General features: G+C 33.9%; 8 protein-coding genes and 2 long non-coding RNA genes across 11 annotated transcripts; all 10 read left to right on the top strand.

Moving 5' to 3' along the window:
* Window positions 1-2806: 2806 nt before the first annotated feature.
* On the top strand, window positions 2807-3832 carry LOC112792018 (probable calcium-binding protein CML25). Its single transcript, XM_025835091.3, has one exon. The coding sequence runs from the start codon at window positions 3081-3083 to the stop codon at window positions 3645-3647; it is 567 nt and encodes a 188-aa protein (XP_025690876.1). The 5' UTR covers window positions 2807-3080; the 3' UTR covers window positions 3648-3832.
* A 4604-nt stretch (window positions 3833-8436) lies between these two features.
* Window positions 8437-9797, top strand: LOC112792017 (uncharacterized). The gene is made up of 2 exons (XR_003197309.3): window positions 8437-8834; window positions 9414-9797. It is a non-coding gene; the product is annotated as an uncharacterized lncRNA (long non-coding RNA).
* Window positions 9798-16126: 6329 nt separating this feature from the next.
* LOC140178031 (uncharacterized) lies at window positions 16127-16653 on the top strand. The gene is made up of 2 exons (XR_011870047.1): window positions 16127-16294; window positions 16488-16653. It is a non-coding gene; the product is annotated as an uncharacterized lncRNA (long non-coding RNA).
* Window positions 16654-17487: 834 nt separating this feature from the next.
* Window positions 17488-20827, top strand: LOC112792016 (uncharacterized). The gene is made up of 5 exons (XM_025835089.3): window positions 17488-17922; window positions 18082-18248; window positions 18625-18924; window positions 19038-19301; window positions 20115-20827. Exons 1-5 carry the CDS (start codon window positions 17610-17612, stop codon window positions 20493-20495), a joined length of 1425 nt encoding a protein of 474 aa, XP_025690874.1. The 5' UTR covers window positions 17488-17609; the 3' UTR covers window positions 20496-20827.
* Window positions 20828-27145: 6318 nt separating this feature from the next.
* On the top strand, window positions 27146-28210 carry LOC112792014 (nudix hydrolase 17, mitochondrial). Its single transcript, XM_025835087.2, has 2 exons — window positions 27146-27503; window positions 27634-28210. The coding sequence occupies exons 1-2, from the start codon at window positions 27421-27423 to the stop codon at window positions 28052-28054; spliced, it is 504 nt and encodes a 167-aa protein (XP_025690872.1). The 5' UTR covers window positions 27146-27420; the 3' UTR covers window positions 28055-28210.
* A 2623-nt stretch (window positions 28211-30833) lies between these two features.
* On the top strand, window positions 30834-31637 carry LOC112792015 (small ribosomal subunit protein uS19x). Its single transcript, XM_025835088.3, has 2 exons — window positions 30834-30944; window positions 31025-31637. Exons 1-2 carry the CDS (start codon window positions 30942-30944, stop codon window positions 31481-31483), a joined length of 462 nt encoding a protein of 153 aa, XP_025690873.1. The 5' UTR covers window positions 30834-30941; the 3' UTR covers window positions 31484-31637.
* A 1679-nt stretch (window positions 31638-33316) lies between these two features.
* Window positions 33317-38979, top strand: LOC112792012 (histidine--tRNA ligase, cytoplasmic). Of its 2 annotated transcripts, XR_011870254.1 has the most exons (8): window positions 33317-34854; window positions 35198-35377; window positions 35553-35810; window positions 36286-36420; window positions 36555-36836; window positions 37046-37186; window positions 37529-37890; window positions 38484-38979. XR_011870254.1 is itself a non-coding variant. In XM_025835086.2 (7 exons), exons 1-7 carry the CDS (start codon window positions 33520-33522, stop codon window positions 37826-37828), a joined length of 2631 nt encoding a protein of 876 aa, XP_025690871.1. In that variant the 5' UTR covers window positions 33317-33519; the 3' UTR covers window positions 37829-38979. The 2 variants fall into 2 exon arrangements, 1 of the variants encoding a protein (XP_025690871.1); XM_025835086.2 differs by having other exon boundaries at window positions 37529-38979.
* A 636-nt stretch (window positions 38980-39615) lies between these two features.
* LOC112792011 (ubiquitin-conjugating enzyme E2 variant 1B) lies at window positions 39616-42371 on the top strand. The gene is made up of 5 exons (XM_025835085.3): window positions 39616-39871; window positions 40643-40782; window positions 41123-41248; window positions 41318-41444; window positions 41997-42371. Exons 1-5 carry the CDS (start codon window positions 39844-39846, stop codon window positions 42053-42055), a joined length of 480 nt encoding a protein of 159 aa, XP_025690870.1. The 5' UTR covers window positions 39616-39843; the 3' UTR covers window positions 42056-42371.
* Window positions 42372-47516: 5145 nt separating this feature from the next.
* Window positions 47517-50152, top strand: LOC112792010 (plasmodesmata-located protein 6). The gene is made up of 3 exons (XM_025835084.3): window positions 47517-49161; window positions 49536-49661; window positions 49763-50152. Exons 1-3 carry the CDS (start codon window positions 48441-48443, stop codon window positions 49771-49773), a joined length of 858 nt encoding a protein of 285 aa, XP_025690869.1. The 5' UTR covers window positions 47517-48440; the 3' UTR covers window positions 49774-50152.
* Window positions 50153-54617: 4465 nt separating this feature from the next.
* On the top strand, window positions 54618-55587 carry LOC112792009 (uncharacterized). The gene has a single exon (XM_025835083.3). The coding sequence runs from the start codon at window positions 54924-54926 to the stop codon at window positions 55314-55316; it is 393 nt and encodes a 130-aa protein (XP_025690868.1). The 5' UTR covers window positions 54618-54923; the 3' UTR covers window positions 55317-55587.
* Window positions 55588-70982: the final 15395 nt, after the last annotated feature.

Raw genomic sequence — 70982 nt, 5'->3', positions numbered from 1 at the left:
TAGATAGTTAATTTAGAAGTGTAATGTGTGTTTATTTAATTAGTGGTTATTCATGTTGTTCAAGATGGTCATTGTTTACCTAGCACTCCCCTTTACATTAATAGACTCGTTTTAGTTCCTAAAATTTAATATCTTGTACCAAATTTCAGTTTTTCTATTTTTTATTTTTTGTATATTTAGATGCACTAATTTCAATTCTATTTATTTACCTATTGTTTAAATACTAGTACTTTTATAAAATGTTTAAGATCTTAGTTTTAATTATACAATTTTTTTCTCCAATAATTTAACATCGATTGATTAAAGATATTTTTATTTTCGTCCAAAAATACGTGTGTTTTAACAAGAAATTAATAATAAAAATACACATTTTTTATTTTTTTGATTCCTATGAAATATACGGTTTTTTTTTACTTAAAAAATATGATTTTTTTAATCAATCATATAATTCTTTTATTATATAACATAATCATTGTTACGAGACATACTTAAAACAGATCGTGTGTAAATGGGCTAGGCGAAAAGAGGTCGGGGATGACAATTGACAAGAGGGTGCTTGAATCCCTTCACGTCAACTTCAAGACGATAGTTGGGAATAACTGCAATGAACTGCGATGCCTAAATCAGCAAGAGTTTAATCTGATTTATATAAACGTTGGGTTGAAAAATACCTAAATTTATTGTTGTTAGGAGTATTTACAAGGAGAAATAAGGGTTAAGTACGATTTTGCTCTCTAATATAGAGGTCAAAAATTTATTTTATTTTCGGTCTTTTTTTCACTACAAAATGGTCCCGAAGGTTTCAGTTTGTTTTAAAATTGTCATTTTTACCAAATTTTTTATTTTTATTACCAAATTACCCCTAACTAAAAAAAGTATAAAATAAAAAGAAAAAAAAGAAAGGGACGAGGGAGAAAAAGAATCGGAGGAGGGGTGTTGTTTCCAGGAAAGAGGAGGGGGAAAAGGGGGGAGGGGAAAGGTCACTGCTCCTTTCTTCCTCAGCACATGCACTAACGGCAAGAGAGGAGAGAGCAGAGGGCGAGAGAAAGAGAAGAGAAGAACGAATCCCACCACAGTGTCGCCGACCATTGCAGCGCCCTCCTCGTGGTGATTTGTAGCCCACCAACACCGCATTACCGTTTACCGCCGCAGCCCCTCCTCTCCACCACCGCCGCAACCTTTCCCCTCTGATTCAATTTTTTATTCCCTTTTTTTAATTTTTCAGATTTAAAGGATTCTGTTGATGTTGTTGTTGTTGTTGATTCTTCTGATTGTTTTTGTTTATTCCTTTTATTCCATTGTTGTTGTTGATGCGTTGGTTGCTTCTGTTTCTGCCTGTTTCTATTTTTGCTTTTGCTTTTGGTTCTGTTTTTGTTGTCATTCTGATTTCATTATCCATTATTATTGTTGTTGTTTTGCTGATTATTGTTGTTTAATTGTTGTTATTCTACTTCTGATTTCTGTTTTTGTCTGCTTCTGTTTCTGCATTTGCTCTTCTGCTTCTACTTCTGGTTAATGTTGAGGAAGAAGATTGAGGAAGAAGAGGGGAGGGAGGGGTATTTTTGTCCGAATAACGATTTTAAAACTAAATTAAACCTTTGGGACCATTTTGTAGCGAAAAAAAGGCTGTGGACGAAATAAATTTTCGACCTCTACGTTAAGGACCAAAATCGTACTTAACTCAGAGAAATAATAACTTAGTCATATGAGTTGATGATCTTATCTAGCGTGAGTGTGTGGTTTCTTTTCTTGACGCAAGAAAAGTTAGCCCACATTGTGTAGTTATTAGTGTTAAATTATTATAAAAAAAAATTGTATGATTAAAACTAAAATCTTAAAAATATTTATCAAAAGCACTTACATTTAAACAAGTAAAAAAATATAATTAAATTTGTGCATTCAAAGATATTGAGAATTTTAAATTTATAAAAAATAATTAGAAAAATATAGTGATCTATGACATTTAATTTTAAGGACTAAAATAAGTCATTTAATACAAAGTCATAGAACAATTGAAATGGATCCTCTCAATTGTTAAAAAAATTGAGAGTGTAAAATGTGATCTTTAACCCTTCATTGCTTTCTCTTTTATATTTATTCGTGATCTCACTTATATAATTAATTGTAAAATATCACACTTTACTCCCTCAATTGTTAAAAAAAATTGAAAGGATCCATTTCCTAGACAAATTTGATACATTTACTATCATAACATAGTGAATGACACGTGGACGAATAATGTTGTCACACGTGGTACAAACAGACATGTAGTCAAATAATATTGTGACATATGGCATAATTATCCATGTCAGTATGTCATGTGTCACTTATCAGCTCATCATTATATCATTATACGTAATCAAACCATAAAGTGTCACATGGCATAATTATCCATGTCGGTATGTCATGTGTCACTGATCAACTCATCATTATATCATTATACGTAATCAAACCATAAAGTGTCACATGTTATTAACAGTCTATATCATAAATTCATGTCAGCCATTAACGAAAAATAAATTAAAGACTAACATAGTGTAATTTTGTCAATTTTAAAAATATAATTAATATAATTGAAATCTTTAAAATAATTTTAATGTACTGTACCAATCTTAAAGATCACTTTAAAACTTAATTATTGTTAATTTTCTTCGTCTAATAACAAATTTTTTGTCTAAAAGAAAATTAGTTAAGTATTTTAAGAAAATAATATATATAATTTTTTCCCAAGATGATTAATATTTTACCTAAGGATATCTTTAAAAATATTTGTGAATACTTGTTAGCAAGATCTTAAAAAAAAAGATAAATTTAGAGAGAAAAATATAGTATAATAGAAAAGAAACAGAACATGTTAACTATATTTGTAACGGCTCCCATTCCCAAATATAGCAAAATGACACGCATTATGTCAAAACTCAAAAGTCAAACAGATTGAAGCCCCCACCCACTCACAAACACCGTTAACAATTTTTCCCAATCTCCTCATTTCTCTCCTTCCCAAAACCAACCCCAACAAAATCCTCTTTCATTCAAATTTCAAATTGGAAATTTTAATTAAAAATAAAAAACATAGAATCATGGGCCTAAGATCCCTGTTTAATCGCAACAAGGACCTGATCCCGTCATCCACGCCGTCACGATCCACCTCCATGTCGGTGCGGTCACGAACCCGCATGGCCGCCGAGCTCGAACAAGTCTTCCACAAATTCGACGTTAACGGCGACGGCAAGATCGACGCATCGGAGCTTGGAGCCATAATGGGAAGCCTGGGGCAAAAGGCGACGGAGCAAGAACTCATCAACATGCTCCGCGAGGTTGACGGCGACGGCGACGGTTACATCAGCCTCCAGGAGTTCATCGAGCTGAACACAAAGGGCGTGGATTCCGATGAGGTCCTTGAGAACCTGAAGGAGGCCTTCTCAGTGTTTGACATTGATGGTAACGGTTCCATCACGGCGGAGGAGCTTAACACCGTGATGAGGAGCCTCGGCGAGGAGTGCACGCTGGCAGAGTGCAGGAGGATGATCAGCGGCGTCGACAGCGACGGTGACGGCATGATCGATTTCGAAGAATTTAGGGTTATGATGATGATGGGTTCTCGCCACGACACCACCAACAGAGTTTTGCCTGATCCTGATTATTGAACGAATAACACTTCCTTTGTTGCCTCGCTGCTAATCTCGTCTAATTTCTTTCTCATTTTGCTTCTTTCTTTATTTTTGTATGGGAAAGATGCAAAAATAATGATCTTTATTAATGGGAAGAAGAGAACTACACATGTACATTTTAATCTTAAACACTTCTGGATCCAAACCATCTCTTTTTCATATGTATTTTTTATGGATTTAGATATTATCACACATTTTACAAGTATAATAATTAAAAAAAGTTTAAAATCTTTCTATATTAGTGTTACTGGGCAAAATTTGGATTGAAGTCATTTTGTGTCGGACAAAAAAGATGCTACCAAAGATAGAGATGTGTCAGAAGATTCGACATGTCTTTTATGTCTTTTATGCAACGAAAAAGATTCAATCCAAGACAAATTTAAAGTATCAAAGAGCTTGAATATTTCGATACTAAAACGTCAAATCAATAAAGACTGGTAGCATATTAAAAAAGGGTCTCTAGTGCAAAGATTGTAGATATACAGATATGTATAGTTCACCGACACGTGTTGTGGAATGTGGATGTGTGGTGTCGTGCAAGGCTTGGTAGAGGCTCAGCTTAGGCGGCTTTTCTTTCTATGTAATGGAATTTCTTTGGATCGTCTCTATCCAGCTACTTGTTGGGCTCTTTGAACTTGCTTATAAGATTCTATGGCAAGGGTCAATTGTGTTGAGACTGGAGAAAAAACTTATCTAAAATAGCTGCTATTAGAACATTGGTCATGCTTCATATTTCTATTTCGAAGGAAAAAAAAAACATTATTCATATGTGTTAATAACAGTAACATGTACATAATAATTTTTTTTTTCATTTTAATTAGGTATATATCCTTTAGCTCTCATAATAAAAGTAATTATACACATTAATAAATTATTTTTTTCATTTCAACTAGATATTTTTCAAATGTAATATTTTTTCAACTTATTTTTAAGTAAATTAAAAAATAATTACAACAAAACATACATAATTTAATGTTTCATGCATTATCTTTTCAATATTTATATTTAAAAATTTTAAAAATTTTGTTTGTCTAAAACTAAATTCAACATTTAGAGTAACAACCCAAACAAATTTCGAATTACAAAAACAATATCATAATCAAATCTTAAATAAACGAAACTCTAAACTCAAACAAATTCCAAATTACAAACACAACATTAAAATTGACCTTAAATAAATCTAAATTCAAGATTCTAAACTTTAAACTATAAACTTTAAACCTTTAATTTAATAAACTCAAAATTCTAAACCTTAAATACTAAATACGAAATATTAAATCCTAAGTCATGTACCATAGATGCTAAATCTAAAAATCCTAAACAAAAATAACTTACTAGAGTGTGATACAATTTATTCTCTAAAATAAATTCAAATAACTTGTGAGAGTAGATGCACCATTTTTAATAAACCATTGAATTCATTAAGTAAAAAAAATGCTATAAAAAAAATATTAATGAACCTCAATAAATATAAAACATATTAGTATACAAGTAAATAAATATTTTTTAATATATAATATTTTACAAAAACAAGTGTAACTTTTTTTAAAATAAATAAAAATAAATCATATTACTACATAAAAATATAATTTTTTTATTGAGATCAATTATAATATAGTAAATTTTTATAATATTAAAAATTCATACGATATAATTTTTAGTTACACATATAAATGATAAATACAAAATAATTTAATTTAATTTTATAATACTTTTAACAAATAATTAGATTGTTTCGTTCTTATATTAAGAGATATAAAAGGTAAAGAAAATTGATCACACAAAAACCATTTTAAATTATTGTTTGAGTTGGTTATTATTTTGATGGTTATAATTTAAGTAGTGGGAGAAACATTTAGTTTGCTCTCGAAGTTGAATCCAATAGGAATCTAAAAATCTACCTCATGCGGATGAAACCACAAGCTTTTAAGTATTTTATTTTTGACCCAATATTTTTAAAAAATTATTAGTTAACTCACATATATATTAATATTTACAAAAATAATCCATAATACAAATTTATTCCCAAAATAATAATGTTATGTTGGTAACAAACACAGCTCTAAAAATTCAAAAATTTATTTTTGTAATTTGTCCAAAAATATATATATAATTTTAATTCGTTTTCGAATTTTATAGTTACCAATGTTCACAGTTTTTTTTTTTTCAATTAATCTCTTGGCCATCAAACCTCATTAATTCCTATAAGTAATTCTCATTTACAACAACCTCAAAATCATCAAAACACTTCCGTTGAACTATTTCTCATGGCCAAACCAACCATCACAAGTAACAACAATAATTCATACCTGAAATATCATATATATTTGTTTTGGATATTGTTCAAAATTGAAATTGAGATCGTGTTTAAAATCTTAATATTGTAATCGGGGTATAATTAATACCTAAAATTTTAATAATTAAATAACTAAAATAAATTAATTAAATAACAATAATTAATATATAAAATATTGAAAAAAAATTTTAAAAAATGTAAAAAATAAAAAAATTGATAAATAATAATAAATGTTATTATTATATCAAAAAGAATATTTTTATTTAAAAGGAAAAAAGAACTCATAAAAAATTGATATATTAAATAAATAAATAGATAGATAATTGCTAGAATCACAACTTGCACGTGAACCCTCACCTTCTTATGGGTGATCGGGAGGTTGCTATGAATTATATTTGTGAATAGTTTTAACTTGCGTTTCTCCTTTACTTGTTGCTTTGCTTTGTTTTACATCTCCATGACTAAACGGTATCTTTTTCCATAGCAGTGGGAATGTCTGCCGAAATGACGGGTCTTCAGGATTTGTTCTGGACCTTTTTGGCCGAGAGTGATGAGGAAACGATTGACGAGAGGTCGGCGGTTCCATCTGGGGATAAGGGCAAGGCTTCGTCTGCGCAGGGGGCCGGGACCCAGGAAGACGGGACGTTGGTCCATGATCTCGAAGGGGCGCATGACTCACCTTCTCGCGAGGTGGTTGGTACCAGGGGTTCTGTCTCCAATCCACCAATCGATGAAGACGTGGAAGAGGTTCCCAACCCCAAGAAGAGGAAGCTGTCCTCCAGTCTTGAAGGAGCTCTCACTATGATGGAGAGAAATTTGGATGTCGAAACCTTCATAGATTCCCAAATCTTTGTGTAGTTCTCTACGAAAGCTAACAATTCCTCCACTCAAAGACATATTACATTATTTATAGATAGTTGATTAGTATTTTAACTATTAGTCAAATTCTAAGAGTTTATTTAAAAATTATTTAACATAAGAAAAAAATTTTATTTTCTATAAAAAATATTTTTATTTAAAACTTAATTCAATAATTTAAAATTACTATGATATATTAATAGAATAGAACTAAGTTTGAAGAGTGAAAGAGTGTATTTAGAAATCAAATTCTTTTTAGTCTAATTTATAAAAGAAGAAAAAATGAAAATTAGAATTCTCAAAAGAATTCAAATTATTAGTTTTAGTTCTTCTAAAGCAAAAAAAAAAAAAGAATTTAACTCTTAAGTAAATTATAATTCCTAATATTTCAAACAAATTCTAATACTCTTGCACATTCGATTAACATTAAATGTTTTAACCTAAAGAACTCTAATTTTATTAGAAACAATCTTCTACCATTAATAAGTGAAAGTAGATATATTAGTAATAAATTAGCCACAATATTAACCTAAATTTATCTATAACTATATATTATCGTTGATAAAATTTAATTATAAAAAGTATAATAAAAATTGACAATCATTATTTATCAATGTTTCTAAAATTTATGTTAAATATATTCTGCTTTAAGACTTGTTCTTATTTGCTAATTTTAAACCTAGCTATATTCCATGTAGCTATTAATTTCTAGTGAAAATCTTGAAATATTTTGGGAGGCAAATATCATATAATGTGATCTAAATTAAAACTACAAAAAAAATCTGCATAAAATAATTTTTTTATACCTTTTAAATAGAATTTTAGAGGTGATAAATGTGATATGAAAAAAATTAATGAGATCCATAATTTAATTTGATCAAAATAAGAGAGAATAAGAATTGATGTCTAAATAATTTTTTTAATATGTAAAAAACAATGTGGTTGTTTGCACAAATATAATTTTTTTAAAGTAATTAGTTTACGATTACATTAGTCTTTTTTTATTTTTGTTTGTCCCATAAAATAAAAAAAGAAGCTCCTTTTTAGTGTCTTTAAAATATAGCCATTGGACTATATGAATCGAAGCCAACAGTGAATCCTTGCAAGGTTGTAGCTGCTCACATCAGTTTGGATGCAGCTCGGCTGGATAATACACGTTGCAACAGGCTTTGCCAAGCTACTGTCTACCAAACAGTACGCTGCCAGATGTCCGCATGCCCATCATTGAATGGGAATATCTGTATGAAGACATCTGTACGCTATAATTGGCCATTAAAAAAATATGGTCAAAGAAGAGGTTGATGTCTCAGAAAATAAGTAATTGGTTGAAAATGTCTAAACAGAGAGGTGACGAAAGAGCAAAGAGTTAGAAATTTTCTTTAGAAACACTCTCTCACATCTTATAATTTTCTTAAACTTTGTCTTGAGTCTTTTTTTTTCATAATTATCAAATCCGACTCGATCCGGCCGATTCGACCAAAAATCCAATAATCTGGTTACCTGACCGGATCGAACCGCTAGTTGAACTGTTCATGCAATAGATTTGGTCGAACCTGGTTTGACCCGACGAATTTCATGTAAATCTGGTGACCTGGTCGGTTAATCCAACCCGGTCCGGGTCATGTTTATTAATTTTTTTCCCCTAAAACGGCATCATCTCAGACCCCGCCCCCACTCTTCCTTTTTTGAACCCTAAGCCTTGCATATGAGACTGAATGAAACTACCCCCAAGCCAACTTCGTGCTCTCGTCTCTCTGTCCCTGCTCTCTCGAGCTGAGCGTCGGCAGCGGACAGCCCCTCACCCTCACCTCGTCACTCTCTCAAGCTCGGCGCCGGTAGTTCGTCACTCTCTCGACGTCAGTTCGTCACTCCCTCAACGTCACTCTTGGTCTCTCAACTCGTCGCTCCCTCAGTCTGTCACCGTGAGTCCGTGACCCTGTGTTCGCTTCGTCGGAACCAATGAAGCAGCATCTGCTCCCTCGAGTGGTGGTGGTCGTCTTTTCAACCAGGTGAGCTCCGGTTTTCAACTCTATTTTTTTCTCTAGTTCAATGTTAATTTTTCGGTGAATCTGGGGGTTGTTGCTGTTTCATTTAGTTTTGGAGTTGTTGTTGGCTTGTTGCTGTTATTTCTCTGCTTCGATGCTAATTTTGGTGAACTTGAGCAAATTTTAGAGTTATTGCTGTTCTTTTTGTTTGTTTGTTGAATGTTGATTTTTTAGAATTGTTGTTGCTGTCTTTCTCTGGATCGATGTTAATTTCGGTGAATCTGAGCAAATTTTAGAGTTGTTGTTCTTTTTTATTGTTGAATGTTGATTTTTTTAGAGTTCTTGTTGCTGTTCTTTCTGTTATTTCTTTGGTTTGATGCAAATTTTAGTTAGAATTATTGTTGAATTTGGTGGTTGCTGCTATTCTATTTGATTTTTTAGAGGAGTTGTGAACCTGAGAAAATTTTAGTGAACTTTGGTTAAATAGTTAAAATTGTTGATTATCATTAGTTGTTGTTGTGTTGCTGCGTTTGTTTTTGCTCATCTCCTCGCACTTTCTATCTAACGGCTTCCCACATAATTTCTCATTACCTGCAAATGAAGAGGCATTGTTGAATCTAGAGCCCAATGCTGGAGGTATCTCACCGTCAAGGTTGTTTCCAGAAACGTTGAAGTAGACCAAACCAGGGATCATATAAAGATTACTAGGAATTTTTTCACTGAAGTTATTAGCAGAGAGATCCAGCATTGTTAGGTTTGACAGATCTGTCAATGTCTCTAGTATGTTTTTCTGAAAGATGGTTGTGATCCATTAACAAAGATTTCAATGAGAAGCATTTGGAAATATTTCCAGACACATCCCAAATAAATTGTTCCTGCCTAAATCTTTTTTTAGATCATTAGTTATGTTTAAAAATTGATATTGAATTATTAATGTTTGTAAAGACTTATATTTTAAATTTTAAGATATTATTTTAATTTTATTTATATAATTTTTTTTAGTTATGACCGAGTTAACTGAATAATTAGTGACCCACCGATTAAACCAATAACCCAGTGACCCGATCATATGACCAAATTGATTACTAATTCGATTCTAATAACTATGATTTTTTTTTCTTAAGATTTCTTCCATCTTTTTTATTTTCTCTTTACAAATGATGGACTTTATATTTATGTAATTTCCTTTTATTGCAAGGTTAATCTCTTTTCTTTTGTACTTTGTCAATTTCTTCATTTTTTTTGTTTAAAACCTTTAAGATTATCTAAAAGTCTTTTAATAACATATCGTATTTTAGTATAAAATATTTAAGTATCAATAATTTTAATTATGAAAAATTAAAATTCATTAAAAAGATAAAATTATCTAATAAATTAATCTAATTTTTAATAAATATTAAATTAAATTGTATTCTTTAAAGTTATAAGAGTAATTACTCAAATTAATCCCTAAAAATTTTAAAAGTTGACATATTAGTTTTTCAAAAAAAATTAATACACAAAAATATTTTCAAGATTTTACTCCAACAAACAAATCAGTCCACTATTTATTTCTTAATAGAATAATCATTCAAATCAATCTCCAAATTTTTCGCGGTAACTCACTAACGAAAAAATACAAATTTGACATATTTTTTTTGTTAACACGGTTTTGCACACATAACACATTATAAATCAAAGAAAAATAATATGTATGTACCACATGAATGTGTATATTAAGTTAGTCTAACTATAAAGTAGAAATTCAATTAGCTTTTTGAGTTAATTGATAATTTGATGATCAAGTTGAGATTCAAGTAAAAATAAAAGAATAACTTTGATTATACTTAATTGTTAATTCCTAGCTATTACTATCATACCAAGTTAAGTTATATTAAATACAAAAATATCAAATAATTTTAACTTTAAATTTCTTGTAGAATAATTTTTAATAACTTTATTGAACACTATTATTATTATTTTTATTGAGTGACAATATATATATATATATATATTCTTTTTCTAATAAATACTGGAAGAATTTAGTAAATCATTTCGAAAAATAGATGAAAACTGTTATATCTGACAGAAAAAAATAAGTGAAATTGATTTATGTATTAATTTTTTTAAAAAAATAAAATGTCCACTTTTAAAATTTTTGAAGACTAATTTAAATAATTACTCTAATTATAATTATTTTCACTAAAATTTTAATATTTTTATGATAATTTTTTTTTTCCATTCATAATATTTATTTATTTTTTGTTAAATAAAATGGATATATAGCTCTAATTTTAGACATTACAAATTTATTCACATTACATACTCACACGTACAACATTTAAGAATTTTCATCCATTACTTGACTTTCACCTAGTTTCAAATCAAGGTGTAGCATATTAATAAACACCATAATTTGCCAGTTCAACTAAAGCTTCAGTAGAAAGCAATTTATGCATGTTATATGAAAATTAAATAACAACAAACGTTTTACTATCTAAAATGACATCGTCCTCGTGCTCATGACAATAACAAAATACGTTATTGTAAATATATAATATGGGTAGCTCCAATTTCTGAAAAAAATTAAACAAGTTATTCGAAGTATAAACTCCCATCAAGGCAATAGTGATCCTAGTTGGTGCTGGTAACTAGCACCATCGAAACAATATAGCGCTAGAGAGGGCTACAAGTGGTTGCTGAGGAAGATTTTTTTTGTGAAATTAACTATTATAATTAACCATTATGATAAGAAAGGTAGGAATCAATCAAGGATAATTAAATAAGGAATCTAAAATTGTGCAATATAAACATATTAATGAGAATTATTAAAGATAATATTAAGCCATGTTTAAAAAATTTCTGCACAATCAAGACAGAAATCAATGCTCTCCAAAATCATATTACAATCACAAAAAACTACTGCATTCGGTAGAGGTATAAAGAAGAAAATACTTTCTCTTCAATGTCAATGGAATCATCTCATAAATGGTGCAACGGCTAGTTGATGAAAAAGAAAAATCATTCCAATATTAAAGAGAAAATATTAAGCTCTATAAAAGAAAATTTATTTCAAGAAAGAAGCAACTATTTTTGTGCATATTGCATATATATCACACAAAACAATCTTTTATTTTTTTATTTTTGAGTGTGTTCTTATTTTTTTTGTCTAAATTCAAATTTACTTTAAGAGATACAAAAGATAAAGAGAATAGTACATACAAAAATCATTTAACTTTTGTTTAAGTGCTTTGATTTAAAAAATGTGATGGATTAGAGTGTACTTGGTTCCTCTTAACTCGGTTGAGTTAGCACCTAAGTGATTTACTAAGTTTGGTTCCTTCCTTTTTCTACGCGTTCTTCTTTCTTCTTCTTTGCTTCCTCTTCTTCTTCGCGTATTTTCTCCCCATCATTCTTTTATTGTTGCTATTATTGCTACATTTTTTCTTCTTTTTCTTTCAAGTAATTTTGCAGCATTGATTTTTTCTTCTCTTTCTTTTAGTTTTATTTTTTTAAGAGAGTGAAACAAGAAGAATTATGAGAAAATAAAATAAAAAAATGAAGATGAAGATGATGAAGAAGAAGAAGCAGTAAAAGATGAAGAGAAGAAAGAATAATAGTTTTGAATTATGCAGAACTTACCAGAATAAATAACATCGAGATTTCTTAACAATAACACATAAATTTATTCGTTTTTACACTGAAATTTTGCTACAAAAGTACAAAAATATCTTCTTTAATGCATTTTTTTCTTCTTCTTTTCTTTCTTTTTTCTGTTGCTCATATTTCTTTTTGAGTAAAGTATTGTTTTTGTCCCCAACGTTTGGGGTAAGTCCCAAAGTTGTCCCTAACGTTTCAATCGTCCTATTTAAGTCCCTAACGTTTCAAAACTGACTCAATGTTGTCCTGCCGTTAGGGATCCGTTAACAGAATTGACGGCGGGACAAAATTGAGATGATTTTGAAACGTTAGGGACTTAAATATAACGAAAATGTTGGGGACAAAAATGATACATAGAAATAAATTTTAATTTTATCCTTCAATAATATCAATTTTTTATTCTACATAGTATTCAATTACTTTTTAATCACATCTAAGTAAATTACATTTAATCATATTACTTTCATTTTAAATAAATTAATTTTTATATAATTTTACTATTAAAAATTTTTAGTTATCATGAAATGTTTGTAGAATGACTAGTATATAAACTTGCAGAAAAGAAAAAAATAATATATATACAATAAAATATATACCTTTTGTCTCTAATGTATCAAAATTCTTTAAAATTATAAAAAAATAAATTTATTTAAAATGAAAATAATGTGATTAAGTGTAATTTATTTAGATGTAATTAAAAAATAATTGAATACTGTGTATAGTAAAAAATTAATATTATTGAAAGATAAAATTAAATTAAAATTTACTTTTATGTATCATTTTTGTCTCTAACATTTTCGTCCTATTTAAGTCCCCAACGTTTCAAAATTGTCTCAATTTTGTCCCGCCGTCAATTCTGTTAACAGATCCCTAACGGCAGTACAATATTAAGTCAATTTTGAAACGTTAGGGACTTAAATAGGACGATTGAAACGTTAGGGACAACTTTGAGACTTATCCCAAACGTTGGGGACAAAAACGATACTTTACTCTTTCTTTTTTTAGGAGCATTATTTCTCATATTAGACTTGATTGAACATGTTTGTAATGTATTGCAATCTTATTTAGTTGAATGAATATAGGTTCATCCTCTTTCTAATAATTTTGCAGCATTACGTGTTTCTTCTTCTTCTGTGTTTAATTTTGTTTTGTTTTTATTTTTGTTAAGAGAGTAAAACAAGAAAAAACATGAGAAGGCAAGAAGAAAAAGATGAATAAAAAAAAGAGGGTAAAGTACGATTTTGGTCCCTACCGTAGAGGCCGAAAATTTATTTTGTCTCCGGTCTTTTTTTCGCTACAAAATGTTCCCGAATGTTTCAGTTTGTTTTAAACTCGTCCTTTGTACAAAAATACCCTTCCCTCTTCTTCTCCAAAACCAACCAAGAATAGAAGCAGAAGCAGAATAGAAGCAAAAGCAGAACAAAAGCATAACAGAAGCAACACCAATGAACTCATAACTCAGAAAATCATCATCTGAACTCAAAAGAAGAAGAACAACAAAAGTAGTTAGAAGCAGAAGAATAACAACAACAAAAGAACAACAAGAACCCAAAACTCAAAAAATCATCATCATCATCAAAACTCAGAATCCAGAACTCAAAAACAAGATCCCAGAACTCAGAGTTCAAAAAAATAATGGAATAAGAAGAAGAACAACAACAAAAATAGAAATCAGAAGAATTGATAATCAGAAGCAGAAGTAGCAGAACCAGAAGAAATCAGAAATCGGCGAGAAGCAGTGACGACCAGCGACCGAGCAAGGAGGAAGAGCAGAAACGGCTAGCGGCGCGAACCCCCACCCTCGCGGATCTGCTGGCATCAACGTCGAGCCAGGAAGAGGAGTAGCGGCGAGATCTGGCTGTAAAATCTAGCGGAGACGACGAGGAGCAACGGCGGCAAGGCGAAGAGCAGCGATGGCGGCAACGAGGACCCTTCCCCTTCCCTTCCCCCTCTTCTTCCCGAACCCCCCTTTTCCCTTCGCGTTTTCCCTTCCTCATTTCCCCTTTACGCGTTTTCTTTCCTTTTTTATTTTTTATTAGGTTTTTTTAAATTTTTATTAGTTTTTTTATTAGGGGTAATTTAGTAATAGAAATTAAAAATTTAGTAAAAAAGGACAATTTTAAAATAAACTGAAACCTTCGAGACAATTTTGTAGTGAAAAAAAGGTCGAATACGAAATAAATTTTCGCCCTCTACATTAGGGACCAAAATCGTACTTTACCCAAAAAAAGATGATGATGATGAACAAGATGAAAAAGAAAAAGAAGAAGTAGCAGAAGATTAGGAAGAGAAAGTAAAAGAGTTTTGGATTGTGCAAAACTTATTAAGATAAATAACACCGAAATTTCTTAACAATAACATAAATTTCTTAGTTTTTGCATCAAAATTTTGCTACAAAAGCACAAAATATTTTTTTAATGTTGCACTTTTTCTTATTTTTTTTCTTTCTTTCTTTCTTTTTTCTGTTGCTCTTATTTCTTTTTTTAGAAGTACTGTTTCTCATATTAAACTTGATGAACATATTTGTAATGTATTGCAACCTTATTTAGTTGAATAAATGTAGGTTGATCCTCTTCCTAATAATTTTGCAACATTATATTTTTCTTCTTCTTCTTTGTTTGATTTTTTTTATTTTTATTCATGTTAAAAGAGTAAAACAAGAAAAAAACATGAGAAGATAAAACAAAAAAAGCAAAAGATGAATAAGAAAAAAAGATGATGATGATGATGATGATGATGATGATGATGATGATGATGAAAAAGATGAAAACGAATAAGCGGAGGAAAAGGAACAGGAAGAGTTTTGAAATGTAGAATTTATAAAAAGAATAATATTGAAATTTTTTAACAATAGCACATAAATTTCTTAATTTTTATACTAAAATTTTGCTAAAAAATACAAAAATGTCTTCTTTAATGATGCATTCTTTCTTTTTTTTCTGTTACTTTTATTTCTTCTTTTAGGAACATTACTTCTCATACTAGATTTGAATAAAACTGTTTGTAATGTATTGTAATCTTATTTACACTACAAGAAAAAAGATTTATGGCCACGCTTTTTTTTGTTACGCTTTAAAAGCGTGGCCAAAAGTGGTCTATGGCCACACTTTTGTGAGAGTGGCGCTTGAATAGAGATTTCGCCATGTTTTTTATTGCTACGCTTCAAAAGCGTGGCGAAAAAGATCAATGGCCACGCTTTTATGAGGGTGGCAGTTGATGCGAGATTTAGCCACGTTTTTTTCTGCCACGCTTATAAAGCGTAGCCATAGAGAGATTTCGCACGCTTTTAAAGCGTGGCAACATGAATTTATTATTGTGGCGTTTGAGAAGCGTAGCCATTTCCTACAAGCCTTTTGGCACGCTTCAAACGCGTGGCTAAAAGGTTCCTTAGGAAAAAAAAATTAAAAATGTTTTGAGTCTCTTGTAACTTAAAACTTTTTGAGATTAAAGGCTAAAGAGCTCGTATACTACCTTGCCTTCATCAAAAGCTCCTTCAAAGACCCTAACACTACAAGAAAACCCTAACCCCTCCTTCTTCAAACATTATTAAGCCCTAACTCCTGCGACGACGAACCACTCCTGTGACGACGGCACTCCTGCGACGACGACACTCTGTGAAGAACCTAGCTGCGCTCGCGATGCCTCTGCCAGTTCTGGCACCCCTAACCCTCATTCTGCGGTGACTCTCTAGCGGTGACTCCCTTCGCTCATTTGCCGTCGCAAACCCGCCATCGATGAAGCCTTTGCCGCTGCTCCCTTCCGTTTCTGCAAACCCTTGACTCCTTCGGCGCCGCTCCCTTCCTGCTTAGCTTTGGAAGAAAGTAGACTCTCCACGCATTTGAAGAGTCCTGTTCTTATTCCTTTAATTTCTTTTATTTCTTTTCCTATTTCACACTTTTTGTAAAAGATTTGAAAAGAACTAGGGGACAATTTTTTATACTTCCAAAATAAGGGTTGTTTTTGTAACTAGAGTTAGTGCAATGAGAAGTATTGAAATTTTGTTAATAGGGTTTTGGCTATTCTCTTTTGGATCACCAGGTTATTCCTGGATACGGACATGGTGTTTTGCACAAAACAGATCCAAGATACACATGCCAGAAGGAGTTTGCTTTGAAGCATTTGCCAAATGTAGGTTCAATATTTTCTTTGTAATTTTATAGTATTATGTATTATTTTTTCTTTTTTATTTGATTATTTTTATTTTTATTCTTACTAAAAGAGTAAAACAATAAGAAACATGAAAAGGTAAAATAAGAAGAAAAAGATGAAAAAAGGAAGATGTTGATAATGAAAAAGATGAAAAAGAAGAAGATGAAGCAGCAGAAGATGAGGAGGAGGAAGAGAAAGAGTTTTGAATTATGCAGAATTTATCTGAATAAATAACACCGAGATTTTTTAACAATAACACATAAATTTCTTAGTTTTTACACAGAAATTATTCAACTACAGAATTATAAACTACTAACGAACTACATAAACTAGATTCGAACTACACCTCAGCCACTTAATTCGATTCAAAACAATAATCCAATTCGCTCTAATTCAATTGAAGTCTAAACTTAAATCATTCATTGTCTTCGAAAACAAAATACCTATTCAAAGGATTTCAGTGCTTGATTTTAAAAAATTTGATCTAAATATTCAAATCAGATAAAAGAGCATTAATATTAAATGAAGAGAATGCAGAAAACGAAGAAAAGAAAGAGAACACAAAGAAAGAAGAGGATGTAGAAAACACATAAAAAATTCAAAAACAAAAACAAAATCCAAATGAAAAAGACAGTTATATATATTCGCGCGTTAAGTAAAAAATTTGTTAGAAATAGTGACGCGTAAAAGTAAATTCGGATATTTCTTGGAATGCTTCCATTTTTATCTTAGTTTTAAAACCAATGAACTATAAACCTATAACTCAAATAATATAATTTCCTTATATTCATCTAAGAGGTTGTGGGTTTCATGGTTTGAGTATGTCGATAATTTTTTTTCTTTTTTTCTCTTTAGTGATATGGATCTTTTTGAAAAAAAAAAATACTCCTTAAATATTTTGTTTTTTTTTTTAAATGAAAAAAAAAAATACAAAGCGTGATAACATCCCGGCGGCGTCCAACCTCACAGTGGAGTGTTGAAGAGCGCAGCTGCAGCAGTAGCAGTTAGGTTATGGCTACTTCGAAGGCGGTTATGGCTTCGTTGTTTCACCTGCGTCCGCTAACATGCGCCGCCTCATCGTCCTACCCTGCGCGACTGGTTCCCCACCCACCGGACCTCATCAAGTGGGTTACCAGAGAAGGCGGCTTCGTCCACCCTGCCATCAAGATAGCACTTCATCCCTCCCACGGTCTCGGCTTACTCGCCAACCAACAAATCCCCAAGGGTTCCGACCTTATCGTTCTCCCCGACCACATTCCCTTGAGGTTTAACCACCAAGACGCCACCCACTCTCTCCTCCTTCAGTTGGCACGCCATGTTCCTGGTACTCCCCTCCTCACTGCCTTCAACGTTTTTTGCATTGATCTCAAGTTTAGGGTTTCTCAATTTCTCGAACATATGATTGGGAATTTTATTTGAGTTAGAGGAACGGAGTTTAGGTTTCAATGTAAATAAATTGGACACTGTGGTAGCTTTTTGCCAGAGGAACTGTGGGCCATGAGGCTAGGTTTGAAGCTGCTTCAAGAAAGAGCTAAAGTTGGATCCTTTTGGTGGCCATACATCAGCAATCTCCCGGAAACATACACTGTCCCTATCTTCTTTCCCGGAGAGGATATAAAGAACTTGCAGTATGCTCCTCTTCTTCACCAGGTATTTTAGTAAAATTGCATGAACCATTTAGGAAAGATGAAGATCTAGAAACTTTGGTTACCTGTGTAGATTTCATCTTGACAGGACAAATGATTTTACCAACCTAGTTGATCTTATATTTTTAAGTTCTCTGTTTCTGTAATATGAACATATAAACTCATCTCAACTGCTTAGCCAGACTGTTTTGGTGTGCATTTCATTGTTCTGTTGGTTTGAGCTTTGTGGGTAATACTTGAGTCTGCACAGGTAACTAACACCAAAATCTGAATATGGCACACTTTGAGCTTGGAATAGGGCAGCTTCCACCCCAAGCTTCTGTTAAGCTCTGTGTGTGTGTGGTAGTGTGAGGTTAATTTAATTCAATTTCATGAGACAGGTGAACAAAAGATGTCGGTTTCTTCTTGATTTTGAGCAAGAAGTCAAGCATGCCTTAGTCAATCTCACACCAGATAAGCATCCTTTTGGTGGCCAAGAAGTAGATGCATCTTCTCTTGGATGGGCTATGTCAGCAGTCTCATCAAGAGCATTCCGTTTATATGGTGACAAACGGCCAGATGGGATCCATATTGACATACCTATGATGCTCCCTCTGATTGATATGTGCAATCATAGTTTCAATCCAAATGCCAGAATTGTTCAGGAAAAAGACTCTAGTAGCAAAAAAATGCAAGTAAAGGTATGTTTTTTCATATTCTTTCCTATATACTCTCCGCTTCCCACAGCTAAACTTTCAAGATAAAATACAAATCTGGATTTGTATTTGCTGGATTAATTCTTTCTTTTCCTCAGGTTGTGGCTGAGACAGCAATCAAAGAAGATGATCCTTTATTACTTAACTATGGCTGTCTAAACAATGATTTTTTCCTTCTTGATTATGGATTTGTGATACAATCAAACCCGTATGACTGCATTGAACTGAAATACGATGGTGCTCTTTTGGATGCTGCAAGCTCAGCAGCTGGAGTTTCATCACCAAATTTCTCAGCACCTGCTCCATGGCAGGAACAGATTCTTGCTCAGCTAAATCTTGCTGGGGAAGCTTCAGATCTCAAGGTTTCTTCTTCAAATCTTTATCTTTCATTTTTTTTAATGGTTTCTGGCACAGGCAGGGCCTGGAAGTAAGTCAAGCCAGCTCGAGTTCGACTTGTTAATAACTCGATAAGCTGAATTCGTGAATTGGTGAGCCGAGCTTGAGTTTAGATAAGCTCAGTTCATTAGCTCGTGAGCTGACTCGATTATGTATATATAATTTTACATATATATTAATATTCTTAATTATTTAAAATTTTATAGTCATTTTTTATATATAATTTTGATATAGGACATAAATAAAAAATTTATAATTGATAGATAGACGATATATAAAATTGATTTTTTTTAAAATATTTTTCAATATATATAAGTTATAATTTATTGATATAGAATTATAAATTATGTTCCTATTATTTGAGCCAGCTCGTGAGTTTTTGTTGCGCCGAGCTTGATCTTACGAAATAGACTCGACTGTTAATAAGTCGAGTCGTGAGCCAAGCTCAATTTTCGTGAGCCAAGTTTGAACTTAGTCTAGCTCGGCTCACTTATAGTCCTAGGCCAGGGGACATTTGGGGAAATGGGAACAGCTTATGTATTGAATCCGTGCTTTGTGGATCTACAAGGCACTAACTCAAATCTTTAATCACTTGTGCTAGGGGTTAGTGTAACTAAATTGCCATTTTGGCTTGTCTAAGGTTAATGATCGGATAATCACTTGTTTTATGGTCGAGAAGTTCTCATGATTTGGGTTGTGTAGATGTAGATCAGAGAGTTAAGGAATTCCTCATCCGAGCCACAGCACAAGTTTACTTCTATTTGTTTTCTTTTTAACAGGTGAGCATAGGTGGTGAAGATGTAGTAGAGGGGCGTTTGTTGGCTGCATTGAGAGTACTCCTTTCAAGTAGTATGGAAACCGTGCAGAAGCATGACCTCAACACACTCAAGTCTTTATCAGCCGAAGCCCCGCTGGGTGTTGCAAATGAGACAGCTGTCTTACGTACGCTTATAGCTCTGTGTGTGATTGCACTGGGACACTTCCCCACCAAAATAATGGATGATGAATCACTGCTGAAACAGGGTGCCTTAGGTTCAACGGAATTGGCCATTCAATACAGAATCCAAAAGAAATATGTGATTGTTGATGCCATGAGATCTCTCTCAAGGAGGGTAAAGCTTCTCTCTTCCAAGGAAACAACAGTGAGTGCCGAAGGCTAAGCCTATGAACCTTGGAGAACGTATTTGCCAATATGCTATTCAGTATTTTAATCGCTCTTTTCCCACGCCATTGTTATTTGATTTCTAAAAATGGATGCCATGTCTTTTACTCAGTATGGGTCGGATTTTCATTGAACTTTTAGGAATATCAACCACGAATATGCTATTAGGTCAATTTAGTCATTAGATTTTGCAGTTATTTCGAGAATCTGTTGTGTTAAAACATGGATACGGGATGCTAGTTGGTTGACCTTGGAGTTGTGGGTTGGGAGAATAATAGTCTACCAAATCAAGAGATCTCATAGCAAAATATGGGTCCAACTTTGCAACCATGGTTCAGATTTTCATATTTATTTTAGTGCATTAAAAAGAGAGCGAGTAGGCGGAGTGAGTGAGATGAAAAATCGTTGGTCGTCCGATATGTAGGCTCCACGTGGACACGAAATCAGTGGAAAATCAAAGTTTCGTACTTTTTTATCTCTCACACGTGGATATTAGCTACAAAACGATGTGGAGATTAACACTTCTCGGCAACGTGTTGCTATGCCCTCAGTTTACGTGTTACACTAAATCTTTGGTCAGAGCGTGCGTTTTGATTTTTTTTTTCTTTGCTAGAATCATGTAGTATTTAGATGTTATTAGATAATTTAAATAGTGAATGTAAAAATCATTTACATGTGATAATTAATATATGATTTGATTGTTTGTACAAGTTATATTTATGTGTTTGGATTAATTTTGAAATCACGAATTTAAAAATTATTTATCAATATGATACGATGTATAAAAACTTAAATTTATAAAATAATATATAAAATTATATAAATATATTCTAACTGATTATTTTTATATAGAGAGCATTATTATTTTTTAAATTCCGAGTTCTTCACGAAACAGCTCGAAAGATAATTAAAAACAGAGGTTCAAATGCAGAACGTATTCTAGCTACATGCAACACAAATTGTAATCATGCATTCAACTAATTAATATTGTATTGATTTTAGTGGAGTTAGGTAGTTAAGTAGAGGAGCACCGAATTGGTGGGTCGGAATTCAGTACCAAGGAAGGTGATTAGAAGATGTTTTTATGTGAAAATAATAGTTAAAATATATATATTGATATCTTAATTATCATGGTAGAACCAAAAATCTGTACGAATTATGATGTGGTGATTTGAGAGCAATTCATCCATTGGACCAAGAAGAAATGAATCAAAGAGGAGGCATCGTATTAATGATGATGGCCTATATTATAACACTAAAAACATGTACAAGGAAGAAGTCCAGAACCACATAGAGATGGTAGTAGATATAGTAGATACACATAAGAAACAGAAGATATAAACAAAGGAAGACTACATATATACATAGGAGTAGGTAGGAGTGAGAAAGACGTAATTAAGCATTACCAAGAAGGAAAGGCCTGGCAGGGTGAGCTAAGCCAAGAGGGGAGCGAGAGCGAAGGCGGTTGACATCTCTGCTATTAACACGCCTCAGAGATGGGTGCTTTATTTTCTCTGTTTCTTTCTTTATCTTTATCACTTGGCTATGCACTCCTAACCCCATCTCCTTCTCCTTCCCCTTCTCCTCCTCCATCTTCCTCTTCTTCTTTGGCTGCTTCCTTTTTGGATCGATACTTGGACAGATGGATTGCTATGTACTTACCAAGCCCTCTCGTGTATATATATATACACACCAAATATCATACTTTATAATAAATTTTAGAATTTTTGATTGGTTGAACAAATTTTTGTTTTAAAATAAATGAATTTGTTTTAATTTTTTTAAAGATTTAGTTTATTTTATAATAAATTTAATTAAAAATGAAAAAGAGAATAATCTATATCATCAAAATATTTCTAACAAATTTGTTAGAATTAAGAGTTTTATTAGGGGATTCCACCTCCTCCATTTGGATGATTTTGAATTCATACCTAAAAAATATTAATTATTGTTATGTGATAACGATGATTACCTGCCAAAACGACCACCTTCCATGTGTTTCAAATTTACAAATCTAACCCATATTCTGTTGCTTTCGAGCTATTAATCGCCATGAAAACAAAAAGACATCCATGCCCTCATTAATAAATTCCCTTTATTCACTTTCACCTTAATTTACAAATGTCCATTTTGTAATTAATTATTGACTGTTAACCTATGCTGTTTTAGAAACATGTGTGTTTACATCATATCATATAATATACGGTCAAAATGAATGTGCAGTCAATTTCACATGAAATTAATAATTAAAAGTTATTAGATAATTTGACTAATTTAATAAAATTTTTATCTAATAATTCTCGGCTACCAACTTCACTTCACGTTCGCTGTACTTAAGTTTTTCCTTTAATATATATGTTTGAATCAGGTGTATTAATCACAAACTGATGAGTTGAATAAATAAAAAATTCTTATTTTAGTAAAAGTAAAATTAGGTCAGAGATAATCTATAAAATACTTTAATACTTAAATTAATAATATATTTTTTGTACTGTTTTTCAATTTAGAATTTACTGGTTAAGTTCTTTTTTTTTTATTCTTTTATTCCGAAATTACCATTTTTTGCATATTTAATAATATTATGATTTGACGATTTCATGAATTAATAATGTAGTTATTACTATATTGGATGTTATTTTATTGAGGAAGTATAGAGAGCCAATAGAATATTTGTATAATGTGTACAATGAAAATTTAGAAAGTATTAAAAATATAACTTATTCATACCCTGGCCCAATAATAAGGCCCCAGGTCCAAAAGAAAGGCTTAGTCCAGAGAATTGAGTCTTGCTGAGCACCGACCTTCGTGCTAAGAAGTCAGTGTTGACTACGATTTGTCCTAAAGAAGTCGGGCACGAGATTAGCTGGCAGATAAGCACTCATTCAAATGAGTAACTGCCCCTAAAATCTCTCTAACCACTTCATCATCAAGCCATATCTTAACCTCCCTAAGATAATGGGATGGTTAACACCCTAAAGATATGGCACTACTCCAACGGTGGTTATTGGCTCACCACTATAAATACACTGACACCCCTCAGATATCTCTAAGCCCAATACTCTCTAGACCTGCTCACACCCTTGCTAACTTAGGCATCGGAGTGTCTTTGTAGGTACCACCCCCTCTCCTCGCACAAACAAGTCGGACGGAACCTCCCGAAGTTACGGATTCACTCGGAAACCTCCTCTTTCACACATTTGGGCCAGCCAACGCCATCCATTTTATTAATCTCCGGTTACCCACCGTAACATAACTATTAGTGTTATCTTTTTCTATTGACGTAAACCTTTGGGATGAGAACATACACATTATACAAATATTCTATTGACTCCCTAGCAGACTCTATCTTATAATAATGTCGAATTTTTATTTAATTATCATTTCATATATTATTATTTATCTAAAACAATATACATTCTGTGATTGAAAAAAGGTCTCTTATAAGATTGAAATGAATAAATTCACATCGAATTAAATAAATTCGTCTCATTTTTTCGTGATATATATCGAGTTCAAGTGAATCTTGAGAATGGAAAATAAATTTTTGTCTCTACTTTTGTTTCTAGCACACATCTCTGTTCTTATCCGTATTAATTTATTTTACAAAGATTAATCATGAATTTCTTGAATTAAGCAAGTAAAGAAATATTATTAATTATTTCAAATTTTATTTTTAAAAAAGATAAATGAAGAAATAACAGCTCACCCTAAATAAATAGTTTGAAGATGTCGCGACAAAAACAAAATTTATGTCAAAAACAATACTAGCATAATATTATAGGTGCAAGCTTGTTTAATTTCCTAGGTGATAAAATGTTAGGTATCCTTCAAGTTCTCAAATATTTGAATATGACAAGGAAATAAATAGACGGTGATATTTGTATTCGCACTAAATTGTGGCAGCATAAAGAAAATAAAATATCAAAAGGAGAAGAGTGAGATGGAAATGTGATCAAACACGTGGAGGGAGCATGTTTGCAATGTCCGTGATAATGAGAATGAAAAGTCACAAAATTTCACATCTGTTTGCCGTTTACGCTCTACAACAAGCACCTCTTCTATAAATGGTTTCCACGACATGAATTAAAAATTAAAAATGCTTCAACTGTGAAACTCTTTCTAGTTTCTACAACTCTTCATGCCATTATTTATTCAACTATATTATACCATGTGTATCTTAAGATTAACCATTAAAATTAATTATTAATATAAAATATATATTAAAATATAAATACATATCTAAAATAAATTTAATTACATATATAATTTATACACAAATATATTAATAATTATTTAGAATTTGATAATTTCTAGGGAAATATTAAAAGAGAACATAAGATAAAAAAAATATCACATCCAATTCAAAATTTTAAGGTGTCAAATTAATAGGTCTCTCATCTTATAAACTCCTCACTCTTTTTTATTTTTTTTATGTAAAACTAACTTTAACACTCTTCACACTTGTAAAACTAACACCTTGTAACGTCGAATTCTCACTTATTATTATTTCAATGTATTGATATTTGTCTAAAACAGTGATTAATTTATTTCCGTAATTGATTTTAGTGTATGAATAATATTTTTGTTATTTATTTATTACCCATTTGCCATGACACCTAAAACGACAATTAGGGAAGCCACTCAGCCTAATAAAAGCCAACTAACTCCGCTTCCTTCAAATTCTATTACATGATGTGTTCACATAACCGCTTTTTCCTCTGCCCATGTGTTTTCTATTTGCACCAGAACCAAATTTATTTTAATAATTTGGGTCAAATCAGTAAACATTAAGGGTGTTTTTCACTTACTAGCATTGGTCCTATACTCCTATGTCCTATCCTAATTTTTCCATTACATATTCCTTCTTGTCAAATGTCAAATGAAATGAGTGTTGGTACAACTCCATAAGTTTTAATTGGTCCACTCCAACATGCGTCGCCTAATTGTTTTCTGTCAATGATTCATCGTATACGTGTGTGAGGTTCATTTGGGAGACCAGTCAACTCAAGGATTCTCACAAATCATCAATAACAAATGCCAAGGAAAAAAGGTGAAGCAGTTCAACTACATAATCCAATAGTATCCAATGATATTCAACCTTTGACCACAAAACAGTTTCGTTAGTTTAGTTTAGTATTTAACATACCAACAAGCAACAAATCTAAAATTTTAAATTCCACTTCTTAATATTCATATAGTGCTTGTTTGTTAGTGTTCAATGTCATAGTCTTGTAGTTTCACAAATTCTAAAACAAACAAAACAGATAAGAAAATTGTTTTTTTCATAAAAATACGTGCGAATAAGAAAAATATTTGAGTTTAATCAAGAAAAAAAAGGTTCACAATGCACAATTTGTGAGGATTTAGGAACTAATGATGCACATTATTATATATATTCCTACTTATTAAGATTCTCTTTAGTCGAACTTTGTATTTACTCACCGCACATAATTTCAATACAGTGCATATCTTATTTTCATTCTTAGATTTAGATCTAATATTTTCTCTTTTTTTATAAGTGCATTTAATCTTTTTTTATGAATGATTTTTTTTTTATAAATTAAAAAAGAAGGACAAACAGACAGACTTATGAATTAGGATACATATATTTTTTGTTTTTTGAAGTAAAGGAGCTCAATACAACAATGCGTAGGGAATAGATCATCTCTAATGAAAAAAAGACCGGATGATGTCTAGTGTTTAATCTCATATTTGATTGTTTTTTCTCTCTTTTATTTATGTTTGGTCCCACTTGTAAAATTAAAGGTAGAAGATCACACTTTATTCTTTCAGGTGTTAAAAAATGGAGAGGATGCATTTCCCAATGGACAGTAACAAAAGTATAAACGAAAATAAACAACAAATAACAATGAAAAACAAAATTCATACCATAATTAAAGTTTCTCAACTGTTAAAGAAAACCTAACACCTTTTTTTTTAAATCCTTTGGTTCCTTTGGGCTGGCTTGGTAAATATGTGTTATTGAAATTTGGGTTAATCTTTCAACACAAACAATGGCTTGGCATAAGACCCGGTAGATCAAACATATTTTTAAACCTTTTCTCTCTTAACAGTTAACACTATGATCCAAAATCAGCAAGCCCAACAAAAAATTATCATTCTTAAATACTACATTCAAGTAATACCAAAAACCATGTCCAAAAATGAAACTGTAGGAGGGGCAACCCAACACCCAAAAAAGAAACTTCAAGGCTAGTTTACAATTTCAGTGTGTAGTTAAAAAGTTTTGAAAATATTTAGTAGTACGTTGTGTTGATGATAATTGTCCTTTAATTTGAGCAACCAAAATATTTAAATAAAATTAAGCAAACGACAATCGTGTTAAAATGAAATATGCTGACAGTTTCTTTTTTTTTTGGTGTAATTAATTAAAAAAATTGGATAGGGGGCCGGTAGCCCATTTAGTATTTATTTACAAATTCTTCGGCCTTCACATTACGTATTTGCGTATCCAGCGTATTTTATTCTCAAAAAAAGTCAACGAAATTGATTGGATCTTCTCTCGAGCCGTGTAGGCTATGGCTATATGGCTTATGAGCGTGGACTCCGTGGCCTAAAGGAATATCAATTATTAAACCCCTTCACTTGCATTAAAATAATATAATTAAGAATAACGAGATGGGTAGTAAATATTGACTTTCTTTGAAACTGGAAAAGAATCCTAATGGAACGAAACGACACAGAAGCCTCGATGTGCTGTGTCTTATTAAGATTACGCGTTTCATATGATGCTAAGTTGCTTACAACATACTAACAACTAACTCTTTTTACTTTCTTTCATTTCTATATATACTTCTATCATTCCCTACTCTTTCTCTCCACCACCACCCTGTATATCGCTTTCTTTAATTTTCTTCTAATCTATATACAATTAATAATAATAATAATAATAATCAAGAAAGATGGCAGCAGTATGCTTGTTGGTTTCTCGATCCGGCAGACACTTGCAAAGATACAACAACACCGGCGGCCGCCAAGTGGTCGGGTAAGTAGTCCTCCTTAATTAGTCAGCTCATTGATTCAGTGTGTGTTTGGATTAGCGTCTGTCAAATGAATGAAAGTGATTTTATAAAATTGAAATATAATCCGACTCTAATATATATATATTGTTGCAGATGTATACCTTATAGATTCAAGGAAGATATGATGAGCAATGAATTGGAATTGGAGGTATTATTGGTGAGTTCACAGAAAGGAGAGGCGCTCATGTTCCCGAAAGGAGGATGGGAAATTGATGAATCTTTAGAAGAAGCAGCTTCTAGAGAGTCCATAGAAGAAGCCGGAGTGATTGGAAGCGTTGGGAATCAATTGGGTCAATGGAATTTCGTTAGCAAAAGACATGGCATTTACTATGAAGGGCACATGTTCCCTTTGTTTGTCAATCAACAACTTGATATCTGGCCTGAGAAAAATCTAAGGAAAAGAGTTTGGATGACAGTGCCTCAAGCTAGAGAAATTTGTCAGCATTGGTGGATGAAGGAAGCTTTAGATATCTTGGTTAAACGACTGAGCTCACAAGATACCAGGGAACTATAACTCTCTAATTTATTTTATTCATTTATTTAATTTGTATCCATATATAGAGAGAATAGAGAAATAATTAGGGCGAGAAATATACAGTAGAGAAATTAAAACATATAGAGCGAGGTGCAATTTTTGTGCATAATGCAATAACAATCATCATGTTCATCACTTGGCCCCCCAGTATGTGTATGTTCGTTGAATTCTTTGATTTTTTTTGTCCATTTTTGTGGTTTAGTAGTTTATTAATATATTATATATACTTTTGTTCGAATGGACTTACCAAAAGATAACATATATTACATAGACTTTAATTTGAAAATTCGCAGTAAATAAAGTTTGGTTTCCATTATTATTCAACTCATGCAATATAATATATATGGAACGATGAAGCTGAAGCCGTTAACTTTTCTTCCAACAACCTCTAATTTGTTGTCTTGTCCTAGGAGCGAGGAATGTATGCAATCTACCTTATTTTATTTTAGTTTTTTGCTTTTCATTGTGTACTATGCTGAAACCTCCTGACATTTTAGGATAAAATATTTTTATCTCTATAATATATTTAAGTCAAATTTTAATTTAGTCATAGTATTTTAAACGTTTTTTTTATTTCAAAAAATTTCAAATAGCTTTAATATTGTCTTATCATTGAATTTGAGACGCATAATTAACATAATAACTAAAATAGACATTAAAAACAATATTGTTAAATTATATTTTTTAGAAAACATAATTAAAATGTTCTTATAACACTTATTCTTGTGGGTCTTCATCTTATGAAAAAAAAATAAATCCTTTCTCTGGTTAGTAAATATAATAATTGTTTATGTCAAATTTAATTATCGGATAATATTAAACATGTTCAAGACTTTTTGAGACTAAAAATAGGATATTTAAAACGTTAAGTACTAAATTAAAATTTAATTCAAACCTTGGAACCAAATAATACTTTACCTTAACGAGTCATATTATAAAAAATGTTAAATAATCATCAAAATTTATTATTTTTTATCGTCATTTTTAACTATTAATTTAATTTTTTTTAGTTTAATAATTCAACAAATAAAGTATTTTCAGAGTTGTAATTCATTTTATTAATACGCACGTAAAGTCTCGTATAATATACCATTCATACAATTGTTTATATATGTATGTGAACTAATAAAAGAAAGTGAGTTATAATAATTAATTAATTTCATGAACTTTCTAGTAGATCAAGGATTCTAGATCTAAATCCTAGCATGCATAAGGAATCAGCTATCATAATTTCCTAAATTATTATGCAGAAGATCATACTCGTTGAAACATGCATTATTTTTGTTATTAGTATTATAGGCACTATTTATCTTTATAGTGATATATATATTTTATTTTGTTGCATCAAAATATTATTTTCAAGTGCACGCACGCACGCCAAAAAAAGGGAGATCGAGTACTAGCTAGTCTCATATAATGCTAGCCAAAGAAGAATATCAAATGCATGCACGTGTGTCGTGTGGTATTACTGTTACCAGTTTCTACTTTGTATCGCACATTTCTGGAAAGGGAAAGACTAACGAGTCATGCTATTCAACACTTCAACCTATTGTTGGCAAATAGTCTTATGTAATAAGTAATCGTGACTACTAGAATGATTTCTTCACATCAACATAATATTATTATTGTGAATTGTTATTAGATGATTGAATCAAATATATTAATCAATTATATCTTATTATTAACGATTTATAATATTATTTTATGTCAAGATTTTATCGTTGGAGTAACCACGCCATAAGTAATAATTATGTGAGTTTCATTGTTTGTGTTTTTTTTTTTTTACACTAACTTATTTCAAAGTTAGTTAATTTCATCGATTTGATATGATGATATTCTCAACTTGAAATTAATTTTTTTATTAACAGATTATAAACCCTTAGAATTTAGTTGAATTAATTAATATAATTCTCATTGTCATAACAGTTATTTTGCAAGCAATATTAATTTAGATATTGGCTCCCGTTAGTGTAAAAATCAAAAGTTTGAAATTGGTCAAGTGCACGTGCATGCGATGCATTTCGCTCCGGGGAGTGGTAGATAGAAGGAAGCAATAACTAGGAAAGTGACGCCATATATAATAACTTACGAAAAATGACTATCTTAATTAAAACGATAATGATGCATTAATGTTTTTTATGGGTAAATAATGGACTAAATTTTTATAATGGTTTCTAAGATTTATGACTTTTGTTATTTTAGTTTTTCAAATTTAAAATATTATATTAATTTTGGAGGTTTAACTTTAGATATTATATTAGTATGTGAACCATTTTTAGTTGAGCTAATTTTGACTTACAATGTTAGATACATAATTAAATACTAAATAGTATCTTTTTGTTTTAATTTTTAAATAAGATTTAACCGAAATTATTTTGGAAGATAAAAAAAAATATAATAATTTATACATCATATAATTTTTTTTATTTAAATGTCAAAATAAAATAACACTATTTAACCATATATTTAACGTGACAAAACTAATTCAATACTTAATATTAGAAAAAATCCAAAACTAATATAATATCTAAAATTGAATTTCAAAAATCCATATAAATAATTTTAAATTTAAAAAAATAAAATAATAAAAGTTGTCAATCCACGAATTTAGTCGTCAGCAATGATGCATTAATTTATATTGAGGATTAATAGCCGATTGACAATGAGAATGAACGATGGGCTTGTTATGGGCCAGGCCCGTGTTAGTAAGGCCCAACGGGAGATAGGTCCAATAAGGCCCAAATGTCCGTTACATATAAAAATTGTTAAGGAAGCTTTCATCCGCAGTGTCATCCAAAAACCCTAGCGGCCGGCAGCACACTCTGCATCGTCATCGTCTTCGTCTTCGTCTTCAGGTGTTGCAATCATGGTAAAGGCTTCTTCTGCTCTTGAATCCATGCATGTAACCGTATAAGTTTGTTGTGACGATTGTGAATTTGTGTTTTGCAGGCAGATGTGGAAGGAGATACTGCAGCGGCGGCGTCAGCGCCAAAGAAGAGAACGTTCAAGAAGTTCAGCTTCAGAGGAGTGGATCTGGACGCGCTCCTGGACATGTCTACCGACGAGCTCGTGAAGCTGTTCACCGCGCGCGCTCGCAGAAGGTTCCAGAGAGGTCTGACAAGGAAGCCGATGGCGCTTATCAAGAAGCTCCGGAATGCGAAGAGGGAAGCTCCGGCGGGTGAGAAGCCTGAGCCAGTTCGCACACACCTTCGCAACATGATAATTGTTCCTGAGATGATCGGTAGCATCATTGGTGTTTACAACGGAAAGACGTTCAACCAGGTTGAGATTAAGCCTGAGATGATTGGCCATTACCTTGCCGAGTTCTCCATATCTTACAAGCCCGTCAAGCACGGCAGGCCTGGTATTGGTGCCACCCACTCTTCCAGGTTCATCCCTCTCAAATGACCACTTCACCACCACCTCCTGGATACCAGATTTTGTCTTCATGTTTTAGATTTCATAGTAACACTCAAGACTTTTGCTTGCTTTCAAATTTAAGTTTCTTGTTATATCTGCCGATTCTCTTATTATGAAACCATCTCTAAGCATTCATCAGCGACATGGTATTTTTTGTGCGCGATTTTAGTTATTTCCTCTAAATTACCTTCGACTTTTATCAGACTTGCAAATCTTTGTATCATGGAGATGATGTAACCAATGCAGCACACGCCATAGTGATTATTGATTACTGAGTGCTTTTTTGTGGAGAGGATTAATATAGTGAACTTGGAAGAATTGTATAAATAACGAATTTAAAAATTGAGTCATTGCCTCTGTGAGATTGCATTAATATCTTCTCAAGGTAATGATTTAAAGTGAGATTCACGATGGGAGAAGAAACAAAATTTTAATGGGAGTGGGAAAAAGGAAAAAACCTCTCGAGGCCCAAGCAATATGTTTTCTTTATGGTGTGGTTTGTACAGCAAGTGTTCTATTCCCTCAATGATGAGGGTAACAGTAAGGTAAATATTTCAAATTTTCAAACATAAATGGCTTTATCATCATCAATGGAAACATATTGTTGATCAAGCTGCCGAATGGTGGCAATGCAGAAAATGCGATAGACCAGCAGTAAGCTATTAAACATTATATATATAGGACTAGTACTCTTTTTGTGCAATTTGGTGATAAATGACCAACAAACATCTGGACTCTCTTTTGAGGTGGAAATCAAATGATCTCTCAAGAATTTAATTCAAATATTTTGATTAAAAAATCTTTGGTATACAACTTGATATATAAATGATTATTATGTGTAGGGTTTACACTTTCATGCTTGTCAAAATCTAAAACTTATTAGCTTGGGCCACGTTAATAGTCCTCAAAATCGTATAAGCATAGTTGGATGTAGTTTCTCAGAAGTCAGAAGTCAGAACTCTCCATTCTTCATATTATCACACTAGAAGAAAGTCCAAATACCAATGGAATTGAATCAGTTGACATTTCAAGCTCATCCCAAACCGGTAAATTGCCCTTTAAAATGTAGAGTTTCTAATTTATGTTTCTTGCCAATCATAAGCTTTGTTTAGTTGATTTTCCCCCTTTTTCAAATGAGGGCAAAGCAGTGAAAGTGAAAGTGAGTGATGTTACTCATCGCAATGTACAATGAACCTCAACTTGTGAGAACCCTATCCAATTGATTTTTGAAGAACTTAGTCTGTCTAGGTCTGAGTTTCCTTCTTATTTAACATTTGAAAAGATTAAATGTAGTTAATCTTATGAAGAATTTTGTCAATGAATTGAATTCTTCATTTTTTGCTAAATATTATATTTCAATCACACGTAATCATTATATAAAAAATAAGTAAAAAATCCAACTCCTTTATGATCTAACTCTCTTAGTAGTAGAGACATAGATTTATAGAAGATATATCCAGAATTAAAAAATGACAAAATCCAAAAGAGAATTTTCTTGAGTGAAAGAACAAAACAAAATATGAGAAAGTCTAGTAGAAAACAATATAGTCAGACATAGTGAATAATAGTAACGTAATTAATCATAAAGATATTTTGATACAAAGATGAAAATTGAAAATAATTACATAATTTGATATAATTAAAACTTTTTAATATAATACATATTAATATCATAGTTATTATTTTTAGGTGAAATAGTAATTGGTATGACTAAAAGAATACAATATCATAGAATACTAAAAAAAATATTAACAAAAAAATTGAAAAAAAATGAAAACTTATATACAATTAAATTAATAGCTGAAAATTTTTAAATAATTTAATAAATTTAAGTATTTTACTATATTGTTATCAAATATCTCTCAACTATCAACTTCGTCTGAGTGTCCACTTTAAAGAAAAGAAGAATCTATGGGAAGCAAGGAAAGCTTATTAGTAGCGGCGTTGTAGGAAGAAGGAACCTAAAACAGTAAAACCCTGCTTCCGTTCTCTCAAGTCGCAACTGGTTTCAGCCTTCACCGCTCATGGCTGAGCTCTCTACCGTTACACTCGGCGGCAAGGGCTCCTCCCTCTCCTCCTCCGCCGTCTCCGCCGTCTCCGCCAGCCTCGCCCATGTCCGCATTGATACATCCGCCCTCGACAGGCTCTCCACCTCATCGTCCTCTGCAACGCTCTCGTTGAAGCACACCATCGCAATCCCTAACTTCCTCTCCCTCTTCGAAATCCGAGCCTTCCTCCTCGTACTTCTCAACAAGCTCCTCCTCACTCCCTCCTCTTCCATTCGCCCTGACCTTCTTCTTCTCATTTCCGAATCCCTCAATTCCAACCCCAGCGCTTTCCGATTCGAAGATTTCCAAGTCACTCAAGACGAGTTGCTCATTCTCAACAACGCTTCTTCGGCATTGCTTGGAGTTTCAGCTATTTTGGACCACCAATCCGCCGCATTGACGTCCTTCTCCGATGTCGCCGCCGCGCTGTCCTGCGAGGCCTCAAAAGCCGACGTGACCGCCTTCAATTTGATGGATTCCGGTGACGGTCATACTTCCAAGGAGGAAGTTGGAGTCGCAAGTGATATGAGGGTTCTGCTTAACGGATCCAAGCTGGTGGGAAAGGAGAAGATTGGAGCGGTTGCCAAGGTTCCAAAGATTCATGGAACTTTGAGGGAACAGGTTAAATCGGTGCATTCAAAGATGCGAGTTGAGTTAAATTCGGGTTTTAAATTGGCTGAAATTCAGGCTGCTAGTGATGGAACTGAACAAGCTGTCTCCACTGTGCTATTGTCATTGGCAGCGGCATTGAGAGAACTTGGTGAGTGTAGTTTTCTGCGTGCTAAGAATAATTTGGAGTCCATAAGCAGTGATGATTTGAAATCGAGCATTGGGGAGATGTTTGGAAAGGAATGCCCTACTGATGCTAGCTTAGGTAGTGGTTTCAATGCGGCTTTGGGCTTGGTTTTAGGAAAGGACTATGTTAAGTTTGCAGGCAAAGTCAACGTGCTATTGGGGTCTGTTTGGAAGATTGTGGCATGGGAAGTTGTGACTGCCTTTGCTGTACTTGAAGGTGCGGAGCTGAATGAAAAGGGTCAAGGGGTTCAGGGCAATGCAGAGAATTCAAAAGCAGACAAGAAGAAGAAGAAGGTTGTTTTGGGCAAAGGAACTAGTATGATTTTGCCATTGATTAAGGACGGGTTGCAGAGTAAAAGAGCGGCTGCTGTTGAGAATTCAGGGTTGTTAGAGACAATGGTGGGAAACTTTCAATTGTTTTTGGATTCAGCCGAACCTGAGTTTAATGGATTTTTATTGAAGGTAAAGGATATTCTGGAAAGCAATGAAAGCAGAAGATTGCCCAAGATCCCTAAGGTAATTCTCTAAATGTACTTGTGAAGCTTACAGATTTAATCTACTTAATTCGTATCAAATTCATTCGAGAACTTTTATGTGGGTTAATAATTGAAAGAGTAGACTGCTTGAGCTTGATCAATTACAGCAAAAGGCATCTTACAAGGGGTAAAGCTATAAATAACATATATTCCAAATCCAATGGCTTGTGCTGCTGAGCTATTATTCATTTGTCTACTTTTATCTTTTTGGCATTTGGTGCTGCTGTCTATGGATAATGGAAATGTTCTGTGTTTGCATATGTTACCACATGGGATGTGCTTGCTGGTAATCTTACGTTGAGTATTACAATACAAAATTTCAGGGAACTCGTGATTTCGCTAAAGAGCAAATGACAATTAGAAAGAAGGCATTTTCAATAATAGAACAAGTCTTTGAGAGGCATGGCGCCACAGCCTTGGATACCCCTGTTTTTGAGTTGCGAGAAACTCTGATGGGGAAGTATGGAGAAGATTCAAAGTTGATTTATGATCTTGCTGATCAGGTAAATATATTTATTTCTAGTGTCATTTATGATCTTGCTGCGATATTTGATCATGTTAATTTTTTATTTATCTTGACTTTGCTTCCTTATGACTTCCATGTAGGTTATCTGTAAGATTGGTTTCTTCTTTTTCAAAGTTTATTTCATGCTAACTTGTATTAAACTTGTTTGACAGGGTGGGGAGCTCTGTTCATTGAGGTATGACTTGACAGTTCCATTTGCTAGGTTTATGGCCATGAATGGCCTGACATCTTTAAAAAGGTACCAAATAGCTAAGGTCTACAGAAGAGACAACCCATCAAAGGGAAGATACCGTGAATTTTACCAATGCGACTTTGATATTGCTGGACCATCTGAAAAAATGGCTCCAGACTTTGAGGTTGTTAGAGTTTTGACTGAATTGCTTGATGAGCTTGACATTGGGGAATATGAGGTAAATATTTGTGTTATTTATTATCTAGACACAATGTTCTTATATTGTAGGACCGTCTTCTGTGCTTATAATTTGCTATTGAGATCAACCATCGTGGTCTGTCAATACTTTTTGAAGAGTTGTTAGCAACACAACACTGCCAAGTTGTTCTCATAGAAATGTGCTAATTCTTGGGCTTATGTTCTGTGGCTAGGATTTTTAGTTAATATATGTTCTTGGCTTATATGCTTCGTTTTACTTAAGGTGCAATTGTTAACCCCATTGTTATCAGAATATCAGTTCCTTTCTATGCCACTTACTCAATTATCAAACTACATGTAAGCTGATGTGGTCTTTGCTCTTTACCTTTTTAATCCCAATCATTCCTTTGGATGTGACTGGCAATTGATTGTGGTTCTTGAAACTCTATTGAATAATGTGTTAAGATTACACGGTATTTTTGGTATGTGACTCTTTTTCTTGTTTATTTTTGCAGATAAAGTTGAATCATAGAAAGTTACTGGATGGCATGATGGAAATATGTGGAGTACCACCTGAGAAGTTTAGGACTATATGCTCTAGCATTGACAAGTTAGACAAACAGTCTTTTGAACAGATAAGAAAAGAAATGGTGAGGACATATGCTTCTTCTTGTGGTTGTTTGTATATGGTATGGCTGTTGCTTTTTAAATGCTGCTGATTTCTTAGTGTAATGTCTTTTTCTTTTTCTTTTTCTTTTTCTTCTTCTTTTGATCTTTGCTGTAGGTGGAAGAGAAAGGGTTAACTGCTGAGACTGCAGATAGAATTGAAACTTATGTGAAAGAAAAAGGATCTCCATTAGCATTATTATCTAAACTTAAACAAGAGGGCAGTGCTTTCTTAGAACATGCTGGATCTGCTGATGCATTGAATGACCTGGAAATTTTATTTAAAGCTCTGGATAAATCAAAATGCATTGATAAAGTAGTTTTTGACTTAAGTCTTGCTAGGGGCCTTGATTATTATACTGGAGTTATATATGAAGCTGTTTTTAAAGGGGGTGCTCAGGTAATGCACGTGTCTTATATGTCTTCCATTTTGAATGTTCGAACTTTAGTAACATTAAAATGTAATCCTTTATTATTGAAAATACCTCTTTGTTGACTTCAATCTTATGATAGTCATTTTTGTGATTGCACACTTATTTGTTTCTTCTACATGAATTTTATTTGAATCTTTCTCTCATATTTTTGGATGGGTTTATGGTTTTTACACAGGTTGGTTCAATTGCTGCTGGTGGTCGATATGATAACTTAATAGGAATGTTTGGCTCAAAGCAAGTTCCAGCAGTTGGTGTAAGTCTTGGAATTGAGAGAGTATTTGCGATAATGGAACAACAGCAGAAGGATCAGAACCAGGTAAAAGTCATAATACTTGACAAGTAACTTAATTGGCTGTGTACGTTAAATATATCATTCTTGATGGTTCTGAGCATGGAATATCATTTTGAAACCAATTTTGCCACAACATTCAGTGAACATTGATGCTTTATCTGAGCCTTTGAGAGGACAGGATCCCAAAAAAGAAGGAAAGAAAGAAAATACAAGCCAGCTAATGTTCCTAAATAACTTGGATAACTACAGAGTTTGAATGATGATGGTGGTGGCTATTGGCATTGTGTAGCCAGTATTCCTATTTTTGTTTTCGCTTCTGTACCTCACAGTGTGATATAACTTCAGAATGGTATTGTTTTTCTTTAGGTGCCGCGGCCAAACAAGACAGAAGTGCTAGTGAGCATATTAGGGAATGACCTGACACTAGCTGCAGAGCTGGCAGGTGAATTGTGGGACACCGGTGTGAAAGCAGAGTTCTTGGTGAATAAAAGAAGACAGAAGCACTTTGACTTTGCCAAAGAATCAAGGATTCCATGGATGGTGATAGTTGGTGAGCAAGAAATAAAGGAAGGTGTTGTGCAATTGAAAAACTTGGAGGCTAGTAATGATGTAACCATTCCTAGAGATCAATTTGCGGAGCAAGTTCGAAGTAGGTTAAACCCATGAAGGGCAAGGCCCCTACAGGATTGTTTTCTGGATCAGCATTCATATCTTCATATTATAAAAAGGTAGTGTTTGTGTTGAGTGATCAGAGATTAGAAGTAAAATTTCAATTTCAGGACACAAAATTTAAGTCCCTTCAATACCTTCAGAAAATGGTGACACATAATTGAAATTTTAATAACATTTTTTTTTTTCAAAAATACCTTCATTCAACTTTTTCAAATTTCATGTTTAACTGCACCGCCCCTTTCCTCCCAAACCATGCCTCCCTCTCCTACAACTTCCATCTCAAGTTCTCAACTGCCGCTGCTCCCCTCGTCGGCAGCAAATCTACCGGAGAACCAACCAGCAGAGAAACTGAAGGAACACCTCAAGCTCTCACTTGTGCCGCTTGTGGCTGCAACAAAAGCTTCCATAAGCTTTAAGTTTGAACGGAGGCTGTCACCAACCATGGCCCCTATGGCCAAAGCTTACAAGGACAACGTTGATGAATTCGTCATAACATACTATCCTATGTTGAGTTTTTTTTCTTGAATTTTGATTTTAAGTTTTTGTAATGATTTGGGGTTTTAGTTTATGTTACCCTTATATTTCTATCTTCGATGTTTTTGTAATAGTGAAGTTAATTATATTGTAATCTATTTTCCTTTAACACTAGAACCACTTGAGAAGAGGGAAATAGAGAACAGATTTTTTCTCCTCAAGAATGCATAGGTATTGCAAATTGGTTGAAGAATTTAGATGTTGAGTGAGCGGAGAGCTGAAGGTAGAAGCCGCGTGAGGACCAGAGGTCTTGGCCGGTGGTGAGGGCAGGCACGATTCTGATGACTTGTAAGAGGGTGGAGCGGTGGTTGCCAGTGACGCGTGTGTTGGAGTTCATTGTTTGAAAGAGTTTCAGAAGAATCCCTAGTGTTAGTAACGCCATTTTGTAAAGGGATAAAAGGTATTTAAGTAATTTTATTTGTTTGGGTCTTTATATTTATTTTAAACTAAATAGGATTGAGAAATAATTCAAGTTCATTTACAATAGCAATATTTTTTTTGAATAGGTTGGTAATTCCTTATTTGATTAGAGAAATATTGAAATTGAGATTGTCATGTATTCGATTAATCCAAAGTTAGCCCTCCTCCTCAGGTGAAAATCGTTGTGTTTTTATCCTCTTGCACAATCAATTTTGTCTTACCAACGTAATTCATGATTTCTTGTTTTTTCTTTTGTGCAAAGCATCTCATGCTTTTTCTTTTTCGATTAATTTCCGCGTTTTGGCCCAAGATTGTGTCCGGCTTCATTTCTTGAATTCTTGTAGTAAAAATAAAATTTAACTTTATGAGCATTATGTATATAAACTTGCAAAGATATCTTGAAGATTAGAAATTTAGAATAAGGTAGTTAAATAATGTTTCTTATATAGTAAGTAGTAACTGATGCACTTAGGAATGCCATTCTTGAAATAAAATTAACTACCTTTGATTAAAAGAAAAAGGAATGTCATTTTTGTTTCTAATTTGTCTCGTCAAAAGAAAACGAAGCTATAGTCTTTTATTTGAGTTTGAGACAGAAAGTATGTGTAGAAAAATTCGGCACACCGTCTTGCTTTCGTTTAAAGTCGAATTAATTAGTATTACGATTATTAAAATAAAAATATCAATATAATATTATAATAATGAATAACTAAATATTCATTGGAAAAAATTTTCTATTAAGCGCATATATATAAAAATATATGAAGAAATTAAACAAAATGAGAATTTTGAAAAATAATATAAAAGGATCTAATGATGGGGTAAGTGACCTGATCTAAAGTTAATTTGATATTAAATTACGATAGAATAGACGCGACCCCTTACTTTACTCTCTCCCTAATCCCAATCTCCACTTCGCAAACATCATCACTTGGACTCGCAAAGTCACACTCATCCTCTCTTTCTCTCTCTTTAACCTTGTGACTTTCTCGCTCTACAATTCCAAAACCCTAGCCCTATCTTCACCTACTCCGTTTCTTTTCATCGCCCTAATAATGGGTTCCGAAGGATCAAGTGTTGTTGGTCAGTATTCTACACCTTCCCGCCGATTCCCGATTCCTGATTTCATGCTTTTTTGTTTTTCTTTTTTTGTGTGGGTTTTTGGTTCCTAGCATTTTTTACCCCTAAATTGGGTTGAATTTTCTCGATCATTATTTTGTCAGCTCGTTCTCTAATTGTGGTTAATTTTTTCGCCTTCTGGATGTTTGTGTGTGCAATCTAGAATTTCTAATTGTGGTACTTTGTTTGTTTGATTCGTGTGAATGGGTTAAATACCTAGCTATAGCTATTACATATGGGTCCGTTATCATGAGATTATAACTTTGCATATTTGGAATTGAAATCATCAGTGTATCAATTATAGATATTGACTTAGATTGTTCTTCTATTTTGTCTTTATTCGTATTCATCTAGTTAATTTCTCAAAACCTAAAATTATCCATCTGATAAATGAAACAGGGAACAAAAAGGTTTTAGCCTGAAGAGTGTGTGATGTTACACTTATCTTTTGTTTTGTTCTTCTTCATTGTTTCCTTTAACTTGGTAATGCCGCATTTCTTTGCCATAACGATGTTCTTGCCTGCTGACATTATAATTTATGTGCCATTTTCTGTTCAAGTGTTGTGGTTTGGGTATTCCTCTCCTCTCCTCTCCCCCCCCCCCTGCCCCTCTTTCGAATGTATTTGAAAATGGTTGCAACATTTGATAACTATGTTTACCATTTATATTTAAGTGCTGTATAAAATAATTCCAAATTGCAGTTATCTAGCTTAAATTTTGGCCATATTTGTGCAGTTCCTAGGAATTTCAGATTATTGGAAGAGCTTGAGAGAGGTGAGAAGGGAATTGGAGATGGAACTGTAAGCTATGGAATGGATGATGCTGATGATATCTACATGCAATCATGGACTGGGACAATTATAGGTCCCCCTGGTGTAAGATGTTTGTTATTATTAAAATTATGTTATATGTTATATATGGTTTGTTGTAATAAAACATCTCCAAAAATTGTGGGGGGTTTATCTTGTTATTATTATTTTGCAACTAAATGATTAAGAGGTTATGGAGCTCTCCATTTTAGTATAGTATACTTTCATATGATTAAACACAGAAACTACAGAGTAAACATGGTTTAAATGGAAACATGTTACTTGTATGCTTTTTCTTCTTTAATCTTTATGTGTGTGCTTCCTGCTAGTGGATATATATAATTACTGTTTCCCAAGCATTGTATTGACTTGCTGAACTTTCCCATTGATCTTCTTTTTTAACCAGACTGTCCACGAAGGGCGTATCTACCAATTGAAATTGTTTTGTGGTAAGGATTATCCAGACAATCCACCATCTGTTAGATTTCAGACAAGGATTAACATGACTTGCGTCAACCAAGAGACTGGAGTGGTAGGTAACTTTTGTGAGGGATTTATTATGATTGTTGATTGAAGATTTAACTTATAATTAAATTACTAGGTTGAACCACAATTGTTTCCCATGCTTGCTAACTGGCAAAGAGAGTGTACGATGGAAGACATTTTATTGCAATTGAAGAAAGAAATGTCGTCTCCACAGAACAGGAAGCTAGCTCAGCCTCCTGAAGGTATGTTGATCTTATTTCGGATTGTTCGTAGTATTATTTCTATATGCATGATTACTGTCTCTCTACATTCAATAGTTTCTGTATAATGGGGTACATGGATAATTTATAATCTTGATACAACAATATTTGTCTTTCGTTCTCATCCTTGGCTAAACACCATTCCTATGGACATTGATGATTTGATATAGCAGTACATATATGCATTGACTTGTAGGAGAAATATCGTAATGAAAAATATTATATGTGCATATAAGGTGAGGGAAACCAAGCCGACACACACTTTTGATAATTAATTTGTATATTTGTGTATTTGTAAACTTTCATGGTAATATGATATGAACCTAGTATTACTAGAAGAAATAAAACTGAAACTGCTGTAATTTTACTGGTAAGCTGTAATTCCACTATTACAGTGGGAGGTCAGCCTTGAAAGCATGAATTCAAATATGGTACTTTGAAAATAAAAGAGAAAATACCCGAGGTGCCCTTTACTCTCCTAATTCTTTTACCATCTTAGTTTGAAGATACTGAATGGTCTTGTGCTACTTTTAGGAAACGAAGAAGGAAGGATTGATCAGAAGGGGCTGGTGGTGAAATGTTGTATTGTGTAATCCAGGTGAGAGCCCAGCCCAAGAGTAATAATGTAAATAATTATATTCAATAGATGATCTCCCCTCACGGATTAATGCATTTATAAATGTAATTATGGACCATCTGTGTATCTTATGTAACCTGGAGCAATCAAAGAGCCTCTATTTGATCTCTGAATTTATCGTGAATTCTGTTAAACTGCTTTTATGATGACATCTGATTTGGCTGTTGGAACTATTTATCTTCCTTTTCGAATGTATTGTGTCTAAGTCAATGTGAGCCCGTCTGTATACTTTATGCTGAAAGTGTGGCAATAACAGTGGATTTGTCATTGAATTGATTTCCTCAACATATTAATTTGCATCATTGGTCATCATTAATTCCAGTGGTGTTTCGTTTTTGCATTTTGATCATCCTTATTACTCTTAAGAGAGATTATTGTTAGTAGGTGCAGGTAGGGGTGGCAAACGGGCATAACCCCGCCAGGCCGGCCCGCGTAACCCGCCAAAAAGGCGGGTTGGGCTGGAAAATTGGGACTGCCAAATAGCAAAAGCCTGACTAGCCCGTCTGTATACTTTATTAAAATGATTGTGAAATTATATATATTATTTAATAGTTAATAGGAAAAAAAAAGAGGAGATTTGGCGGGCTTAGCCCGCCAGCCCGCAGTTAGGCGGGGCGGAGTGGGATTTTAGGACCGCCTCACTAGGCAGCGGGGTGGACTTCCCCGCTTGCCACCCCTAGGTGTAGGTGGTATGATATACGGGAAAATTGCTACAAAGGAAAGAATTTGACAATGAACCTCCATATTACATTGGGTCTTAATCTCCATAACAAAAAATAAATAAATAAATAACGGTCAACCAAACGGTTGATGCGATGTAAGTTGTGAAAACGTAGATATATGTGGTTGTCAAAAAAGGCCACTAAGGCATAATAGTATCTGACACTAGCTCTTACTTTGTTCTCCTTGCTCTACGACGTATTTTTGGGTATGGGTCTCATAGGAGCTATGGTTATTCTGAAATAAAGAAAACTCTGAAGCAGCCTATAGAGCCTTTTAAGTTCCTGCGTGGCCTAAACTCAAAAAACAGACGCTGAAAGTGTGTAAAGAATCAACTATTTGCTTTCTTACGACTCACGAGGCCGAATGTGAAATGCACTGCCCTTCATTATTGAAAAATTTGGATCTTCCAAATTGGAGAAGTATATTTTAGGAAACTATATATAGTCTTATAGGAATATGTGTTACATACTTACACAGCTAACTATACAAAACGGCACTTTCACGTGGACATGGATACATTACAAATAATCTAGCCAGGAACGTGCAATGTGGGATTTGATATTCAATTATTCAAGTTTGCGTTCCGAATCCTGTAGCCTTATATATAGCCAGAGTGATGAGAAGTAAGATTGGACAATGGGCACCTATGTTGTCGAGATAGAGATTCAATTACGCCAAAATCGGGTAATGGAATGGCAAAAGCCATGGTGAATTAAACCTTATCTAATAATAGGGGCAAAATGAGGTTGGCATTTTGGTCGGAAGTTGAGGCTGAAATGCCTCTATGTAGAGTACTACTTTTATGTGGTGGCACATCAAATGCCAAAAGACAAAAATCCTCATTAATTTCTCATGTTAATATCAATGAATAATGCATACAAAATATTATATTATTGAATGTGTGTGAGGTGACCTTCCTTCAATCCTTCCCCTCTTGCAATCCTCTTTCCCTTTTCTTTTCTTTTGCTTCCTCCTTCCACCTTACATTGCTGCTGCACCAACCAACCATGTGTGTTTCTCTTTCTCACAGATGAAATAAACTTGAACTATACGTTGAATGTAACGTGTTCTTGTGGAGTGAACTGAATAATATAACACTCCATCATGAAAAAAAAAAAGGTATTATATTATTGTTTTTATCTCCTTTTTCACTTTAGTGGTAATTAAAACCGTATAAAAGAGTTTAAATGTCATCATTTTTCTCATTTTTCCCCCTAAAACGACTTGACCACGTATGAAGAATAGTTTAGTCGTATTTGAAGGATTCTGTTTTCTATTAGGTCAATTATTCGATACGTAGACATCAATCAATTTCATCTCTATTCAACCTCAACCTCCTATTCACTTAATACAAATCACTCTCATTTGAGACTTGTGATTCTAATCAACCAGACTATCTTAATTAATTATATTGTCAACCCCAAGTCTACCAACGGAAATCAGTATGCACTATGCATATAAAATAATTATATTGACTTAGACTTTGGAACAAAATATTCTAAAAGTATGTCTAACATTTAAATTAAATGGAACATAGTGCTTCTGGTGACATATTATATTGCTTGGTCACGTAGAAAGAGTATGAAAGAGCTATATATAGTGCATCTAAACTTGTTAGATTATTGTATTTTGGAAAAATGGAAAAACTTTTTATAATAAAAGGAAAACGTATCCATAACGAAAAGTTCCATTAAAATCTTAAACTCAAATGTCATAAACCAAACGCCTTTTTCTTAGTTGTAATGTGGGAGTAAGTCAATTTTGTTATTGCCAGACAATTTATTTAAAGAAGAGGCATAATAATTGAAGCTTTTTGGGTGGTTAGTTTCTCTTCTTTTTATGCCATTCATGAAATGTGTAACATACACTCGTATAGTAGTTTTCATCATTAAACTTTTGGAAAAAAAATTTAAGTAACCAATTTTTTTTAGCTAACATCAACTAACTATTTTTTAAGTTATTTTATTTATTCTAAATCTTAAATCATAAATTTTTTATTTTAAATCTTAAACTAAAATTAATTAATATTAACTAACTAAAAGTTAGTTTTTTATTTTTTTTTCAATTAATATATATTATATATATATATATATATTTATAATTGAGACAAACGATTAAAACTGCTAAAACATCTTATTTTCTCTCATTATTAAACATACTCATACTGGGAATCCTTTGCCACTAAACTTCTTATTAAAATGAGATACATGTAGCTGTCCGGCAAATCACGCGAGTTAAAGGTTTGATTTGTGGATTGAAGGTGACATTTGAGAGATCAGAATTACTATTTTTGCTGTTCTCTCATTCCATTTGGTGGTAGGGAATCCTTGTGTTTGTGACTTTTTGTCATTTTAATCAGTCATGATGTGCTGCTAATAAATACAAAATAATATAATATAACTTATTTTCTTTTTAAAAGCATGTAAGTCTCAAGACATTCAAAATATGAAAGAGAATATAAAAAATATAAATTAAATCCAATCATTAAAAACCTTTTTTTTTAAAATAATATATATACTGTAGTCATATCTATGTGTCCATAAAACACATCACATGAGTATATATCAAGTCAATTACCAACGGCTATTAACAATCACACCCAAATTATTCATTCCTCAGTCAATTCCATCCATTGACTCCAGATCTTAATATAATTAGAGTTTGTGAAATTGTATTATTCACACTACAAATATAAAAGAATGTTATTCCTATTAACTATATATAGACTTTTAGCAGAGCCTTCTCTTTTTCTACTTCCGTTTTTCAGCTGCTTGTATTAGTTGAACAACTCATTATAAAATTAGTCAATTGTCCACACAATGTTCAATATCACACATACACATGTTTGAACACACTTAAACTGAATGGTGGAATTCATAAATGATGTATTATCAAATATTATATATATTGTCAATTGCAGTCAGTGTTGGTAGCTTGATGAGTTGGATTAATTAAGAGCAAGTCCAAGTCCAAATAAATCTTTTTAAAATATTTAAATGAACAGATTAAATCATGAAAAAAAAAAGTGACTGATGAAATAAGTTTATATTCAAGATTATAAGATAATAAATCTACCAATCTTTTATATCATGTACTTTTTATTTCATCATTTTTAATCAACATAAAAGTTTACCACCTATATTGAATTGTTATGTTACGAATAAATAAAGTTGATTTTTTTTGTGTCACGTATTCTCTGGATTTGAGCTCTATTTAAGAATTTGTCGATAGTCAATAGATTGTTGTATGCATAATATCAGTAAACTGATCACTCGACTAGCCTAAATTGATCTAATGAAGTTGATTTAATTTTCTATGCATACGGAGTTGGGCTGGAATTGACTTGTATTGTATGTGGGGCTTATAATTTTAATGCAAATGGTTAAAGCTAGGAAGTTTCTCACTCTACCTAGCATTGTATAGGATGGATGGAGAAATGTCTTTGTCCAATCCCATGCACCCTCACAGCTCCTAACATAATTGCTTTTGGTAAGAATCTACTATCTAGCAAGATTAGTTAATTGCTTATTATTTGTTTCTTTGATATCATGGATACTATTATGGTATATATACTTTGCACCAACTTGGATTTAACTCAGCCTAACAATTATATATTATTATTATCTTATATATGCGCCAACATGTAAGTAAGTGATAATCCTTCATTAGTTAACATCAATCAATTCTACCTTCCGCATTAATTGTTAATCAAGTTATATCCACCTAAGAAGTTCTTTTTACAAAACAACAAATATATAAATTATGTAACGACACCATTTGTCTTAAAAACACTTTGCTTTAACAACTTTTTTTCATTGGAACATTATTTTGTTCTCAACATTATGTGAAATCAAATGTATTTATCTTGTTTGTAAAAATCTTCTCATGAAGTTTTCTGCACCGATCATTAAAAAAAAGTAACACTTTCTACTATTAGATTAATCCACATATTATTATAATATTGGCCATGAATAATACCATGAGCGTGAAAAATACTCAAATGCAGCAGCAATTGAAAGCAAAATATGAACACAAAGTTATCAATATCATAATCATTAAAATTTGAGGGACACTTGAAATGAAAGTGGAACTAAATATAAAGTTGAAGAAGAACAATTAATTTAAAAGGCTCTTAAACTTATATGAAAATCAAATATGAAGATATAAATTAAACAAGAACATATAGAGCTAATTATCTCAATCTATATAGCTCAAACAACTTTGTTCATCAAATTAAAGGTGAGTTAATTTTTATCATTATTATTCATGGGTTGTATATATAGGGCCCATCAAATTGCCAGCTGGCTATCAAATCCGATCGCAAGTTTAATCCATAAAAATAAAAGTGTTGGAAAATGTTAATAATTGCTTTGGTATTTGGTGATTATCAAAACTCAAAAGAGAGTAATATATAGTTGAGACATTAACATTATTGTTCTCAGATCTATTTTAGTATGTCGTGAAATTATAGTGTAACAGTTGAAAGTTTGTTTGTTTATTATAATAATACACATAATTATTTTATATACGTGAAAAAGAGATGTAAAAGGGAATCAGATATGCCAAAGATGATAATAAATGATGAGCTTCAAAGTTATTAAGCAAGTCATATTCAAACAAACTGTTTCTATCAAAAGAACCCAATTAGACCACCAAGAATAGTTTTTCTTTTCTATACTGTCCTCACAAAAACTGAAAGGAATAAAATCAAATTATCTAAACACACTTAAGATAGCGATTTCAATGTACAGGAATCATCTAATCTAAGCTAGCTATACTGTACCATTTTTTTTTCCTTTTAACAAAATAAACATGTTATTTTATTTTTGTGTCACATACTAATTGAGCAACTTCACCAATTTTGCTTTTAATGCCTATGCAACAACAGTTGCTCATGAAAACTAGTAGTACTTCGTTTCATTATATGACTCACCTATCTGTTTTGAGTAAATTACTAGTTTTGTTGGTTAAATCAGTTGTACTTGACTTCAGAGTATTTGATCTCATTTCAATAATGACATTACTACACGAGAAAGATTAATCATTGGTTAAAAAGATAGTACTTGAAATAATTGTAGCAGAAATCCAGAAAGACCAGATCAATATTATGTGTCAATTATTGCCTTCAATCTTAAATTATTGTAACATTTTCATCTAATATTAGAGTATTCTTTTGACATTTATGGTTTCCAAGAAAAATTACAAGAAAAATCTGTCTTTGGAGTCAACCATGAGCAAACTTTCATAATAAGTTAATAACCATTTCTTTTGACTTAGAGAGCTTATTAGCTTAATTTCTTTTTTATTGATAAGGCCGAAATTCCAATGACTAAAAAGCACATACCCTCGTCTATTTGTGCTAACTTGTATTAGTGCTTATTAGCTTAATTAGTTATTAGTACCACTACTAGTCATAAAAAAAGTTACCCACCCTACAAAAAAGAAAAATATTTATATATACACATTAGGTATGTGACTTTAACCATATAGCACTTAATGATTGAGTTTTTTTATTGTTGTTTGTTTCACAATCATATATAGCTGGGAAGAGGAAGGAGTCTCCTCCTTTACGTAAATTCTCTTTAAAGCAAAGCATTCATCTCCATCGATCTACGAACATGGCTCATCAGCACCATGTTGTGTTGCTGGCGGGGATGATGATCATGCTCTCCGCCATGGCTGACACCGACTCATTCATATTCGGAGGATGCTCTCAGGTGAAGTTCATGCCGGGTTCACCCTACGAGAACACCGTAAACTCCCTCTTAACCTCACTCATAAACTCAGCCACCTTCACCAACTACAACAACTTCACCATTCAGCCAACTCCCTCTTCCTCCGCCACCGTCTACGGCCTCTACCAGTGCCGCGGCGACCTCTCCAACGACCGCTGCTCCCGCTGCGTGGAGCGTGCCGTCAATCAGCTGGGCACGCTCTGCCTAGACGCATGCGGCGGCGCGTTGCAGCTGGACGGATGCTTTGTGAAGTACGATAATGTGAGCTTCTTGGGAGTGGAAGACAAGACTGCGGTGATGAAGAAATGTGGACCGTCCATTGGGTTGACCTCCGATGCGATGACCAGGCGGGATGAGGTGCTGGCGTATTTGGAGACGTCAGATGGGAGCACCTATAAGACGTACAGGACGAGTGGGTCGGGGAATGCGCGGGGTGTGGCGCAGTGCACGGGAGACCTCAGCCCAACGGAGTGTCAGGATTGCCTCTCTGATGCAATCCAACGGTTGAAAATGGAGTGCGGAGCATCCACGTGGGGTGACATGTATCTCGCCAAGTGCTACGCGCGATACTCGGAAGGTGGCAGGTACTCGCGCAACAGTAACGGTAAGTCTTGAGCTTGCCTTAACACATGATTCGAGAATTAGTTAGAAGTGATGTCATGTGAGAAGTGCAAGGCATGAATTGCTTTGCTATTTGGGAATTATCTAAATTAAGTCATAATATTAGTCAATATAATCTTTTCTTTATTTTCTACTTGGTAATTATTTGATCTACCTTGAAATACCCTCTAGTCTATTCAAATATTCAACCTTATTTCTGATTCAGGACACAAGAAGAATAAATAATAACTGGAAAAAGGAGAAACATGTCAAGTTTGAAAGTATTTCAACTTTCTGTTTTCGAATTGATGAAGAGTCCTTTGAAAGCAAAGAAGATCCGTGAAACTAACTAAATTGTTGTTATAATTTTGAGCGCAGATGATAGCAATCACAATGATGATGAAATTGAGAAGACACTAGCCATCCTAATTGGTCTCATAGCTGGTGTTGCTCTAATAATCGTTTTCCTTTCCTTCTTGTCCAAGGTCTGCGAAAAGCACAAAGGTAATCTATGCTTTCCAATGTGTTTAAACATTTAATTCATCATCATGCATGGTTCTAATATTAATATTAATACGTGGATTATTCTTTGATTATGCATGCAGGTGGTAAATAAATAAAGAATGCTTTTTCCTTGGTAAAATTATTAGTCTTTCGGTGGCTCTTTTTTGTTACTATTCTTCTATAGTCCTTTTCAGTCTCTCTACTTTTCCTCCTTTTTTTGTGTTCCATCATTTTCCTACCTCTATGAGTTTCTTGCATAGTTCTCTTTATAATATATATAAGGAATACCTGTGAAGGTAAAGATAGAATTGATGATGTGTATGGAAAAAGTAGTTCTTTAAAGAATGAGTTGCAATAAGGAGAAAGAAAGAAAGAAAGAAAGAAAAAAAGCTCAAGATTCCACTCTCTTGAGAGTTATGACCACTTACAATTTGTCTAGTGTCTTACCAATGTGTACAAATATTAATTAAACACTGAAGCATGTTAAGTTATATTGCTCACTTTTTATGTTAGAGCATATCAACAACTTTACTTTCCATCCATAAAGTTATTTCTTACACCTAATGTTTCCTGCTAATGAGGATGTTACTTATGATTTCTGCTTCTTGATCTTATTTATGCTAATGATAACAAAATTTGAAACTGATGCATACTTCACATTTTAATGAGTTGAAGGTGGTCAACAAATTTTCTAAGTACTTGGGTATCTTTCATTCATAGACATCAATGACCAATTACTGCTCTTTATTTGCTACTCTTTTTGGTTGACAAGCCTTAACTCCTAACTAATTATTATTAGTCTCTCTGCTATTATGTTTCACCAAAGCACTCTGCTATTCACTAAACAGGTTTCTCAGGTAAAGAGATAGAGAGAAAGAAAAAATAAAAAAGAAATGAAATATTAAGGATTCTAAAGCATAATCTTGCAATGATTAAACACTATCATCATCACTCTATTATAATATAACACCTGAAGGGCCAATATGTCATTAGGTAAAGAGGAAAACGATGTTGGCATAAAGTAACAATGATTATAGGAGCATGATGATATTACATAATTTTTAGTAAACAATGTTCCTAAAATCCCCAAGAATCTTCTCCCTTTCATCTTTATCTAATCCTTGCATTGACACCACCTAACACAATTACTTCGTTAATCCTTATGTTAAAATTAATTTTGGAACCCTCTAATCTTTATAAAGTTGTACGTTCTGTCAAATAAAATTTGATAAGGAATTAAGTAGATGCGATTAAATTGAACAAAAAGATAGAGATAAGTTTAAGCATGGCCATTAAAGAATGAACAGGTGGATCATAATGGATTTGTATATTATTGACAAAAGATGCCAAATTGCAATAACTTATATGCAGACAAATAATAGTATAAAGTAATATTTAATTTATAACCCATTTTCAAAGTTAGAGCTATCAAATTCCTACCTAAATAGTACTAATTAAGTTGAACTAGGATGACTCACCTTATCTGCTTTCCTTTCATTGTGTGATTCAGTTAAAAATTTACTACAGTTTTATTAATACGTTAGTCGTAATCTTCATTAGAGATCAATGACTATTGAAACATATATACATGATTCTGCAGGGGAAATAATTAAATGAACATAACTTATTTTCTCTGTTTGGTTAAAATACATTTGAGTTAGACAAAATTGACCAAACAATGTAAAAATGAGGGTATATTGAAGTGGAAATCATTTTCTTGGATGTTCTAGTAAGTGTCTAAGTGAGGTCTAATTCAGAGCAGCAAAAATGGCGGACAAGAAAGTTTAAGCCTAAAAATAAAAATAAAAAGAAAGCCGTGAATTTGGGACTAAATCATTTGTATGTAACTAAATTAATTAGGACTAAACTTATATCAGATAGTGACGTGTGAACCTTGATTTAATATACATTTATATTTATATCAGAACACGAATTTTATGCATACTATTTAAATTCTTGGCCATTAGATCATTTCTAGTTACTTAAGGTATATAAGGAGTGAATTTGATCCAAATTGCATTTTTTTATTGATTAATTAACTTATTGCACATGTTGTTATGTTTTGCATGTATTTAATTTCTACAATTTGGGTAGGATTAAGTTAAAGCAACTGAAGACAAAAGAAAAAAAAAGGTAAGAAATGTGGTATCTAATCAAAGCTCGAAGCTCGAAGAGATTAAGAATCCAAGCTAATAAGGGAAGAATAAATGAAAATGACAAGCGAGGAAACTACGAGAAGGGACTTGAATAATAATTTGTTTGATGATAGGAGATACAGTTAGTGAGCAAGTAGGTTTGGCTTGTTCTATAGCTTTTTAAAACTTTTTAAAAGCAACCCTGGCTCACACTTGCATCTTCGTTTTGCAATATGGCGCTATCTAAAAAGTTAAGATTCTATAATTTAGGTTGCTAGTAATTATCTACTTCAAAATGTGGCATGCACTGTGTGTGACGGGAATATAACGATATTTATCTATGTATTTATGAATGGGTGGGGGAAAATAATAGTAGTGATGACCGATGAGGGACATGTATTGGGTAAACTGTTATAAAGATTAACGATTGAGGAACACGGGAAATCGTGACTTTATAGATATCATTGCTCTTGACTTGCTTTAATTTGAGTTTGAAAGAACCTTCACAAATAGTATAGTACTGAAACTTGGCATCGACCTTCAACTTGTAATCATATCTACCACGAAAAAACTAGGACATGGTTAGGTGCAGAGTCATATAAAGCTTTCACGTGTACTGTGTACAGGAATATTTCTCAGCTTCCAAGACTTGTTCATCGCTTTACTCCCCCATCAAATTTTGACTAGACTCCGTCTCATGGACTTCGTTTAAAAGAATAAGATAATAAAATATGGATATGAATATATAAAATTATGTTGCACAAATGAAATATAAATAGAAATATTTTTTATATTAAATTAATATATTTTATCGAAAAAAACACAAAAATATTAGACCAGACACAACTTTTTTTATCATCGCTATCAAATTTTTATAGTTATATTTTTATTATTTTATTTTTTATTTTAAATTTTGTGTAAAAAAATAAATAAATAAAAATTAAATTTTGTATTATTTAATTTATTTTATATTTAATTTATCATTAAATAAAATATAAAAATATTAATTTTTGTGTCTTTGTATTTTATGTTTTATGATTATATTGTCTTATTTGTTTTTTAAAAAACAAAAGGCAGCATTGTAAATTGTTCAAGTCATTGTGTGTGTGTGTTTCGTTGAATACTATTCTCAAATTTATTCCAATATAACAGAAGTTTATTTGCCATGATGTCTGCTACTTTATTTACATATCTCAAGATCAACCGCAGGCCAACATGCCATTTCAAGACATGATGTCCTAGATTTTCAGCACCAAAGGACCAGCAAAATCAAAGTTATCCCCAAAATTATTGGCAAGAGTAAAGACATCTACATAATTTATTTCATAAATAGCATCTCTTTGTTCTAAGTCTCAGACAAGAAGATATCCTCTTCAAATAGCAAACAACTCTCATTGCAGAATATTACGACTCTCAATCATTTCCAAACAGTCTCGTTGTCAACTTCCATTCAAATCACTACTAATACAGGCAAAACCAACATAATCACCAACACCAGAATAACTTCAATCACAGCTAATTTTAAAAGTATCCACCGAAGGGAGAATCCATGAGGCACTAATGGTAGAGGGCATAAAAACTTGTTGCAACTCAAAAACATTCCGAAACTCCTTTTCCAAGGACAGCGCCATACTAGTCACCTTATTTAGGAGGCCAAGACTCGTGTGCATAAAAGATCTCATTATTTCTGAAATGACAAATCTTCGATACAGCAGAAAAAAAATCTAAAATGCGCTTTTTGCATGAATCAAGAACCAATTTATCAAATTCAGAGGTTAATTAGAAATGTCCAAAACCTATCAAACTAGCTGAGCTTTCGACAATTTCGAATACAATGAACAACCGATTCCTGTCCAGAAAAATATTGTGGATAGCTATCCGTCGATGAGATGCCCCTTCTAAAACGAAAAGCAGCAGTAGGTAGAGCCTCCCTAAGATAAAGCCAAACCAATAATTTATGTTTTTTTAGAATAAAATGACGCCAAAGTCAAAGTCAATTCCCCTAATTTTTTCAACTAAACTTCTTCTTACTGAGTCACAAATAACCACTACGAAAATCATAAACTTTTGAGATCGCACTAGACCAAAATCATCCTACAACTGAACTTGTTTGCACATCCAAATTATAGAAAAGAATGTTGCCTTAGAAAAACTGATTTAAAAGAGAATAGATATTCTAAAAGTGCTACTGTCCAAATGATCAAAAATCCAAGATCCGAAGATCCGAATGAAAAATGTGAACATAATTTATCTACTGCACCTCTTTTCTCCAATTAAAAAACCAAAAAATCTAGTTTAGATTCCAATATACCAAATAAAACCATCTTTTAAAAAAATACCAAATTTTACATATACTCTTCCAAATATAAGAGCCATTCCCATATAAAAAACACTCACTTGATTCAAAATCTCCAAATTTTAAGAGTAAAACAGTCTTATGTTAACCATATTTATAAAAAAAAAAGAATATCAAATCCTTTTTTTGTGGTCTTTGAAACATCAAAATCTAATCTATATACTTTTTGCGAGACAGATTACGTTTTTCGTGGGCCTTTTGTTGGTTGCAACAGGTGAGCCTCATCTAAACTCACCAAAAACTGTAGTTAGGCCTCTGTTACATAGTTGGGCTTGAAGCTCAGAATCGTAATAATTAATAGATTCAACTCCTCATTATTCTAGAAACCCAAACTCTTCATAGTACTTAGTCCAAAAAAGAAAAAAGCTAAAATATTCTTCACGCGAACAAGGACTGCCGATGCAAAAGGGCTCATACACCGGACTATAAATCGGCGATGGACCTCGGAAGGCTGGACGTCGGGTTCGAGCAACGCCAGCGAGATCGAGGGTCTGGTCTCAGGGTTGGGGCTCCGGTTCTTCGGCGGTTTGGGTCCGTCTGTGGGTCTGAATCCTGACCCCCCCAAAAAAAAAAAAAAAATACTCTTCACTCTTGGAGTGTCACGTGTACAGCACGTGTCGCATGATGGTTATATCCCTGTGTGTGTATAAAAGCCCCCTGATTTAGCGAGGCCCACAAAATAAAGAAGAGGAAGAAAAGCTACTTGTCATCGAAGAAAACGAGTATTCGTTCACTCAAATCCCCGCAACCGAAACCACAGATCTGACACCGATGGCGCTCGAGTGGGTTGTGCTAGGCTACGCTGCTGCCGCAGAGGCAATCATGGTCCTCCTCCTTACCATCCCCGGCCTCGACGGCCTCCGCAGGGGTCTCATCGCCGTCACGCGCAACCTCCTCAAACCGTTCCTCTCCGTTGTTCCATTCTGCCTCTTCCTGTTAATGGACATTTACTGGAAGTACGAGACAAGGCCTTCCTGCGAGGGAGATTCGTGCACTCCCACGGAGCACCTCCGCCACCAGAAGTCCATCATGAAGAGTCAGCGCAACGCCCTCCTCATCGCCTCCGCGCTCCTCTTCTACTGGCTTCTCTATTCCGTCACCAACCTCGTCGTCAAGATCGAGCAGTTGAACCAGCGCGTTGAGCGCTTGAAGAATCGCGATTGAGCTTCTCTCTTTTTCCCTAGGTTTTCCCCGATCCCTACTTATAATTTTGTTTTCGGTTTTCGGTTCCAGCTATATAATTGAACCTTTTTTTTTCTTTTCTTTTTTTTGTTGTCGTCGATGTTGTTGAAGTGTGCTACTGCTAGGAACAAGTTGTATCCGTTCTTTATAGTTAAAAGAAATTGACGGTTATTGAGTCAATGTTGAATTTACACGACGTGATTCAGAAGTCATAATTATAGGGTTCCATTTTGGGATTCTTGCATTTTCAATCTATTATTGTGTATTGTATTGTTTGGGGAACATTTCTATTCGAGGGGGACAAGTCACGCAGTAATTGGTACCTATATCTCTGTACATCATAGATTTGGAAACTTGATTTTGCGTGATTACGGAAGTGCTTGCTTAACGGGCTGTAGTTGCTGCAATGGAATGTTAGTTTAGGAAGATGGCTTGCTAATGTTGTGCCTAGTCTGCGATAGTATCTCGTGATTCTGGTGTTGGTTATAGGTGGTGATGGGATCAACATTTTTTAAAACTCTCTCTGGGCGGGGATTGCAGATAATTGATTAGTACTTTGTTGGGGGTTATTGATGTTTCCCAATTTAATATTTAGAGATTCCAAGCTCATTTGAATGCTTCATGCTTCATGAACTTGAACCTTCCTCAGTTCCCCAGTCCCCAAGAATAGATAGTGTTAGTATGATCATTGCGTGACTGAGTACCCAACAGGTTTTTCTTTTCACGTTTCGATTAGGTTTGCTAATGCCTAACTGTTATTACAGTTAATTGGTTAAGTCTGTCTCCTGGAGCTCTGGTTATGTTCCATGCTTGTTGGAGGCGTCTTTTGTAGCACATTGTTAGACAAGTTGGTTATGATTCATGAACCTCTCTTAAGCAGTTTCTCCTCCTGCTATATTTCTCATCTTGTTAATCTTGCCTCATCTTGGATTATGCTAGCGACTAGCGTAATTAATTATAATACCTATCATGTAATATTTTTACTTTTAAGTACCTCCACAATGCACGTATTCCTGCTGTTCGAAGGGATTTTTAAGGTTTTGCTGGCCTCATAGATGAGGCATATATATCCGTCTATCAAACTGGGGGGAAAAAAAAGACTAATCGGACGTTTTCATGGGAAAACAGAAAACTAGTATATGAATCGGGGGAAGTTATACGTTTATACTATATGAATCCACTTCTTTTCTTTCATGAGTTGCTAATCCAGTTCAATTAAACCGCGCAGAATTCGATGATGAGCTTCAGACAGAATATTTAGGCTGTGTTTGTTTGATGTCTCTCATAAACTAAGACATAGATACAAAAGTGAGAGTCACAAAGACATGGACATATATATAAATACATGATAAAAAAACGATTGTGTTTGGTAGTTACAATAGACAGAACAAAAATTTGTAAAATGTTTACTTTATCTTCTATAGCATAAAAAATAGCATCATTATCATCTTCATCACCCTCAAATCTTTCAATCTTTTTTCTCATAACAACTTTCAGATTTAATATCTTTTAAAAAAAACTATAAATAAAATTAATTGAAAAATCAGAACATTCATCTACATAATCCCATAACAAAACAAGATTTATAATATATATTCTAAAAAAGTTTAAAAATAAAAATAAAGATGCATAAGAAGATAGAAACAAAACAATAGCAGTATAATGATACTCACATTAACACTAATCAAATTACAGCAAATTTAGTATTAAAATTTAACAGTCAAACTAAATTCAAATAACTATTAAAATTTAACAGTCAAACTAAATTCAAATAACCAAATATGTGTTCAAATATTATTATCTAAAAAAGAAAAAACTCCTAAGATAAAGTGTGAAATAGATAGAACAATAGACACCCGCACCCACATTGACGGCGAGTCCGCAACGGTGAGGGAGGAGCGACACGGTGAGACCGGTGACAACGAAGGAAGGAGGCATGGCGAGATGCAGAAGCGGCGAGAAGATTGAGGAAGGCCGGAGGTGAGACAGTGGTTAGACTTCTAAGAGAGACTTCTAAGAGAGAGAAGAAGAAGAGAAAGAAGCAGAAAGAAAGAAAGAAGGAAGGAGAAAGAAGCAGAAAGAAAGAAAGAAGGAAGGAAGGAAGAAGATCTGGAAAGAAAAAGAAGGAGGTTGAGGCACCGAGAAGATTGAGGAAGGCCGGAGGTGAGACAGTGGTTAGACTTCTAAGAGAGACTTCTAAGAGAGAGAAGAAGAAGAGAAAGAAGCAGAAAGAAAGAAAGAAGGAAGGAGAAAGAAGCAGAAAGAAAGAAAGAAGGAAGGAAGGAAGAAGATCTGGAAAGAAAAAGAAGGAGGTTGAGGCACCGGCGAAAGAAAAGAGAAGGACCAAATGGTTTGGATAAATCTGAAATTTTTAAAAAATATTAAGGATAAATTTGTCTAAAATTTTAGTTTAATTTGTGTCTTATGATGAAAATTTGTGTCTCATCATTTGGGAAAGACACAAAATATATGTATTTTACGTACTCTTATGTATAATCGTGTTTTTTTTTTTTTTTTGTCTCACAAAACAAATACTGGACATACGTTATTGTGTCTATGTTTTTGATGAACATAGACTGTTATACAACAAAAGACATAAAAAATAAAGAACACTCTATCATATTTGGAACTCAAAGGGTGTGTCTTTGGAATCGTAGGACACTGGAATCGAAAAACCCTTCCCATGAATTCACCGGTAACTACCGCTGAAGAAGCGGATCAACTGCAACGAAGCAAAAAGAAACTCCGTAATGACAGAGGAGAATTTAAAGGGGAGACATCAAGGATAGCTAGAGAAGAGGAGTGGATGTGCGAGAAAACGTCTTTTGTGGGAACTAATGGCAAAAGAAGAACGTATGCCGATCTTGTTATGAATGGAAGTGCAGAACCAAGATCGGATGACGAAGAGTCTGACTCTGATAGGAGTTCATCAGATGATTCTGAAGAGGAAACGGAAGAGCAAATACCGATGGAAGAGCTTTTCAATATGAGCCAGATGCAAAGAGACGCTCTAAAGAAGGAGAGAAAGGAGGCCAACCGTCAACCATCAATTTCTGTTGAAAGACTCCCTAACGGCACCATCAGTATTACAGTTAATAAAACAGAGAAGAAAAGGTTAGAGAAGCCTTGGAAACACACGTTGATAGTGAAACTCCTGGGGAGGCAGATTACGTATGGAGTGCTGAAAAGAAGGTTAGACACCATGTGGGCCAAGTCAGGAGGCATGGACCTCATCGATGTTGGTAATGACTTCTATGTGGTGAGATTGTTTAATGAAGAAGATTACTGGCATGTGATGGAAGGAGGTCCCTGGCTACTTTTCGATCATTATCTAACGATAAGAAGTTGGACCCCAGACTTCAACCCCTTCGGAACTACCATCAATAAGGTGGCAGCTTGGATTAGGCTCCCAGACCTTCCCATTGAATACTACGACAAGCGTTTCCTGGGGACAGTAGGTGATCAGATTGGTAAGACGCTTAAAGTCGACATGAACACAGCGAATCAATCCCGGGGTAAGTTCGCGAGACTCTGTGTTGAACTAGACTTGAGCAAGCCCTTGGAAGCCTCCTACTTGGTGAATGGAAAAAGATTCTACATAGAATATGAGGGCCTGCATATGGTATGCTTCAGTTGTGGAAGGTTTGGCCATGTGAGTGATAGTTGCATGGCTAATACCAATCAAGAAGGTAAGGGAGGAAAGGCTAAAGAAGTGCAGCATCAAGAAGCAGAAAAGAATACTCCGACGGAAGAGATGCAGGCTGATCCTATGAACAAAGAAGGAGGGAAATGTAACGACAAGGGTAAAGAAGTCATTGTAACAAGCCAAAATTTTGGTGTATGGATGATAGTACAAAAGCAGAAAAGGACAAGAAGAACACCCACTAATAAGGACACCTCCAACATAAGTAGTGGGTCGAAGCATAAAAGCGAAAGAGACAAAATAGAGGCAGTGGAGGAAAAAGGAAGGTACGAGATTCTGGCAGAAAAGGACAAAGGGGACCAACCAATGCATGATCAAGGCAGTCTTCAGAAAAACAATGTGTCCCCTGTTAGGAAGCAGGCTGAGATTGTTTCGAAGGAATTTCTAACAGGTTCCCAAATGAGAAAGGCCAAGGCTACCACTTCAGTGCAGATCAATGATGAATATCCTTCTGACCATCCAAACCTAGCCCAATCATCCAAACGCAAACCCCAAAGCCCAACTTATTCACAACAACACCACCAAGCTACTCCAGCCTCATCACAGCCAACCCCTCAACTGTCCCTAAGACAGCCCATGACCCATCAAGCCCATATTATAGCCCCCATTTCTGACCCTACCCCCAGCCCAATCTTATCGCATGTGTCTCAATCTTTAGAGACATCTGACACTCATATGGTGTTGGAGACCCAAGTGGACCTTTGTATGGATCCAAAACCCCCAGACCCAAGGCAACCTTTCCTTTCGGGCTCGGATCTGGACGAAGTCATGGCCGAAGGGACTACGACAATAGTGGAATGGGGAAAAAGAGAAGCCCCGAAGGGGAACGATGTGCACATGGCCTAGTTGGGCCAATCATGGTTTAACTTGTCTCTGAATTTTGGATCCTTGAAGCTTTGGGCTTCTTTAAAAATAAGTCTTAATGATCATTTTTTCTTGGAATGCTAGAGGGGCTGCTGGCCCAAGCTTTGCAAAAACATTAAAGGAATATACTCAGCAATTTAAACCTGACTTGGTTGCGATTCAGGAGACCAAGTGTGGCGGAGAAGTAGCAAAGAGATCTATTCAGAATTGTGGCTTCAATTTTCATCTGACGGTGGATGCCCAAGGCTTCTCTGGAGGGATCTGGCTTTTGTGGAATAACCCAAATTTTCACATTCAAGAAATTAGCAGGCATAACCAAGCCTTGCACGTTCAGATTGAGAATGGTATGGAGCATTGGAATCTAACCGTGGTATACGCTAGTCCTCAGGAGACCAAGAGAAGAGAAATTAGGAGCTTCATTAGCGACATTGCAGACACAGTCCAAGGCCCCTGGTTACTTTGTGGAGACTTCAATGATATTGGAAGAATAGATGAGAAAAAGGGTGGGGCTCCTCCAGATAAAGCTCAAATTAGGAGGTTTACAGAGTGGATTGACCGTTGCAGTCTTATTGATTTGGGTTTTAATGGCACAAAATTTACTTGGAGAGGACCAGTTTGGCAAAATGGGGAGCGTATTTTCAAACGTCTGGACAGAGCTTTGTGCAATGTGGATTGGAGACTCAGATTCCAGGAAGCGGTGGTAGATACTTTGCCAAGGGTTAGGTCGGATCATCACCCTATCCTCATTAAATGCAAAGGTACGCACAATCACCCTAGGGAAAAACCATTCAGATTTGAGTTTATGTGGATGCAACACCATGACTTCCAACCCTTTATTAGACAAGCCTGGCTCGGCAACCACCATTTGACTAGTGCCATCAGCTCTTTTGTGGAAAAATTAAATTGTGGAATCGGGATAATTTTGGGCATCTGTTTAAGCAAAAAAGAACCATCTTGAACAGGCTTCAAGGCATCCAAAACTCACCCAGATATGGGAAGAGTGAATTTTTGGATAGTTTGGAGGAAAGGCTCAATGGCGAGCTAGAAGCTATTCTTGATAGGGAGCAAACGTTTTGGCTCCAAAAATCGAGGGAGAACTGGATTGTGGAAGGGGACCGCAACACGCGATATTACCACACCAAAACCATCATTAGGAGGAGGAGGAACAAGATTTTAAAGCTGAGGGATGATAGTGGGGTCTGGATGGAAGACCACGAAGCTCTAAAAAGTCATGTTTGTCAGTATTTCCAAAACCTTTTCCAGGACAAATACCCTAGAAGAAATAGTGTGATCAACACCACAACCTTCTACCCCCCGATGGAAGATGGGGAGATACACAACCTGAGTCAATTCGTCAACAAAAAGGAAATTGAGGATGCAATTTTTGCTATGGGATCCCTCAAAGCTCCCGGAGATGATGGACTCCCGGCAGGATTCTTTAAAGAAAATTGGCAGGTAGTTGGAAGCAGTGTCATTAATTTTGTATTGGACTCATGGAGGAACCCAAGCGGCATCAAGGATGTGAATAACACTCTCCTGACTCTCATTCCTAAAGTGGACCACCCTGAGTTTGTGAATCAATTTCGCCCAATCTCTCTTTGTAATGTATCTTACAAGACCATAACAAAGATTTTGGCTAATAGGATCAAAACCACCTTGAATAACCGTATATCTCCTGCTCAGTCTAGCTTTATCCCGGGTAGAAAAATTCAAGATAACATTATTATCGCACATGAGATCATCCATTCGATGAGGAAGTCAGCAGCTAAGCATGGGCACATGGCGATCAAAATTGACCTAGAAAAGGCCTATGATAGACTTAGTTGGAACTTCATTGAGAGATGTCTTCAAGATTACTCAATACCTCCAGAGCTTATCAGTGTCATTATGAATTGCATTAGGTCGACCAGCTTTCAAGTTTTGTGGAATGGGGAAAAAACTAATGTCTTCTCTCCAACTTGCGGCATCCGCCAAGGTGACCCTCTTTCACCATATATCTTTGTCATATGTATCGATAGGCTGTCTCATCTGATTGAGGACATGGTAAATGAGGGGCAGTGGATTCCTTTCCGTGTTGGGAGAAACGGACCTCTTATATCCCACTTGATGTTTGCCGATGACATCATGTTGTTTGCTGAAGCTTCTCAGGGACAAATTCGTAACATCAAGAAATGTCTTGAAATTTTTTGTGAGGCCTCGGGTCAAGTGATCAATGCCCAGAAAACACAAATCTTCTTCTCAAAAAAGGTGAATAATGAGTGTAGAGAAATGATTGTTAAAGAGGCAGGCTATAAAGAAACAAAAGAGATTGGAAGGTATTTGGGATCTTATATTGTGGAGGGACGGGATAGCAAGAGAAATTATGGGCACATTCTAGACAAGGTGAAGAATAAACTCAAGGGATGGAAGCAGAAAAGCTTGTCCATAGCGGGAAGGGTAGTGCTAGCTCAATCTTCTATTGGCCCGATTGCCAATTTTGCGATGCAACACAGCAAATTGCCAAAAGGCATTTGCAGCAAAGTGGAGAAAGCTCAACGTAATTTTGTTTGGGGTTCGGACGAAAATCACCGCAGGGTGCATCTCATTAGTTGGGAAACCCTCTGTCTCCCGAAGGATGCTGGAGGCTTGGGGTTCAAAAGGCTGGAAGTGATGAATCAAGCCTTCTTGTTTAAAATTTGTTGGAATTTGAACGAAGATCCTGACACTTTGTGGGCGAGGGTGTTATGGTATAAGTATTGTAATGGGGACACTAATAGACCTCATAACCCTACAGTGGGATGCTCCAACCTTTGGAGAGCTTTGCAGCAAGTATGGCCAACCTTTGAGGAGAATATTGTTCACAGAATTGGCAACGGGGAAAATACCAAATTTTGGAAGGATAAATGGCTTAACATGGATGGGTGCCTTGCGGACCATATTAGGCCTAACGTGCAAATTGAAGATATGGATGCAAGTGCCCAGAATTATGTGAACTCAGAGGGAGAATGGAACTTGGAGGTGCTCAACTCTGTAATTGAGACAGAGTGCATTCCCTTAATTAAAGCCATCCCTGCCCCTAGACCCTCAGATCCTCCTGATAGCAGAGCATGGAAGAATTCCTCAGATGGAAGATTCTCAGTTAGAGAAGCTTATAAAGCTATTATCCAACCTCCTATTGGTACCAGCAATGTGTGGAAGAAGATTTGGAAATGGCACGGCCCTCAAAGAATAAAAATATTCATGTGGCAAGCCATACATGGTAGATTGATCACTAACTACAGAAGGAGTAAATGGTATGGGACTTCCCCCCTCTGCCATTATTGCACAAATCAAGTTGAAGACACTATGCATGTTTTGAGAGATTGCGAGGGGGCAAAGGTTATCTGGAAAAAGCTGGTTAGAAGCGAGTTAGCGTTGGAGTTCTTTTCCATTCCAACGTCTGATTGGTTCCATGAGTGTTTGAACAAGGATTGGGGTTGCTCGATTCAAGCGGAATGGATTAGTATCTATATGGTTGCTTGTTGGAGGATTTGGAATTGGAGAAATATGGAAATATTCCAAAGATCCTTCAAGAGACCAGTGGTAGCGTACAATCTTATTCAGGATTATGTTAACACCATTCAAAAAGCCTTTGAGAAGTATCTCGTTGGGACCAATACTCACAGGAGAATGACTATCAGTATCAAGTGGCAACCCCCACAAAGTAATTGGATTAAAATTAACACAGATGGGGCAGTAAAAGATAATCCAAGGAGGGCGGGATGCGGTGGTATTCTAAGAAATAGTGAAGGAAGATGGATCATGGGTTTTTCCAGAAATCTGGGTGTCTGTTCCGCACACCTTGCTGAGCTTTGGGGGGTATACACCGGCCTGGAAATAGCCTGGACGATGGGGTTCAGAAGAATTTGGCTTGATTGTGACTCAAGTGCAGTAGTAAACAGTGTCAAAAACCCTTCCTTGAAGAGGAATTCTGGGTCGGTCCTCTACTACAGGATCAGCGAGCTCCTTGACAGGGGTTGGCAAGTTAGGATTGAGCACGTTTATCGCGAAGCAAACGGTTGTGCAGATTTTCTCGCCAATCTTGGAGCGGCACAAGAACAAAGCCTCATGGTATGGAATTCCCCTCCTCCAGGGAGCGATCTTTGGGTACTTAGTGATATTACTGGCACCTCTTGGCCCAGAATGATTAATTTAGTGTAGTTCCTTTTGTTGTTTGGGCTTCTGGCCCCTTACCTTAACCAAAAAAAAAAAAAAAGGGTGTGTCTTTGGATTCATGTGCAAATTTAGACATTCTGAACACTCATAAAAGAGTCTTTTGTTAAATGGAAAAAAACTAGTAATTCTCAAGCTTCAAATATTCTGCTTCCACTGCCGGAAAAAATATCACACATGAACTATTTTGGTAAACAAATCTCCCACTCATGCTTGAATATACGTTTCATTTAGGTTAACTCTTAATAATTTCATTGATCTACAATTCAGTCAATTCTACATTTTAGAATTTATCTTATTCCTAAATTTTAATTTAAGACTAGACTTAGATATAATTTTTTTTAAAAATATTATTTTATATATCAAAATTAGCTACTAAAATTAACTATATATTTATATATAAATGTACACAATATATATATATATATATTATTTAATTTATTTTTAATATATATTACATTTTAATACATATTTTATACTAGTGATTTATTATAGTTGTTACAAGGGTTACCTGAAACATTGATGTGGGCTTGAACGTAAGATCTATAACCCTTCTGAGGTAGCGTCTGACTTGTTTGGTGCGGAGATGCTGCCGTCCAAGTTTCTCGTGAGGAGGTGGGGGTGGTACCTGTAAAAGACTTCGATGCTTAAGTTCGCAAGGGCTTTAAGCAGAGTTTTGGTAGAATAGAAGTAGAATAGAAGGTGTATATACTTGAGGGGTGTCAGTATATTTATAGTAGAGTTGTTAACCACTTTTATTAGAGTAGTTCTACCTTTATTGATGAATAACCGTTACTTTTATCTTGGGAGTTTGTTAGGATCTATCTTTTAGTGGATATAGAGATAGTATGAGAGAATCGAAGAGACAATTACTTATTTAGATAACTACAAGCCGGTCTCTTTCATCGTGTCCAATCTCTGTCGGATATGAGTAGAAGTCACCCTTTTTTGGTGGGTCTTTTATTCTTATTGGGTCTTGCTTTATGTTTTGGGTAAGGTATGAACAATAGTATACACTTAATATGATTAAATTTTTATTTATCACTTAATATGATTAAATTTTTATTTATCAATTGTGAGAATAAATTAAGAAAAAATTAAACAGTTTTGATACAACTTAAAACAATAATACTAAGGGGATAATAATTTAAAGTTATTTTATGTAATTTAATATCTATAATTTTTTATACATATTATCTAAAAAAATATATTTATTATATCTAATATTATATATTTATTTTGAAAATACTTAATAAATATAAAATAAAAAATTTTAAATTGATTTTAACTAATTTGTGTTGTAAAATAAATAAAGAAGATATAATAAATATAAAATAAAAGTGGAAGTAAAGAACACAAGTATTAATATTAGCTAATAATAATCTCACTATAATAGGAATAATTTATATATCTAAATTAAAGGAGAGAGAGAAGTGCTAGCAGTGTATAAGAAGAATATTATAATAAAAGAGGAGAGATGAATGCTTTATTGCTGTGTCAATTGCCTATGATCAAGCCTCCTATTTATACTAGTGAAAAGTTTAACTTTTTCCAACGTTACTAATTTCATTTTTTCTTGAGAGTAGACATCCACATAAGCTACCTTATCACAACACTCCTCCTTGAATGTCCATTTAGGATTATGCCTCATTAAAACCTTACTAAAGAAAACCCAATGGAAAAAAAATTTAGTGAAGGAAAAAGAGTACAATATCCATTGTAATGGGGACTGCCTCATTAAAAACCTTGTCAAGAAAAACCCAATGAAAAAAAATCTGACCAAGGAAAAAAGAGTACAGTCTCTCCCTCTTGCTGACATCATTTAATGTCTCAAAATCGATGCATCCCAGTTTGATGTACCAATTTTTCAAAAGAGGATTTTGGGAGTGACTTTGTGAATAAATCTGCCAGATTGTCACTTGAGCGGATCTGTTGGATATCAATTGTCCTTTGATTTTGAAGATCATGAGTGAAGAAGAATTTGGGAGAAATATGCTTTGTTCTATCACCTTTGATGTATCCACCATTAAGTTGAGCAATACATGCTGTATTATCTTCAAATAGGACAGTTGGAACTATCTTATGATCAATCAGTCCACATGATGACAGAATATATTGAATCAGACTCAGCCAAAAATACTCGCGACTAGCTTCATGTATCGCTAGTATTTCGGCATGATTAGAGGATGTTGCCGCAATCGTCTGTTTCGTGGACCTCCATGATATAGCTGTTCCACCATATGTGAACAGGTATCTTGTTTGAGATCTCCCTTTGTGCGGATCAGACAAGTATCCAGCATCAGCATAGCCAACTAACTGTGACTTGGATTCATATGGATAAAACAATCCCATATCAACCGTTCCATGAAGATATCGAAAGATTTGTTTGATTCCACTCCAATGTCTTCTGGTTAGAGAGGAACTATACCTTGCTAGTAAATTCACCGCGAATGAAATGTCAGGTCGCGTATTATTAGCAAGATGTATTAGCACTCCAATGACACTAAGATATGGTACTTCAGGACCAAGGATATCTTCATTCTCTTGTTTTGGACGGAATTGATCCTTCTCCACATCCAAAGATCTTACTATCATTGGGGTACTTAATGGATGTGATTTATCCATATAAAATCTTTTCAAGATCTTTCCTGTGTATATTGTTTGATGAATAAAGATCCTATTTTTTATACGCTCGATCTGTAGGCCGAGACAAAATTTAGTCTTTCCAAAATCTTTCATCTCAAACTCTTCTTTTAGAGTTTTTATAATTGTTGGAATCTCTTCAGGAGTTCCAATGATATTTAAATCATCAACGTACACAGTAATTATAATGAATCCAGATGCAGATTTTTTTATGAAAACACATGGATAGATATTATCATTCTTTAATCCATTTTTTGCCAGATACTTAGTAAGACGATTATACCACATTCGTCCAGATTGTTTCATACCATATAAAGATCTTTGCAATTTGATTGAGTATAACCCTTGCGAATATTCATTGGATGGTTTAGATATCTTTAGTCCTTCAGGGACTTTCATATAGATATCCCGATCTAATGAGCCATATAAATAGGTTGTTACCACATCTATTAAATGCATATGCAGTTTATGATATGCAGACAAACTGACCAAATAACGCAATGTTATCGCATCCACTACAGGGGAATATGTTTCTTCATAATCTATACCGGGTCTTTGTGAAAAACCTTGTGCCACAAGTCGGGCTTTGTAGCGCACAACTTCATTTTTCTCATTTTGTTTTCTCACTAATACCCATATGTATCCAACAGGTTTTACATCTTCTGGTGTACGGACTACAGGTCCGAAGACTTCACGTTTTGCAAGTGAGTCTAATTCAGCATTCATGGCTTCTTCCCATTTTGGCCAATCATTCCTTTGTCAACATTCTTCGACTGATCTTGGCTCAAGATCCTTACTTTCAAGCATTATATTCAATGCCACATTATATGCAAATATTTCATTAACAATTGTCTTATTTCGGTCCCATTTCTTTCCTGTAAAGACATAATTTATCGAGATCTCGTCATTTTCACAATTTTCAGGTACCTGAATGTCTTCTGGCGTTAAAACTATATCAGAATTTTGGACAACTACATGTGTCTTTACTATATCTTTTTCAACAGGAATCGTATTTACCTCTTTTCTTTTTCGAGAATTTTTGTCTTTGGAACCAACAGGCCTGCCACGCTTCTAGCGTGAATTTGCTTCAGTGGCTACTTGTCCTACTGGGACATCAATTCGAATTGGGGCATTTTCTGCTGGTATATAAGATTTAGTTATCCTCTTTATATCGGAAAATGCATCAGGAAATTCATTTGCTATTCTTTGCAAATGTATAATCTTTTGAACTTCTAGTTCACATTGCCCTGATCGAGGATCTAAATGCATCAACGATGATGCATTCCAATTAAATTCCTTTTCAGGAAGCTTATTCTCTTCCCCTAATATTGAAAATTTTGATTCATCAAAATGACAATCTGCAAACCAGGCTTTAAATACATCTCAAGTTTGTATTTAAAGATACCTCACTATAGAGGGAGAATCATATCCAATATATATCTCCAATTTTCTTTGGGGTTCCATTTTGGTGCAATGGAAACATATATCGCACACCCAAATATTCTTAAATGGAAAACATTTGGCTGCTGGCCAAAAGTTAATTGCATGTGAGAGAATTGATGGTAACTTGTTGGCCTCAAATGAATAAGTGCTGCGGCATGTAAAATAGCATGCCCCCAAACCGAGGTTGGGAGATTTGTTCTCATAAACAAGGGTCTAGCAATTAATTGGAGGCGCTTAATAAGTGATTCTGCTAACCCATTTTGTGTGTGAACATAAGCTACTAGATGTTCAACACTTATTCCATTAGCCATACAATAAGCATCAAAAGCTTGGGAAGTAAATTCACCAGCATTATCAAGGTGAATTGCTTTGATTGGATTTTCTGAAAATTGTGCTTTTAATCGAATAATTTGAGCCAGTAATATCGCAAACGCCAAGTTGCGAGAAGACAATAAGCACACATGTGACCATCTCAAAGATGCGTCTATCAGGACCACAAAATATCTAAAAGATTCACATGGTGGATGAATAGGTCCACATATATCACCTTGAATCCTTTCTAGGAATTTAGGAGACTCAAATCCAACTTTACTGGTGATGACTTTAAAATTAACTTCCCTTGAGAATATGCAGCACAACAAAATTCACTAGATTTAAGAATCTTCTGGTTCTTTAGTGAATGTCCATGAGAGTTTTCAATAAGTCTCCTCATCATGGTTGTTCCCGGATGACCCAATCTATCATGCCAAGTTATGAATTCATTTGGGCTGGTAAACTTCTGGTTTTACAATGGCATGTGATTCAATTGCACTAATATTGGTATAATATAACCCAGATGAAAGTGATGGCAATTTTTCTACTATAACCTTTTTATTTGAATCATGAGTTGTGATACATAAGTACTCATGACTTCCCTCGTTCATAGTCTCAATATGATATCCATTTCGGTGAATATTTTTGAAACTCAACAAATTTCTTAGAGACTTGGTAGACAATAGTGCGTTATTTATTATAAATTTTGTTCCTCCAGGAAACAAAATTATATCTCTTCCAGAGCCTTTTATCACATTGCCTGAGCCAATAATAGTATTAACATATTCTTCTTTTGACACAAGATGGGTAAAATATATAGTACTTTTAAGAATAGTGTGTGAACTTGCACTATCCGCAAGGCAAATATCTTCAGAATATGTCCTTGCCATTTTTCTTCAAAAACAAATGATAATAATAATAAAATGAGTAGAAGTACATGCATAGTAAAATTATTCACATGAATACTTAACAAACACATACATATATCAAACTATTCCATCATTGATCAAATAGCCAATATTTCCTTCAGAATCCTTGAAGAAATTAGATACATATTAATGAGTGGTAGAATTTTCATCATTTGAAACAAAATTTATTTTCTTTCCTTTGTCATCCTTTTTCAAGTATGCTTGATAAAGATCAACTAGGTGCCTTGGAGTACGACAGGTACGTGACCAGTGACCCTTTCCACCACAACAGAAATATTTATCCTCAATTGATATACTTTGCCCATTGTTTCTTTCTTTATCCCAATTCTGGTGAGATCTTTTTTTGTGAACATAATTTTTTTTCCTTGCATAGTTTTTCTTGTTATCAAAATCTTGCCATTTACCTCTTCTGTGGTTATAATTTGCCGCATTTACTTTAGAAAATGGGGTGTTGCCAGCTGGGCGCGCTTCATGATTTTTTAAGAGCAACTCATTGTTGCGTTCAACAAAAAGAAAGCAAGAGATTAGCTTAAAAAATTTTAAATCCTTTTTCTCGATACTGCTACTGCATGAGCACATTCGAGGCATGGAATGTCGAGAAAGTTTTCTCTAACATATCGGGCTTGAGGAAGTATCACCATCTTTTGATGATTGTACCTTTCTTCAAGGTCTTTCCACAGATCTGCAAGATCTTTTAATGTGGGATATTCATTTTTCAATCATACGTCAAGATGACGACGAAAGAAAATTATGGCTTTGGCTTTATCCTTCTGGGATGTATTATTTTCAGCCTTAATGGTATCTTTAAGATCCATTGAATCAATCTGGATTTCAACATCTATATCCATGATAAATAATTATTTCGAAATATATCTAGAGCATTAAATTTAAGATGAGAGAGCTTCAACATAATAAAAATTTGTTGCTTGTAGTCTTCCTAAAAATTTCGTTAGAGTTTCGTGCTGATAACGTGTTGTAAAATAAATAAAGAAGATATAATAAATATAAAATAAAAGTGGAAGTAGAGAACACAAGTATTAATATTAGCTAATAATAATCTCACTATAATAGGAATAATTTATATATCTAAATTAAAGGAGAGAGAGAAGTGCTAGCAGTGTATAAGAAGAATATTATAATAAAAGATGAGAGATGAATGCTTTATTGCTGTGTCAATTGCCTCTGATCAAGCTTCCTATTTTTACTAGTGAAAAATTTAACTTTTTCAATGTTATTAATTTCATTCTTCCTTAAAAATGGACATCCACATAAGCTACCTTATCACAACAATTTGTATTGTTTTTTGTTATGATAACAATGGATGTCTGTTAATGTGGGCGGCTGAGCTTTTTAACATTTTAACTTCTCAATACAAATTGAGAATTAATGAAGTTTGAATATTTAAACTTTTGCATGTATAAATAAAAGACAAAGTCTCAAGCAACATACACACGATCAATAATAAAAGTTCTCTATCCCTCTTTTATATTGTCAAACACTCTTTTCGCTTGTATACATACGGTACTACATATATTAGTAATATATATATATATATATATGAAT

This window comes from Arachis hypogaea, chromosome 13 (genome assembly GCF_003086295.3).
Source record: "Arachis hypogaea cultivar Tifrunner chromosome 13, arahy.Tifrunner.gnm2.J5K5, whole genome shotgun sequence".
NCBI classification, from domain to species: domain Eukaryota; kingdom Viridiplantae; phylum Streptophyta; class Magnoliopsida; order Fabales; family Fabaceae; genus Arachis; species Arachis hypogaea.
The sequence above is the reverse complement of the archived record's forward strand: the minus strand, read 5'-3'. Positions and strand labels throughout refer to the sequence as shown.

Excerpts from the sequence above, each read along its gene's own strand:
- LOC112792018 (XM_025835091.3), top strand. The coding sequence starts at position 3,081 with ATGGGCCTAAGATCCCTGTTTAATCGCAACAAGGACCTGATCCCGTCA.
- LOC112792016 (XM_025835089.3), top strand. The coding sequence starts at position 17,610 with ATGGCTACTTCGAAGGCGGTTATGGCTTCGTTGTTTCACCTGCGTCCG. Across the intron at positions 17,923-18,081 it reads GTTGGCACGCCATGTTCCTG|AGGAACTGTGGGCCATGAGG; the intron begins GTACTCCCCTCC and ends GCTTTTTGCCAG. Across the intron at positions 19,302-20,114 it reads GGGAAGCTTCAGATCTCAAG|GTGAGCATAGGTGGTGAAGA; the intron begins GTTTCTTCTTCA and ends TCTTTTTAACAG.
- LOC112792014 (XM_025835087.2), top strand. The coding sequence starts at position 27,421 with ATGGCAGCAGTATGCTTGTTGGTTTCTCGATCCGGCAGACACTTGCAA. Across the intron at positions 27,504-27,633 it reads GGCGGCCGCCAAGTGGTCGG|ATGTATACCTTATAGATTCA; the intron begins GTAAGTAGTCCT and ends ATATTGTTGCAG.
- LOC112792012 (XM_025835086.2), top strand. The coding sequence starts at position 33,520 with ATGGCTGAGCTCTCTACCGTTACACTCGGCGGCAAGGGCTCCTCCCTC. Across the intron at positions 34,855-35,197 it reads GATTGCCCAAGATCCCTAAG|GGAACTCGTGATTTCGCTAA; the intron begins GTAATTCTCTAA and ends ACAAAATTTCAG. Across the intron at positions 35,811-36,285 it reads TTGACATTGGGGAATATGAG|ATAAAGTTGAATCATAGAAA; the intron begins GTAAATATTTGT and ends TTATTTTTGCAG.
- LOC112792011 (XM_025835085.3), top strand. The coding sequence starts at position 39,844 with ATGGGTTCCGAAGGATCAAGTGTTGTTG. Across the intron at positions 41,249-41,317 it reads TCAACCAAGAGACTGGAGTG|GTTGAACCACAATTGTTTCC; the intron begins GTAGGTAACTTT and ends TTAAATTACTAG. Across the intron at positions 41,445-41,996 it reads GCTAGCTCAGCCTCCTGAAG|GAAACGAAGAAGGAAGGATT; the intron begins GTATGTTGATCT and ends TGCTACTTTTAG.
- LOC112792010 (XM_025835084.3), top strand. The coding sequence starts at position 48,441 with ATGGCTCATCAGCACCATGTTGTGTTGCTGGCGGGGATGATGATCATG. Across the intron at positions 49,162-49,535 it reads GTACTCGCGCAACAGTAACG|ATGATAGCAATCACAATGAT; the intron begins GTAAGTCTTGAG and ends TTTTGAGCGCAG.
- LOC112792009 (XM_025835083.3), top strand. The coding sequence starts at position 54,924 with ATGGCGCTCGAGTGGGTTGTGCTAGGCTACGCTGCTGCCGCAGAGGCA.